At 53.7% G+C, this 68,585-nt stretch overlaps 3 protein-coding genes across 9 annotated transcripts; 1 reads left to right on the top strand and 2 right to left on the bottom strand.

The window, feature by feature from the left end:
* Window positions 1–11,374: 11,374 nt before the first annotated feature.
* LOC100431531 (ADP-ribosylation factor 4-like) lies at window positions 11,375–12,118 on the bottom strand. The gene has a single exon (XM_054519612.2). The coding sequence runs from the start codon at window positions 12,101–12,103 to the stop codon at window positions 11,639–11,641; it is 465 nt and encodes a 154-aa protein (XP_054375587.1). The 5' UTR covers window positions 12,104–12,118; the 3' UTR covers window positions 11,375–11,638.
* An 8,386-nt stretch (window positions 12,119–20,504) lies between these two features.
* BRD3 (bromodomain containing 3) lies at window positions 20,505–55,692 on the top strand. Of its 4 annotated transcripts, none has more exons than XM_024252078.3 (12): window positions 20,505–20,655; window positions 35,155–35,480; window positions 36,299–36,436; window positions 36,993–37,140; window positions 38,102–38,316; window positions 40,249–40,620; window positions 43,275–43,403; window positions 46,580–46,771; window positions 48,263–48,498; window positions 52,190–52,482; window positions 53,685–53,813; window positions 54,809–55,692. In XM_024252078.3, the coding sequence occupies exons 2-12, from the start codon at window positions 35,268–35,270 to the stop codon at window positions 54,922–54,924; spliced, it is 2,181 nt and encodes a 726-aa protein (XP_024107846.1). In that variant the 5' UTR covers window positions 20,505–20,655; window positions 35,155–35,267; the 3' UTR covers window positions 54,925–55,692. The 4 variants fall into 4 exon arrangements, with proteins under 4 accessions (XP_024107846.1, XP_063570589.1, XP_054376838.1 ...); XM_063714519.1 differs by having other exon boundaries at window positions 20,532–20,655; window positions 53,688–53,813; XM_054520863.2 differs by lacking the exon at window positions 20,505–20,655 and adding an exon at window positions 34,334–35,030 and having other exon boundaries at window positions 53,688–53,813.
* A 1,226-nt stretch (window positions 55,693–56,918) lies between these two features.
* On the bottom strand, window positions 56,919–63,100 carry BRD3OS (BRD3 opposite strand). Of its 4 annotated transcripts, XR_008510047.2 has the most exons (5): window positions 62,977–63,100; window positions 62,430–62,675; window positions 61,257–62,312; window positions 59,393–59,682; window positions 56,919–58,905 (listed from the first exon to the last, which is right to left on the bottom strand). XR_008510047.2 is itself a non-coding variant. In XM_054520865.2 (3 exons), the coding sequence occupies exon 3, from the start codon at window positions 61,770–61,772 to the stop codon at window positions 61,518–61,520; it is 255 nt and encodes an 84-aa protein (XP_054376840.1). In that variant the 5' UTR covers window positions 61,773–62,312; window positions 62,430–62,675; window positions 62,984–63,070; the 3' UTR covers window positions 60,423–61,517. The 4 variants fall into 4 exon arrangements, 1 of the variants encoding a protein (XP_054376840.1); XR_655802.4 differs by having other exon boundaries at window positions 56,919–59,682; window positions 62,977–63,099; XR_010136619.1 differs by having other exon boundaries at window positions 56,919–59,682; window positions 62,984–63,070.
* Window positions 63,101–68,585: the final 5,485 nt, after the last annotated feature.

The following is a 68,585-nucleotide window of genomic DNA, read 5'->3' as shown; positions in this document are numbered from 1 at the left end:
GATGATTAGAACAACAAAATAAATAATGTAGCATTGGATTATGACCCAAAGTATGACATAAATATGCATCAGTTCATAGTGATTGAATAAATGATGGAGAGACAGATCTTCCTTAGAGAAGAATGGAAGAATCCCAAGTGACATGTAGTACTGTCCCCCTCCAGGAGGTGGAGCTAAAACCTTTGCCCCGTGAGAGTGCAATGTGCTTAGTGCCTCTCTTCTCTCTCCCAAAGAACAGAGTTTGGAGTGGGGGAACAGCAACGTCACAGTGCAGGTGACTGGTGGGCGTGACCCCGGGCGATGAGGTCTCATGGGCTGCATGGGTCCCTGCTGTGATGAACGTGAGCAGAAGGCACTTGGCTTCACGGTCTTCTCTCTAGACTGATCAGGAGCAAACCTCAGACAGCCCTAGATGGGGGGGCATTCTGCAGAATACCTCATCCATGCTTCTCAAACCTGTCTCGGTCATAAACAGCAAGAAAAGATTGATAAACTGTCAGAAATGGGGGGGAACTCACACCTCAGTGCAAAGCAGTGCCCTAGGTTGGATTCTGAACAGAAAAAGGGCATTGGCAGGCAGACTGGTGAAATCCAAATGTAACCTGAGTTTAATTAATAGCAATGTACCAGCCGAGTGTGGTGCTGCACTCCTGTAATCCCAGTACTTTGGGAGGCTGAGGCAGGAGGATCACTTTGGGCCAGGAGTTCAAGGCTGCAGTGAGCTTTCATTGCACCACTGCATGCCAGCCTGGGTGATAGAGTGAGACCCTGTCTAGAAAAAAAAAAATAGCAATATATCCATGTCAGTTTCTTTATTATTATTAAATATATGCTATTTCATATATACCTGATGTACTATTTAAGGAATAGTTTGGGGGTTTTTTTTCAGACAGAGTCTCGCTCTTGTCACCCAAGCTGGAATGCAATGACATGATCTCAGCTCACTGTAACCTCGGCCTCCCAGGTTCAAGTGATTCTCCTGCCTCAGCCTCCCGAGTAGCTGGTATTATAGGCATGTTCCATCATGCCCGACTAATTTTGTATTTTCAGTAGAGATGGGGATTTCGCCATGTTGACCAGACTGGTCTCAAACTCTTGACCTCAAGTGATCCACCCACCATATCCTCCCAAAGTGTTGGGATTACAGGCGTGAGCCACCGCACCTGGCCATAATTAATACTTAAATATAGACTATTTAAAGTGCAGGCTGGGCACAGTGACTTCCATCTGTTATCCTAGAGCCCTGGGAAGCTGCGACAGGAGGATTTATTGAGCCCAGTAGTTTGAGGCTGCAGTGAGCTATAATCGCACCACTGCACTCCAGTCTGGATAACAAAGTGTGACCCTGTTTGTAAGCATAATAACAATGTGCACAATGTAATGTTGTGAAATGCTTACGACAGTCAAACAAATGAGCATGTCTATCATCTCACATAGTTGCCCCCTCTGTGTGCATGTTGAGAGTCCCTGAAATCTACTCTCAGTAAATTTCCGGTATACAATACGTTATTATTGATGACTATAGTCATCACGCTGGACCTCGGGTCTTTAGACTTACTCATCCTTCGTAACTTTAACTTTGTACCCTTTGGCCTCCATCTCAATCTCCCCCACCTACAAACCCCTGTAACCACTGTTCTACTGTTTCTATGTATTTGACACTTTTTTTTTTTTTGAGATGGAGTCTCACTCTGTTGCCCAGGCTGGAGTGCAGTGGCGCCATCTCAGCTCACTGCAACCTCTGCCTCCTGGGTTCACCCCATCCTCCTGCCTCAGCCTCCCGAGTGGCTGGGACTACAGGCGCCCGCCACCATGCCCAGCTAATTTTTTTTTTGTATTTTTAGTGGAGATACCGTTTCACCTGTTAGCCAGGATGGTCTTGATCTCCTGACCTCGTGATCCGCCCGCCTCGGCCTCCAAAATGCTGGGATTACAGGCATGAGCCATTGTGCCTGGCCAGGCCATCTTTCCCTTCTTTTTTTTTTTTTTTTTTTTTTTGAGATAGAGTCTCACTCTGTCACCCAGGCTAGAGTGCAGTGGCACCATCTCGGCTCACTGCAAGCTCGGCCTCCCAGGTTCACGCCATTCTCCTGCCTCAGCCTCCCGAGTAGCTGGGACTACAGGTGCCTGCCACCACGCCTGGCTAATTTTTTGTATTTTTAGTAGAGACGGGGTTTCATTGTGTTAGCCAGGATGGTCTCGATCTCCTGACCTCGTGAGCCACCTGCCTCGGCCTCCCAAAGTGCTGGGATTACAGGTGTCAGCCACCGCACCCGGTCTATCTTTCCCTTCTTAACAGAAGGTATTGATGTACAATTTGACCTAGATTTAAAGTACCGATTTGAAGAGCTTCAAGAGTCTCCCGAAATGAGCCCGTGTGTCGGTCCAGTGACCTCACCTGCTCCTCATGCTTCCCTTCGCTGCCTGGCCAGGGCTGTGCATGAAGCCTCTTGTGTTGAGCTCATCATCGGTGCCAAGCAGTGGGGACACACAGGGGGCTGAGATAGCTACAGAGCTGCAGCCCCGGGGCCAAGGCAAATGAGATGTGGTCAAAGCCTCGTGCCTGTGACCGCAGATACACAGTGGGGTGAGTCCTGCCATGGGTGGGGTGTGGCTGTGCACGTAAGAGCTCAAAAGGGTGGGGTGTGGCCAGGGCAGGCTTCCCTGAAGGGAGCCAGGGAGATTGAGCAGCAGAAGCCAGGAGGAGCAGTGCAGAAGAGAAGAGCATGTTCCAAGCAGAGAGAACAGGCTACACCAGGGCCCTGTGGCAGGACAGAGCTTGGCAAGTCTGAGGATATGGGAGGGGCCAGAGCAGCCCAGACAGGGTGGGCAGGCCAGTGGGCAGACTGGAGCATGTGGGAACTGCAGGCCAGGCTGGGGACATTGTGCAGCTGTGGTACACTGTCAGCAGCAACGACATATCCCCTCCAGCCACTCTGTAGAAGCCCAGAGGCCACTGCAGGTACACAGGAAAAGAGGGAGTGGACACACTGGAGGGATATTTAGGAGGTAGAAACCACAGGACAGGGTGGCCAACTGGATGTGGGGAGCGGGGCTGGGGGAAGTCAAGGGTGACACTAGCTCCTAATGGGGTCTTTGAGGTCAGAGGGCTCATACCCAAGGCAGTGAGCCCCAAGGGTCTGTCCTTCACACATTGCCACCGCCGGGACTCCCTGGGCCATCAGGTCTGATGCCCACAGTCCTGCCATGCCTCTGCTCACCTCTCAGCACTGTGACCTGGGTGGCCCTGGCTGTGCTTCTCCACCTCGCCACACAGACACCATCTCCTTATCTCTTGGAACTCCTATACTGTGAGTTCCATTACAATCTCCACTTCACACAGGAGGAAACTGAGGCTCACAGAGATGAAGTAACTTGCTGAAGGTCACACAACAAGGGGCAGAGTTAGAACTCAAGCCCCGATCTGTCGGACACCTAACACTCATGCCCTTCACAGCTGCATGGGCAGCTGGCCCTCAGCACCTGCAGAGGACTGGTTCAAGGACCCTGTGGGTACCAAAATATGCAGAGGCTGCAGTCCCTGATATAAAGTAGCATGCTCTTTGCACAGAGCCTGTGCACATCCTTCCATATACTATTTATTATTATTTTTTTTTTTGAGATGGGGTTTCACTCTTGTTGCTCAGGCTGGAGTGCAATGGCACGATCTCAGCTCACTGCAAACTTCACCTCCCGGGTTCAAGCGATTCTCCTGCCACAGCCTCCCGAGTAGCTGGGATAACAGGCATGTGCCACCATGCCCGGCTAATTTTGTATTTTCAGTAGAGACGGAGTTTCTCCAAGTTGGTCAGGCTGGTCTCAAACTCCTGACCTCAGGTGATCCGCCCGCCTCAGCTTCCCAACATTCTGGGGTTACAGGCGTGAGCCACCGCACCCGGCCAGATACTTTTTAAAACATTTTGATATGGGTTCTTGCTGTGTTGCCCAGGCTGGAGTACAGTGGCGCAAACTTGGCTCACTGCAGCCTCAACCTCCTGGGCTTGAGCAATCCTCCCTTCTCAGCCTTCTGAGTAGCTGGGACCACAGGCATGTGCTACCATGCCCAGCTAATTTTGTTCATTTTTTTGTAGAGACAGGGTCTCTCTATGTTGGCCAGGCTGGCCTCAAACTCCTGGACTAAAGCGATCCTCCTGCCTGGGCCTCCCAAAGTGCTGGGGTTACAGACATGAGCCACTTTGCCCCACCACTTGGTTTAAATATACTTTAAATCATTTCTAGATTACTTAAAATAGCTAGTATAATGCCTATAACATCACTTTACTTGTGTGGATTCAATGTAGAACTCAGTGCACAAATTCAAGGTTTGTTTTTTTGGAACTTTGTGGATTTTTTTTTTTTTTTAAGAGATGGGGATTTGAGGCTGGGCGCAGTGGCTCGCACCTGTAATCCCAGCACTTTGGGAGGCCGAGGTGGGCGGATCACGAGGTCAGGAGATCGAGACCATCCTGGCTAACACGGTGAAACCCCGTCTCTACTAAAAATACAAAAAATTAGCCAGGCGTAGTGGCGGGAGCCTGTAGTCCTAGCTACTCAGGAGGCTGAGGCAGGAGAATGGCGTGAACCCAGGAGGCGGAGCTTGCAGTGAGCCGAGATCGCGCCACTGCACTCCAGCCTGGGCGACAGAGCAAGACTCTCTCTCAAAAACAAAACAAAACAAAACAAAACAAAAAACAGAAGGAGATTTGCTTTAAAGAGATGGTGTAGTGGCATGTGCCTGTAGTCCCAGCTACTTGGGGGGCTGAAGCAGGAAGATTGCTGGAGCCTGGGAGGGTGAGGCTGCAGTGAGCCATAATCACACCACTGCACTTCAAGCTGGGTGACAGAGCAGGACCCTAAAAAAAAAAAGAAAGAAAGAAAAGAAAAAGAAAGAAAGAAAGAAAGAAAGAAAGAAAGAAAGAGAAAGAAAGAAAGAAAGAAGAAAGAAAGAAAAAAAGAAAAGCAAGCAAGCCCATGGGGAAGGAGCCGGGGCCAGTTGGGCAGGGGTTTCTCCTCTTCTAAAGACAGAGGAGCAATAGCATCATGTTGAAGACAATGGCCTGCATTAGTCTGTTTTCTGCTGTGTAACAGCATATCACAAACTGAATAATTTTAAGGAACAGAAAAGTATTTGGCTCATGGTTCCAGAGGCTGCGAAGTCCAAGAGCATGGCACAGGCACCTGGTAAGGGCCTTCTTGCTGCATTTATACCATGGTGGAAGGGCAAGTCAAGTACACAAGACAGAGAGATACTGGGGGCCAAACTTATCCTTTTATCAGGAGCCCACTCTTGTGAAAACAAACCCATTCCAGTGATATTGGCATTAATCCATTCAAGAGGGTGGAACCTAATCACCTCTTAGAGGCCCCACCACTTAATACTGTTACAAGTTTCCAGCATGTGAACTTTTAGGGGACACCTTCAAGCTATAGCATGGCCCTCTGGCCCCATTCCAGCAGTATTAGGGGAGGAGAGAATGATGGATCATTCCCAGAGATACAAACACCAAGTCTACTCTTACCCTATTGGCCACTCCCAGCTGCAAGGGAGGCTGAAAAAGGTGGTCTTTATCTGGGCAGGCCTCACATCCAGTAGAAATCGGGGACTCAATGATTGAGAAAGGGGGTGCATGGGCATTTGGGGTCAACCTGAAGTCTCTACCTACCATATATGGTATCTGCAGTCCAAGCTCATCTGCAATTACCCACACGTCTTCTGATTTCCTCACTCATGATTCCTTCTCAGGGTTCAACATCTGTTTATTGAAGTGTCAATTTGAGTGGGCCGCAGAGTGAGGTCAGTTTCTGCCAAGGGCTCTCATGGCAGTTTGAGAAAAAGTCTTTATTTTGCCCTTCCTCATGAACAATAGTGTCACTATTTAGAGGATTCTAGGTAGGTAGTTATTTTCTCTCTGGCTTCCTTTTCTGCTATGGACAGCCTTGCTCTATTCTATTGCCTTTTTTTTTTTTTTTTTTTTTTTGAGACAGAGTCTCACTCTGTCACCCAGGCTGGAGTGCAGTGGCACCATCTTGGCTCACTGCAAGCTCCACCTCCTGGGTTCACGCCATTCTCCTGCCTCAGCCTCCTGAGTAGCTGGGACTACAGGCGCCCACCATCATGCCCAGCTAATTTTTTGTATTTTTAGTAGAGACGGGGTTTCACCGTGTTAGCCAGGATGGTCTCGATCTCCTGACCTCGTGATCCACCCACCTCGGCCTCCTAAAGTGCTGGGATTACAGGCGTGAGCCACTGCACCCGGCTCCATTGCCATTCTTTTGTAGGTGACGCATTCTTTTCCACTGGTTGTTCTCTCTGTGTTTTAACCTCTTTCCACCTCCCCACTGCTAACCTTTCCAGGGCCCCACTGTTTCTGAAGAGCCTTGGATTGGTGGTGTCTCCCAAGGGTGAAACCATCTCCTTCCCTTCTGCATTCTTCCAGACAACTAGCCATCAGAATGAGGGTGAGCCAGCAGCTTTTAAAAATTATCATTATTGGGCCAGGTGTAGCAGCTCACATCTGTAATCCCAGCACTTTGGGAAGCCAAAGCAGGAGGATCACTTGAGCCCAGGAGTTAGAGACTAGCCTGGGCAACATAGTGAGACCCTGTCTCTCAAAAAAAAAAAAAAATTAATCAGGCATAGTGGTGAATGCCTGTAGTCCCAGCTACTCAGGAGGCTGAGGTTGGAAGATTGCTTGAGCCTGGGAAGTTGAGACTGTAGTGAGCCATGATTGTGCCAGTGCACTTCAGCCTGGGTGACAGAGTGAGACCCTGTCCCTAAAAATAAAATAAATTTTAAAAATCTTACTATGGATGTAAAATTCACATAACATAAAATTTGCCATTTTGACCATTTTAAAGTGTATAATTTAATGACTTCCAGGATATTTACAATGTTGTGCAATCATCACCTCTGCCTAATTCCAGCACATTTTCTTCACCCTAAACAGAAACCCAGTACCCATTAACACTCACTCCCATTTGCCTTCTCCCCAGCCCCTGGCAACCTCCCAGGCTCAAGCAATCTTCCCACCTCAGACTCCTGAGTAGCTGGGACCACAGGCATGGACCATCATGCCTGGCTAATTTTTTTTTTTTTTTTTTTGATAAACAGCATCTCACTCTGTTGCCCAGGCTGGTCTCTAACTCCTGGGCTCAACTGATCCTCCTGCCTTGGCCTCCCAAAATGCTGAGATTACAGATGTGAGCCACCATTAATCCACCTTCTGCCTCTATGGATTTTCTCTTGTGGACATTTCCTATAAATGGGATTATACAAGATGTGGTCTTTTGTTTCTGGCTTCCTTCATGTAGCTCCTAATATCTTCAAGATTCATCCATGTTGTAACATGTATCAGTACTTCATTCCTTTTTATGACTAATACTCTGTTGTATAAGGATATACCACGTTTTGTTTATCCATTCATTGGCTGATAGACATTTGTTTTTTCCTGCCTTTTGACTATTATGAATAATGCTGCTATGAACAGTTCTTATTCTTACAAGTTTTTATTTGAGCACCTGTTTTCGGTTGTTTTGGGTGTATACCTAGGAATGGAATTGCTGGGTCATATGGTAATTCCATGTTTAACTTTTTCAGAAACTGTCAAGCTGTTTTCCACAGTGACTGTACCATTTTACATTTCCACCAGCAATACATGAGAGCTCTAATTATTTCGCATCCTTGCCAACATTTATTTTCCTTTTTGCAAAAATTACAGCCATCCTTCTGGGTGTTAAGTGGAATCTCACTGTGGCTTTGATTTTGTACATCATTGATGACTCATGGTGTTGAGCATCTTTTCATGTGTTTTTTTTGCTGTTGAGTTGTATAAATTCTTTATATATTATGGATACTATGCCATTATCAAATATATGATTTGTTGATGTTTTCTCCTATTCTTTGGATTGTCTTTTCACTTCCTTGATATGATGCACAAAAGTTTTTAACTTTGATGAAGTCAAATGTATCCATTTTTTCTTTTGTTGCTTAAACTTTTACTTTACTACCAAATAATCCATTGTCAAATCCAAGGTCTTGTAGATTTTCCTCCATGTTTTCTTCCAAGAGTTTTATGGCTTCCACTCTTTTTTTTTTTTTTTTTTTTTTTTGAGACAGAGTCTCGCTCTGTCACCCAGGCTGGAGTGCAGTGGCGCAATCTGGGCTCACCACGACCTCCACCTCCCAGGTTCAAGCGATTCTCCTACCTCAGCCTCCCAAGTAGCTGAGATTCCAGGCATGCGCCACCACACCTGGCTAACTTTTTTATTTTTAGTAGAGATGGGGTTTCACCATATTGGCCAAGCTGGTCTTGAACTCCTGACCTCATGATCCACCTGCCTTGGCCTCCCAAAGTGCTAGGATTACAGGTGTGAGCCACCACGCCCAGCCTGGCTTTCACTCTTTTATTTTTATTTTTATTTTTTTGAGATGGAGTCTCGCTCTGTTGGCCAGGCTGGAGTGCAGTGGCATGATCTCAGCTCACTGCAAGCTCCGCTTCCCAGGTTCACACCATTCTCCTGCCTCAGCCTCCCAAGTAACTGGGACTACAGGTGCCCATCACTATGCCAGGCTAATTTTTTTTGTTGTTGTTGTATTTTTAGTAGAGACGGGGTTTCACTGTGTTAGCCAGGATGGTCTCAATCTCCTGACCTCGTGATCCGCCCACCTCGGCCTCCCAAAGTGCTGGGATTACAGGCATAAGCCACCGCGCCCAGCTGGCTTTCACTCTTATATGTAGGTCTTTGATCCATTTTGAGTTAATTTTTATATATGGTGTGAGATAAGGGTCCACATTCATTCTTTTTTAAAAAACTTTTTTTGATAGAGATGGGGGTCTTACCATGTTGCCCAGGTTGTTCTCAAATTCCTGGACTCAAGCAATCCTTCCATCACAGCCTCCCAAAGTGCCGAGCTTACAGGCATGAGCCACCTCACCTGGCCCAACCTCATTCTTTTTTTTTGAGACAGGGTCTCACTCTGTCATCCAGACTGGAGTGCAGTGGCACGATCTCGGCTCACCACAACCTCTGTGTCTCAGGCTCTAAGCAATTATCCTGTGTCAGCCTCCCAAGTAGCTGGGATTACAGGCACACACCACCATGCCCAGCTAATTTCTGTATTTTTAGTAGAGACGGGGTTTCACCATGTTGGCCGAGCTGGTCTTGAACTCCAGACCTCAAATGATCCACCTGCCTCAGCCTCCCAAAGTGCTGGGATTACAGGCGTGCGCCACTGCACCCAGCTTCAACTTCATTCTTTTGCATGTGAATATACAGTTATCATAGCACCATTTGTTGAAAAGACTATTTTTTCCCCATTAGATAGTCTTGGTGCCCTTGTCAAAAATCAATTGACCACAGATATATGGTTTATTTCTGGACTGTCGATTCTGTTCCATTGATCTATATGTCTATGCTTGTGCCAGTACCACATTGTATTAGTCTATTCTCATGCTGGTAATAAAGACATACCTGAGACTGGGTAATTTATAAAGGAAAGAGGTTCAATGCACTCACAGTTCCACATGGCTGGGGAGGCCTCACAATCATGGCGAAAGGCAAAGGAAGAGCAACAGCACATCTTACGTGGCAGCAGGCAAGACAGCGTGTGCAGGGACTCCCTCTCTCCTTTTCTTCCTTCCTTCCATCTCTCTCTGTCACTCAGGCTGGAGCACAATGCTGCAATCAAGGCTCACTGCATCCTTGAACTCCTGGGCTCACGTGATCCTCCCACCTCAGTCTCCCAAGTAGTTGGGACTACGGACATGTCCTACTATGACCAGTTAATTTTTAAACTTTTTTTGTAGAGACAGAGTCTAATTTATAGCCCAGCCTGGTCATGAACTCCTAGCCTTAGCACTTCTCCTGCCTCAACTTCCCAAAGTGCTGGGATTACATGTATGAGCCACTGTGCTCAGCCTAGGACTGGTTTCTTATGAGACCTATCTCCTTGGCTTGTAGACAGCCATCTTCTCCCTACGTCTTCACCTCTGTACTGTCTGTGTCTAGATATTTTTCTTCTTATGAGGACACACGTCATATTAGATTAGGGCCCACCTTAATGATCTTATTTTAACTTAATGACTTCTTTAGAGACACTATCTCCAAATACAGTCACATTCTGAGGTACTGAGGGTTAAGACTTCAACATATAAATTTTGGGGGCTGGCCAGGTGCTTTGGCTTATGCCTGTAATCCCAGCACTCTGGGAGGCTGAGGCAGGTGGATCACTTGAGGTCAGGAGTTCAAGACCAGCCTGGCCAACATGGTGAAACCCCGTCTCTACTAAAAATACAAAAATTAATCAGTTGTGTTGACTCATGCGTATAGTCCCAGATACTCAGGGGGCTGAGACAGAAGAATTGTTGGGACCCAAGAGGCGGAGGTTGCAGTGAGACGAGATGTGCCACTGTACTCCAGCCTGGGTGACAAAGCAAGCATCTCAAAAAAACAAAAACAAAAACAAAACAAAACAAAACAACAACAACAAGAAGCAAGTGGGGTGTTGGCTACACGCAGTGGCTCATGCTTGTAATCCCAGTACTTTCAGAGGCCAAGACAGGTGGATTGCTTGAGCCTAGGAGTTGGTGGAGACCATTCTGGGCAACATGTCAAAACCCATCTCTACAAAAAGTACACACACAAAAATTAGCCAGGCATGGTGGTGTGCACCTGTAGTCCCAGCTACTTGGGAGATTGAGGTGGGAGGATCACTTGAGCCTAGAAGGCAGAGGTTTCAGTGAGCCAAGATCCCTCCAGCCTGGGCAACAAAGACTCTACCTGGAAAAAAAAAAAAAAAAAGTGAAGAAAGAAAAAGAAGAGAAAATGGAGTGTTAAAGTCTCCAACTATTATTGTTGGACTAATGTTTCTCACTTCAATTCTGTTAGTTTTTGCTCATATGTGTTGGAGCTTTGCTGTTATGTGCATGGATGTTTATAATTATTATATATTTTTAATTTATTGAGTATTTTAGTATTATGTAATGTCTTTCTTTGTTTCTTATAAAAATTTTTGTCTTAAAGTCTATTTTGTCTGATATGAGTACAGCCAGGTCAGCTCTCTTTTAGTTACTGTTTACATAAAATATCTTTTTTTGTACTTTTACTTTTAACCTATTTTATTTTTTGACCGTAAAGTGAATATCTTATATATAGACAGCATATAGTTAGGTCCTGGTTTTAAAAAAAAATCCATTCTGTCAGTCTCTGCCTTTTACTTGGAGAATTTAATTCATTTAAATTTAATATAATTATTTATGCAGAAGTATTTACTTCTGTTATTTTTCTATTTGTTTTCTAAATATCCCTTTTTTTAACAATCAAAATTGATTTATTTAAGGGTTTCACAATAGCTATGTCCAGGCATTTAGGCTTATGGGAAGTAAAATTAAAAGAAGATACTTTTTTCCCAAGGAGAATTTCTTTAAAACCAAGCACATTGCTAAATAGCAACATTATACTTGGTAAACAATAATTGGCAACAAAATAAGTTTAATATTCTACCCAAACCAGTCCCAGATACTGTTTAATACCCAAGGTACAAACTAATTTTGTTGTTAGAAGCCTAGACCAATTTTATCAAACAAGTCCTTGGTTAGATATCCGATTTCATTTAACGTTTTGAAAGTTCATTTGACAGTCAGTCAAGTCCCTCATACAGACCAGTTCCTTGTGTTGCACAAGTGGCTTGAACATACCATGTTCTGTTATGAAGAGACTGAAGACCTAGTTTATCTGTCATTTCACTGACGGCCATATCATGTGGCAAATCCTGTTTGTTTGCAAAAAGCAGCAGCACTGCATCTCTCAAGTCATCTACCAGAAGCATTTTCTGCAGCTCATCTGCTACTTCCTGAATTCTTCCACGATCATTGCTATCTACCACAAAAATAAGACCCTGGGTATTCTGGAAGTAATGCTTCCAGAGAGGCCTAATTCCGTCTTGACCACCAACATCCCATACTGTGAAACAAGTGTTCTTATATTCTGCTGTTTCCACGTTAAAACCAGTGGTAGGAATGGTGGTGACTACCTCCCCTAACTTCAGTTTATACAGAATGGTCATCTTGCCAGCAGCATCCAATCCAAACAGCAAAATGTGCATTTACTTCTTGCCAAAAAGCAGGAGAAGACGGAGGAGATGGTGAGGCCCATGGTGGTAGTGCCACTTGCAATGAGCAGAAGCAGAAGCGGTTTGGGGCAGCCCCCTGCTTTCTCCTTATGTGCTCCCAGGCAAACTGAACAAGAGAGAAGAGAAAGAGCAGAGGAAGAAAGAGGGAGGTAGGAACATCTCACTGGCCACTGTGCCAATGAAGCTCCAGGACACGAATTCTTGGGAGAGGACCTTCTAGGCAACTGGCAAGGCAGCTCCAGCTCTAGCCTTTAGGCTTTGACTGTGCCACGTCACGCGGCGGCTGCAGCAACTCCCAAATATCTTAACTTTTTTTATGCCCCTGTTCCTCCACTGCTTCTTTTTCTTCTTTTTTTTTTTTTTTTTTTTTTTTTTTGAGACGGGGGTCTCACTCTGTCACCCAGGCAGAAGTACAGTGGTATGATCTCCACTCACTGCAACCTCTGCCTCCCTGGTTCAAGCGATTCTCCTGCCTCAGCCTCCCAAGTTAGGTGGGATTACAGGTGCCTGCCACCACGCCTGGCTAATTTTTGTACTTTTAGTAGAGACAGGGTTTCACTATGTTGGCCAGTCTGGTCTCGAACTTCTGACCTCAGGTGATCCTCCTGCCTCAGCCTCCCAAAGTGCTGGGATTACAGGCATGAACCACCGCACCTGCCCCGTTCACTGCTTCTTTTGCGTTGGATACTTGGAGGTGTACCATTTTGATTTCCTTCTCTTTTAATATATATTTTGTCTTTTAAAAATTATTTGCCCTAGGGATTACAATTAACATCTTAATTCATAACAGAATTCTGATTAATTTTAACAGTATCCAAAAACTTTGCTCTTATATTGGCTCGTCCCCCATCTTGTTCTGATTAAAAATTACATTGTATATACATTGTGTGTGCATTGACATATATTTATAATTATGTAGTTATTTTTAAAATCATTTGAAAGGGAAAGAAGAGTTACTAACCAAAAATGTATTATTAATGGTGACTTTTAAATTTGCATATGTAACTACCTTTACTGGTGTTCTTTATCTCTTTTTTTTTTTTCTTTTTTGAGACGGAGTCTCACTTTGTCACCCAGGCTGGAGTGCAGTGGTGTGATCTCGGCTCACTACAACCTCCACCTACTGGCTTCAAACAATTATCCTGCCTCAGCCTCCTGAGTAGCTGGGATTACAGGTGCACGCCACCATGCCCAGCTAATTTTTGTATTTTTAGTAGAGACAGAGTTTCACCACGTTGGCCAGGCTGATCTCTAACTCTTGACCTTGTGATCTGCCCACCTTGGCCTCCCAAAGTGCTGAGATTACAGGCATGAGCCACTGCACTCAGCCTATTCTTTATCTCTTTACATGGATTCAAGTTACTGTCCAGCGTTCATTTATTCCAGCCTGACACTGACTCCCTTTAGCATTTCTTAAATGGCAGGTCTACTAGAAGTAAACATCTGGTTTTTGTTTATCTGGGAATGTCTTAATTTCTCCTTTCTTCTTAAGAAATAGTTTTGCAAGATATACAATTTTTGGTTGACAAGTTTTTTTGTTTCTTTTAGCACTTTGCGTATATCATCCCACTACCTTTTGGCCTTTGTGGTTTCTGATGAGAAGTCCACTGCTAACTTTATTGAGGATCCCTTGTACATGAGTTGCTTCTCTCCCTACTTTCAGGATTTTCTTGTCTTTTTTTTTTTTTTTTTTTTTGAGACACAGTCTTATTCTGTTGCCCAGGCTGCTGGAGTGCAGTGGTGCAATCTTGGCTCACTGCAATGTCTGCCTCCTGGGTTCAAGCAATTCTCCTGCCTCAGCCTCCTGAGTAGCTGGGACTACAGGCACCCGCCACCACACCTGGCTAATTTTTGTATTTTTAATAGAGACAGGGTTTCAGCATGCTGGTCAGGCTGATCTCGAAATCCTGACCTCAGGTGATCCACCCGCCTCAGCCTCCCAAAGTCCTGGGATTACAGGTGTGAGCCACCATGCCCAGCCTTCTTCTTGTCTTTCAACTGTTTGATGATAATGTAGCTTGGTATGGATCTATTTGGGTTTATCTCACCTTGAAAAAACTTTTTGAGTTTCTTGGATATGTAGATTCATATCTTTCACCAAAAATTTGGGAAATTTTTGGCCATTATTCACTGAAATAATCTTTCGTCCTTACTCTCTCTTTTTCCTCTGTGACTCCCATTGTACATATATTGGTATGCTTGATAGTGTCCCACAGTTTTAAGGCTTTGTTAATTTTTTTCTTTATTCTTTTTTCCTTTCTGTTCCTCCAATTGCGTAATTTCAATTGACTTATTTTTATGTTTGCTGATTATTTTTTCTGTCTTCTCAAATATGCATGAAATTTCTCTAGTGAATTTTTAATTTCAGATGAGATTGGGTTCATTCAGGGTGGTATGGCGGTAGATGGAATTTTTAATTTCAGTTATTGCTCCTTTCAACTCTAATCTTTCTATTTGGTTCCTTTTTATAATTTCTCTTTATTTCTCTTTTCTACTTGGTGAGATATCATGCTCGTAGTTTCCTTTGGCTCTTTGTACATGGTTTTCTTTAGCTCTTGAACATATTTAAGAGTTGATTTAAAGTCTTTGTGTAGTAAGTCCAATGCTCGGGCTTCCTAAGGATGAACTCCTATTAATTCCTTTTTTTGTCCCTGTGTATGGGCCAAACTTTCTTTGCTTCTTTGCATGCTTTGTAGCTTTTTTGTTGAAAACTGGACATTTCAAATATTATAATGTGGCAACTCTGGAAATCAGATCCTCCCTGTTCCCCAGGGATTGTTGCTGCCATCTAAGTGTAATTGCTGTCATTCATTTGGTGACTTTTCTGAACTAACTTTGTATAACCATCCCTTTCCTGTTTCTTAACTGAATTTTCCAATTTTTATGCTTTTTGTCTCTGTTTCTCTAAGCTTCATTCTAGCTGATTTCCTCAGATCTATCTTTCAAGGAACTAACTCTTACCTCAGTTTTGTCTAAGCTTGTTTTCCAAGACAGAGTCTTGCTCTGTCACCCAGGTTGGAGTGCAGTGGCGTGATCTCAGCTCACTGCAACCTCCGCCTCCCAGGTTCAAGCAATTCTCCTGCCTCAGCCTCCCGAGTAGCTGGGATTACAGGCATGAGCCACCATGCCCAGCTAATTTTCTATTTTTAGTAGAGACAGGGTTTCTCCAGGTTGGTCAGGCTGGTCTCAAACTCCCGACCTCAGGTGATCCACCCACCTTGGCCTTCCAAAGTGCTGGGATTACAGGCATGACCCACCGTGCCCGGCCTGTTTTTTTGTTTTGTTTTGTTTTTTGTTTTCCGAGACGCAGTCTTGCTCTGTCACCCAGGTTGGAGTGCAGTGGCGCGATCTCAGCTCACTGCAACCTCCACCTCCTGGGTTCAAGCAATTCTCCTGACTCAGCCTCCCGAGTAACTGGGATTACAGGTGCGCACCACCATGTCTAGCTAATTTTTTTTTTTTTTTTTTTTAGTAGAAATGGGGTTTCACCATGTTGGCTAGGCTGGTCTCGAATTCCTGACCTTGTGATCTGTCTGCCTCAGCCTCCCAAAGAGCTGGGATTACAGGCATGAGCCACTGCACCCAGCAGAGGTAAGTATTTATTGTACCCATCTTACCGATGTGAAGACTAAGACTCACCGGGGGTGACCTGTTCTGTCCTTTTTTTTTTTTCAGACAGGGGTCTCACTCTGCCGCCCACGCATTGGAGTACAGTGGCGTAAACACAGTTCACTGCAGCCTCAACCTCCTTGGGCTCCAGCGACTCTCCTGCCTCAGCCTCCTGTGTAGCTGGGACCACAGGTGTGTGCCACCACACCCAGCTAAATTTTTTATTTTTCGTAGATACTGGCACTCACTTTGTTGCCCAGATTGGCCTCCAACTACCAGGCTCAAGCGATCCCCCACCTCAGCCTCCCAAACTGTGGGATTGCAGGTGTGAGCCCCTGAGCCTGGCCCACCTGTTTTCTTGTCCTGCCTGCCTCTTTTTGACTGTCTTTCTGCAACCACATCTATGCAGCTGCAGCACAGCTCTCTCTCCCTGTTCACCGGCACTCTCAGGTTATACCAGAGACCTTTCCACTCTATGCCTTTAAGGACTTTACTATTATTTTTGTGCAAACAATTTTCCATGTTGGGGACGGGGAGAACAGGAAAGTGAGAAGGCTCAACTCCAAGTTCCCTCCTTTCCATGGGGCTCCCCACCCTTTTCTTTTTATATTTTTGAGACAGTTTGGCTCTTGTTGCCCAGGCTGGAGTGCAATGGCACAATCTTGGCTCACCGTAACCTCTGCCTTCCGGGTTCAAGCAATTCTCCCGCCTCAGCCTCCTGAGTAGCTGAGATTACAGACATGAGCCACCACACCCGGCTAATTTTGTATTTTTAGTAAAGACAGGGTTTCTCCATGTTGGTCAGGCTGGTCTCGAACTCCCGACCTCAGGTGATCCACCCACCTTGGCCTCCCAAAGTGCTGGGATTACAGGTATGAGCCATGGTGCCCGGCCTCCTACCCTTTTCTAAGAGAAGTTTAATGAACCTAGATCTGGGCATTTGCTTCCTCAAGTTAATGCCTCACCTTCCCCTACCAAGGTGCAGTCTTCTGGAATATATTTTGTAAATGAAATATGAACCCACATTTGGGTTCATGGCTCAGGCTAGTAATTTAACCTCACTGTGCCTCCATTTTCACCTGTAAAGTAGACATAATCATCCCTACGTCATAGAACTGTTCCGGGATTCAGTAAAATGGTGTACATAAGGCTCTTGACACAGGGCCTGGCACATAGTAGGCACTAAATTGTATCATTAAAAACCTCTGCTCCTCCACCCTCCAGAGTTCTCTGTAGCCCAGCCTCTGCTTGGTGGAGACAGAAATTCATTTTCTTAAAAAGTTATGCTGAGAGCTGGTCAATACTGGGGAACGACACGTGATAATGAAACTCTCAAGAAACTGATGTATAAACTTCAGTGCCATAATGTAACTGCTCTGTGCCTGAAGGCAGGATTCCCAACCCCTGGGCCTTGGACTGTTACTGGTCGGTGGCCTGTTAGGAACGGGGCCGCACAGCAGGAGGTGAGCACTTGTGAGCGAGCATTCCCGCCTGAGCTCCAGGCTCCTGTCAGATCAGCAGCGGCATTAGATTCTCACAGGAGCGCAAACCGTACTCTGAACTGCACACGCGAGGGGTCTAGGTTGTGAGCTCCTTATGAGAATCTAATGCCTGATGATCTGAGGCAGAACAGTTTCATTCCAAAACCATTATCCACCCCCACTCATCTGTGGAAAAATTGTCTTCCATGAAACTGGTCCCTGTTGCCAAAAAGGCTAGGGACTGCTGCCTTAAGGGGCATTGTGGGTGAAGGAGGAGGAGGCAGCTGAGGCCCTGGCTCCTGTACTGGCTGGGGCCCGGCTCTGCGGCCTCCTTTAGATGTGAGCATGTGGCTGCTTCACTGGTAGAGCTTGGGCTACACTGAGGTTTGCAGATGGAGGCTGGAGGGCAGGACAGAGGTGCAGAAGAGAACATTTATTCATTCAACAACTATGTATTGAGCAGCCACTAGGTGCCAGATACTGTTGAAGGATATTTAGGGATACCTCATGGACAAAGTGCTCTGCTCTCATGGAGCCGTGAGACAGCCCACAAGGAGGCTCAGGAAGTAAAACGTGAAGGTAGAGAGGTGAGTGATGGCCAAGGAGGCAAAGGCAGCGGCCTGCTACCGATCACAGCCCCAGCCTTTGCACATGCCCCCCTCCCTTCCCAGAGCTGCGGGATCAGGTTCTATTTTTATCTTCCTGTGACAGGGGAGGAAACCTGGGTCGGGGAGATTAAGTGGCTTCACTTGGGAAATTCAGCAGTACCAGAGGTTAAAATTCCAAGAGCCTGAGGCTAGGAAGGGAGAGGATGATGGGCTGCTGGGGGCTGGAGGGGACTGCAGAGCCACCCCAAATCCCTTCTCAATGGCAGCCCTGCTGGCTTTCAGCTGTTTGCCACTGTGGCCCCTAAACTAGTCTTCAGAGATAGTAGCACAGGGGCTGAGATGCTCAAATGAGAGTTTCTGTCCTGTTCCCTTACAGATTCTGCTTCCTAGAGACTTCTCTAGCCTCAGGAAAGTTGGCTCCATGGAGCCATCCGGGCCACTCACGAGTGGGTGAGCAGTGGGAAGGGAAAGAAGGGGACCTTGGTGCTTCCAACAGAGCCAGTGCCCAGGGAGGGCCTGGGTTCCTGCCATACTCCTGGGGGTCATCTTAGGGCAGTGGGAGGCCCATAAGGGTTGGGGGCATTTGGTCAGCAGCCTCAGACACGCTGGCTGGTCAGGGCAGCCTGCTGTGTGCATGTACCTGGGCTCCTCGAGGTCAAGACCGGGTGGAAAGGCTTTTTATTCTGGCCTTGGGAGGAGTGCAGTGGGGTCTGCGTAAGTGGTGAGGTGGCCATCCTGGTGGCCAGAATGCTCGAGATACCCAAGGAGATGAGATGCAGACAGCAGGAATGGGTTGCAGCCTCCAAGGTGGCTAACACAGAAGCCTGTAGGTTGAAGAACTGCACTGCGGGTTTGGGGACACAACCAGGATAGTAGTTCTAAGGGACCTGCCTGCAGATCCTCACCTCCCATATTCCCCCTCCCCGACCTTCCTGTGCCTGAGGACTGCCTTTTGTCCATTTTGCCAACTAGAAAGGCAAGGCTGGAACCTTGTCCTAGAGCCTTGCCCTGGAGTATGAAAAGGTCCTGGGCTCCCGGCATAAACAGAGGGACAGGGTTAGGAAAGGTGTTGGCTTCCCCTGCAAACTCTTCCTAAGACCCCAGGGCTTTGGGGTCTCAGACATCCTGCAAATTGGCTCTGTGACCTTGGGCAAGACCCTTTGCCTCACTGAGCCTGTTTCCTTACCTGTCAGCCTGGAACAGAACACCTGCCTTCTGGGTGTGCATGGGGATGAATTGCCTCTGTGCTGGTACTCACTTTGTGAATATTGCATAGATGTGTGCATTTCAGGCAGTGGAGCTGCTGCTCAACTTGGAATACACCTGGGGACCCCAGGGGCTTGGGGTGGGTGCAGCCCACACAAGGAAACTCGACCTTGCAGTTGGCAGGTTCAGCAGGCACCGAGGAACCTTGTTTTGTTTTTGACGTTTTTATTGGGGTCTAATATACACAACGTGTAACCACCTTAAGTTACAACTGGATTAAAACTGATTTATGTGGCCGGGTGCGTCGGCTCACGCTTGTAATCCCAGCACTTTGGGAGGCCACGGTGGGCGGATCATCTCACACCAGGAGTTTGAGACCAGCCTGGCCAACATGGTGAAACCCCATCTCTACTAAAAAATACAAAAATTAGCCGGGCGTGGTGGCGGGTGCCTGTAATCTCAGCTACTCGGGAGGCTGAGCCAGGAGAATCGCTTGAACCCGGGAGGCGGACATTGCAGTGAGCCGAGATCGAGCCACTATACTACAGCACTCCAGCCTGGGTGACAAGAGCGAAACTAACGTCTCAAAAAAAAACACCAAAAAAACCACAAAAAAACCCCACAACTTGATTTATCTGTAAACCCGAGTCGTCATCACCCAAAACAAGATGCAAAACGTGTCCACGGGCTGAACCTTTCAAGATACAGAAAAAGGGCCAGGGGTGGCCCTCTCCCGGAATCTCAGGCTGGGAACCTGGTATCTAGTTCCTGCCCCTCACTGGGCAGATGGAGAAACCCGGGCTTGGTGCGAGAAGGTCCCCAGGCAGAGCTGGGAACACCCCTAACTCTTCGCCAGCTCCAGGGACTTGGCGCCCTCTCCAGCAACAGCAAACTTGGGCGCCCGCGCCCCAGCAAGTCAGGGGTGGGGGAGATGGGGACACGGAGGGCGCGGCAGAGCGCGGCTCCTCCCCGGGCGGGGCCGACCTGCCCGCGCGCACCGACGCCCCGCCCCCCGCCCCGCGCGCTCCCGCCAGACTAATTAGGCGCGCGGTTTGTTTACAAACACGGGCTCCCGGCAGGTGCGCGCCGCCCCGCCCGTACTCGGCCGGGGTTCGAGGGTGGCTCCCGTGGGCCTCGGGCTGCCCGGACGGGGGCTGCGGTGCTGGCTGCGTTCCCGCTTCTTCCACGCCGTCCTGGGGCACCGGAAAATCCGCCGCCAGGCGCTGTCCCCGACACGGGGTGGGGAGAGCCGCGCGGGCCCGGGCGGGGAACCGCCCACGGGGTCCCAGCGTTGCTGCCCTGCCCGGCGGGCGCCGAGCCCCGCCCCCGCGCGCCCCCCGGGCCAGGCCCGCTCTCGGCCGGGTCGGCGGGGCGGGCGGGGGCGCGCGGGGCGGGGCGCGGCGCCGGCGGGGCCGGGACATGTAGTCCGCGCGCCCGCGGCCTCCCCTGGGCGGCCCCGGCGCGGGCCCGGCCGCGGACTACGACTCCCGCCAGGCGCCGCGGCGCAGCGCATGAGCCCTGCTCGGCTCCGGCGCGTCTATTATGCTGCCGGGGCCGGCGAGCCAAAGAGGAGCCGGCCGCGCGGGCCGGGAGGGGACGGCCGCCGGAGCCGCGAGGCCAAGTACGCCTTTCTCTTGCTTCCTTGCGCGCGCGGGGCGGCGGGCGGCGCGGGCGGCGGCGGCGGGCCGGGCCGGGCCGGGGAGCGCGGCCCCGAGCGCCCCGCGCAGTCCGCCGGCGCGTCCGGGTGAACCGGGCGCCCGGGGCCGCCGCCGCCGCCGCCGCCGCCTTTGTGCGCGGCCACGATGCAACAAAGCGCGGCGGCCGCCCGGGGTCGCGGCGGCGGTAGCGGCGGCGGCGGCGCGGGCTCCGCTCCCCTCCTCCCGCTCCCGCCTGGCCGCCTCCGTCCCGGACTCGGGGCGTCGCTGCGGCCGGGGCGCGCAGCCCGGAGTTGGCGCGGCCCGCGCGCCCCGCGCCAGCCCGGCCTCCGCGCGCCCTCCCTCACGGAAGGGATTTTTTTCCCCCTTTCCTCCGCCCGCCATCTTTCGAAGGGGGAACCCAGGGAGGACGCGGAGGGGGAAGGTGCGCGCGGCGGCCCCGGCCTGCGGCCGTGCGCTCCGCGGCGCCACTTTCCCCGCGCCTGCCCCGCCGGCCTCGCTCCCGAGCCGTTGCTGGGGCCCGCGCCTGGGGACCGTCGCCGCGCGCCGCGGCCGGGGCGGGGGGCAAGGCCGGGCTCGGGCCTGGGCTCTGCGTGGCCTCCTCCCAGAGTTACGGGCCCAGAGCTGACTTTGAGCCCCCCTGAGTTGCCGGATTATTGCACCCAAACCGGGGGGAGACCCAGTTCCCGTTGTGAAATCAGCCTGAAAATCGTTTAATCCGGGCGAGGGCGAGTTGGAGCGGGAGGGACGGGGGTGCTTCCCCTCCTTCCCACTTTTGGGGGGCGCCGGAGTGACAACGTGATACAAGCCCATCCGGGGAGAAATGCGCACCCCGAACCTTGTACACCCACATGGCCCTGGTGGGCTCTCTGAATAAAGCTGGGGCGTGCGGGAAGTCTTATTCCACCGGTTGCTCGTTTGGGGGCAGGGCCGGTATGGGGGCTTCGCGCGGCCTCCTTTCCCTCGAGGGCGGGCGTCCCAGAACTCGGCCCCGCCGAGAGCCACCGGGGGCAGGGACCCGGCGTCCATCGTGTGGGTTCCTCCCTTGGACCCAATCCTTGAGTGGTTGCGATCCTTAATTTTGGTTGAAAGCTTTCTGCTGAGAAATAGATACTGCGATTTCCCTCCCTTACATTAAACTTGGTCATTGTCTGCAAAAGTTAACCAGGAGGGGAGACTGTAGTGCATTGGTGGACAGAGTAATTGGGCTGGAACTGCAAGAGGCAGCTTCGTGTGTCCCGTCCTCCCCTGCCCTCCCCTGTGAGAAGGAACGGAAGAGGAAAAGAGTTTTCTTTTTACCCTGCCCTTTTGTAGGCTTTTCCCCTTACTCTTTTCTTTAATATGGAGGGTTTTTTTTTTCCTGGGTCCATGTAGTAGCCCTGGGGAGATCCTGGAATCTATGCAAAGTTGTATGGCATTTTTTTGGGGAAAGTAGTTTGTTACTGGCTTCCAACGGGGTCTGAGGAAGGTCTGAACCCTTGCAAGGGGCTGGCCTCGGGTTAGGGAGCCCTCCCTCCGGGGTCCTTCCCTGGCAGCCCTGATGCAGCCTCTCATTTGCAAATAAAGGTCTGTGTTTGCCGTTTTCTCTGTTGAGGCCTTGATGAGTGCTGGTGGTTACACATCATGAAAGATAAGGCACACGCTGTGACAGGACGGGCTGCAGGCGAGCGAGGGGCATTTCTTTCTGACCTTCCCGGTAGCCTCAGAGGCCCAGTGCCTCAGCGGGGCACCAGGTGCCTGGAAAGACTGTGGGAGCAGCTCCAGCCTGAGCCTTGCCGTTGGGACATCCGGGGAGGAGGGATTTCAAAAGCTTTCTCCGAGTGGACAGTCACTCCATTTTTATTTTTGTTTTGTTTTTAGAAAGTAGAGTAATTACTTTCGTTTGACAACAGCTCGCGCCTGCTTCGGAAGTGAGCTTTGAATGAAGGACGGGACTTGCAAACACTGCCTACCCTACACTCCGAAGTAGTCATACCCAGAAAGTGAAAGTGGGGATGTGCAGAGCGAAGCAGCCAGGCCTGCTGCGGCAGGTGGTACCTTCCTCTGCCCTCTTCCTCCAGGCTCTGGAGATGCCAACCGCGGGAGCCCTGTGCGCCAGGCGGCAGTAATGGCCTTGTCCGATTCCTGGTGCCACCAGGAAGTGCCACCACTTTCCCTGAGGCATGGTGGCTCACGGTTTCCCAAGTGGGGTGATTGGCACAAAACCAACAGCTATGCCCAGTTCTCGATGGGAAGAGCCGTGTTTGGCTGTGGAAACACACGGTACCGGGGCGGGGTGTGGGGAACCGGGGCCTACCCTTCCTAGCGTTGCTGCCTGGGAGGTGGGGGCATGCCTGAAGTCGTGCTGCGGGTCTCTTGGTTTTCAAAGCAGTTAACGCAGTTGGTCATAGGATCCTCCTCTTGCTTCCTTGACCAGTCATCAAAGTATAACTGACCTGACGGGGTTCCTGTCCTAGGCAGGTTCCTTTTTTTTTTTTTTTTTTTTTTCCTTGAGATGGAGTCTCGCAGTGTCGCCCAGGCTGCAGTGCAGTGGCGCAATCTCAGCGCACTGCAACCTCCACCTCCCGGGTTCTAGCAATTCTCCTGCTTCAGCCTCCCGAGTAGCTGGGATTACAGGCGTCTGCCACCATGCCCAGCTAATTTTTTGTATTTTTAGTAGAGACGGGGTTTCACTGGGTTGGACAGGCTGGTCTCGAACTCTTCACCTCGTGATCCACTTGCCTTGGCCTCCCAAAGTGCTGGGATTACAGGCGTGAGCCACCACGCCTAGCTGGCAGGTCCCCTATATCACGAAGCCAGTATCTGGTTGAAGCTAGAAGGTAACTGGATGAATCAAGGTAGAATGCAAGGCTTCTTGCCATAAAAGGTTTTGGAACTTGTGGGTCTGCCTTGGGCTTTCCTGACCCCTGTGGCTCCGCCCCCTTGTTGGAGCAGAGGAGATGCACAGGTGGCAAAGCATGATGGGGCGCCAGGTGCATTTGGGTCATCGTTTGCCAAGAATGGTCTTGCTCCTGTGTTTTTGTTGGTACTGCCACCTTGTAGAGGTGCTCAGCTGGTGGCGGAGCATAGGGCTTTCTTTGCCTGTTCTCCTTTCTGTGAAATCATGGGCACAGAAATCATGGGTCCCTGTGCCCGGACCTCCCTGCTCCGGTTCCTGGGCTCCTGCCATCTGGGAGGCCTGAGGGCTTGCTTATTTGTTTGTTTGTATTTTTAGTAGAGATGGCGTTTTACCATGTTGGCCAGGCTGGTCTCAAACTCCTGGCCATAAGTGACCCACCCATCTCAGCCTCCTGAAGTGCTGGGATTACAAGCGTGAGCCACCATGCTCGGCCAAGATGCTTGAGAGCTCATTTGTTTATTTATTTATTTTGAGAGAGAGTCTCACTCTGGTGCCCAGGCTGGTGTGTAATGGCGTGATTTCCCCTCACTGCAACCTCCGCCTCCCGGGTTCAAGCAATTCTTCCTGCCTCAGCCTCCCAAGTAGCTGGGATTACAGGTGCCCGCCACCACGCCCAGCTATTTTTTTTTTTTTTTAATTTTTTGGTAAACATGGGGTTTCGCCATGTTGGCCAGGCTGGTCTTGAACTCCTGACCTCAGGTGATCCATCCATCTCAGCCTCCCAAAGTGCTGAGATTACAGGTGTGAGCCACCATGCCTGACCGAGAGCTCTTATTTTAAAGGGAAAGTGTCACTTTGGGCCATTCACGTGTTGGCGGTTTAAATTGTAAGTCTTCTGGCCACTCCTGATTGAGCCCGCAGTGGAGACAGGACCTGTGTGTGTGGCTGGAGGCTTGGACCCTGTCGTGTCCGTGCTGTTGGCTGTCTGCGTCTCACACCAGTCTGTGGCTGTTCCCTGAGAGTCAGTTCACAGGCTGCCTCCTCGCGGGGCCTTCAGAGCCTGGTGTTGGGAAGATGGGGCATGGAACGTGCCCCCGCCCCCCTCCTTGCCACAGGCCCCCAAGGTACTGAGTTCGTCAGAAGTTAACACGGTGTTATGGGAGACAACTTCTCCAGCCACTTGGAAAAGTGTCCCGCTGAGGGTGCGGTGATGTTCAGGAGTCGCCGGCTGGATCTTTCTGAGTGTGGCTTGATAACCACCAGCTGCAGCGTTTTGCATAGCGCCTGGTGGACTTGGGTGTGATCTGCAGAGGCGGCTGCTGGCCAGGCCTGGAGTCTGGGGCAGAGGGAGCGCCCTCAGTGCACCTGTGAGGGACCTGGGGCTCCGAGTCGGTACCTGGGAGCTGTGGGACTCTGGGGCGGGACGGCCTTAGCCTCCGTGTGAGCACTGACCGAGATGAGGCACAGATGCATCTGTGTGAGGTGCCCGGCCCCTGCAGGAGTGCCGAGTGTTGTAGCTCTAACCTGTCGTGGCAGAAGGAAGAATCTACTATAAGCGGCTGAGAGGATGCCCTCCCTGTGCCATGCGTCCCTGGAGCCCTGGCCTGACAATCCCACAAGGAGCAAAATATGCAAAGGGGCAGCTGTGTGAGCCTTGGGTCCAGGGTGCCACCCACCCCCATCTGCCCACACCACAGAACAGAGCCCTGGGTATGCTGACCAGGCCCTCGCTGGTGCCAGGGGCTGGGTAGGAGGCAAGGGTCAAGCACGGTGGCTCCGTGGGCTGTGGACTCACAGACAGATGTGCTGCGCGCCCGCGCTCTGCTCTTGGCTCTGCCTCCAGTCTGTCCTGGCAACAGGCCTGGGGGCATCCTGCAGTCCTGGGCGTTTGTGGTTGGGGGTGGGCAGAGGACATAGACGAGATAACCAAGGGGATGGTCTGAGAGCTGCGGCCCTGCTGGCCCCTTGTCCTGGCTCGGCATGGCTGAGTGGGACAGCAGTGAGGCCAGGCTTGTCTCCTGGGGCCGGGGTGTTTTGTGAGTTTGGTTCTTGTCAGGCCGGCTGAGAGGAGATGGAGCAGACAGATGGATGCTAGGTGGGCCTGCCGCAGCTTTGTTTTAGGAAGTATGGAGCACCAGGGCCTGACCCTGAGTCTGTGTCCCTCTAAGAGCACGGTGTCCCCTTCCCTCTAAAGGGCCAGATGCTGTCCTCACTCACTGCCCCTCTGAAGAGAGTCCCCTGCCTGAGTCGTGGCTCTCCTGCCCTTCCCAGGCCCGTGGGAGACCCTGACTACGTGGCGGTGGCCTGGGGTTGGGAGGGCCTGACCGGTGTCTGTGGGGCCAGCTTCCTTGTTCCCAGCGTGTGCGGAGGGTCGGGCCTCCTCACGTCCCTCATGAGGGTCCCGCGGGGGTAGAGCATCCTTTGAGTCCTCTCTATTTGAGGAGTGGGTAGAGAGGCGAGTGGGGATGGAGCTTGGAAGAGGTGACGGGTTTTGACCAGAAGGCTGTGGGGGCGTCATGGCAGGAAGGGAAACCTTCAGAGAGGCCGCTCTCCCGGGGCCATGGGGCCATGGAGAAGCACAGGCCCTGGGTTCAGAAAGCAGGAGGCATATGAGGTCTTAGGTCTAGAAGGCACTGGTGGGTGCAGAGTAGGGAGAACTGGGGTGCAGGGGACAGTCATGGGAGAGGCAGTGCTGGCAGCTGCACCTGCCCAGGGTGTCTGGGGCCATGCCTCAGGATAGCCCCCCCAGTCCGCTGAAGCGCCCCGGGACAGGGCTGGGCCTGTAGAGCCGGACCCTCCAGGCGGCCAGGCAGCTGCAAGAGAGCAGGTGCGCTGTGCATGGGGGGCTCACGGCACTGGGCAGATACCCCTGGGGAGTAGGCGCCAGGGCTGGCCATGCCTGCTTGGGTGGGGCCCACGATGCCCAGCTGCCCTCCGCAGGGCTCCTTCAGGGCTACAGGGGGCCCTCAACCCCCGACTTCTCCCCTGGCTCCATAGAAGGAAGCAGTTGGCTCCGTCTGTCACTGAAGGCAGCCCTGCCCTGACAGATCCAGTTTCCCGAGTCCTGGAGGGTGGCCGCTGGTCACCACGTGGGCCGGGGAGGCCCCTCTGGCCGCCTGGGGACAGGTGCTAGGTTGGCCGGGTTAGATGGGGCTGTGGGGGCAGCAGGCTGGGATCCCTTCTCACAGACTCAGCTCCTTCCTGCCACAGCCGATCACAGCACTGCTCCCAGCATTATCCTGAGAATTCTGGGACCGTGGGGTGCTGGCGGTGAGTCTGGCGTGGATGTCTAGCTTTGTTCAAGCTGGCTCTGGCCTTCTCTGCCTGGGCGACGTTGTGCCCCTTCACCTGTGAGCATCCCCTCCACTTACGGAAGATGGGGCTCATCTGACCCCCACTGACGCAGGGCAGAGTCCAGGAGACGGGCTGGAGTGCCCCAGTGGGGGCCACCCAGTCAGGGACACAGGGACCTGAGTACAGAGGCCCAGAGCTATGGAAATCCCAGGGCTGGAGACCCATGGGGAATGGGGAGCCCCTGGGAAAGGCCTCCCCTCGCTTCCTCCAGCACCTCCACCTCTGGTTCCAGTGCTCCTGTCTCCCACCCTTAAGCTGGCAGGCCTGGTTGAGCCCCTGCAGAGCTGTGTAGCCCTGCCCCTCCCTGCCACTGGTCCTCCCGACCCATGCTATAGCCGGAATGGCCTTGGTAAGCCATCCTCCCAACCCTGCCTGTTTGCTGAAAGCTGGGACTCCCCATCCCTAGACCCCAAATAAGGACTTTTTGCTCTGGGGCCAGGCCAGGCTAGAGATGCCCCCATGGTCCAGCCACTGCCCCTTGGCTGGTTTGCCCCAGGGTGTGGCGTTGGGGGCAACACCCCTCTGTCTTCCCTCTGTGGAGTGCCTGAAGGCTGGGCTGCTGTGCTGGCCAGGCGGCATGCCTGCTCCTGCCCCTCTGGGTCCCTGCTCCCCAGGAGGGCCATGGAATGGCAGGAGGGGTCAAGAAGGCTGCTACTGGCTTTTCTGGGTGTTTTCTTTGGTGGCAACTGGACAGATTCCCATTTCCTCCCCGTTTGTCCACAGCCCTGAAACAGCCCTGGACTCAGCATCTTTTCTGATAAATTCTGGGCTGGGCCAGCCTAAAGGGGGCTGAATTTCTGCTTTTCATTCAGGTCCTCCTGTGCCCTATGGAGAGGAAGGCAGAGTCCAGGGACCTTGGGAAGAGTTCAGGGGGCCACCCACAGCTTCAGGGCCAGAGGTGGGCCTGCCTGGGGCCACACAGCAAGGGTGAGGATAGGTAGGATTCGGGCCACCTCACCAACATTCCTTCCATGTCCAGCACAGAGCCCCTCCTGGATAGGGCATGAGTGGGACCCAGGAAGGGGGCTAGTCAGTGTTAGGGGAGCCTGGCCACTGCCCTGCCCGCTGGCTACTTTGGAAATCTCCATGGCATTCCAGATCGCGCGCATGTGTGTGGTGTGTGTGTGTGTGTGTGTGTGTGTGTGTGTCAGGGTCTTGGTCTGGGATCCAGGCTGGAGTGCAGCAGTGCGATCACAGCTGACTGCGTCCTCAAACTCCCAGGCTCAAGTGATCCTCCCACCTCAGCCTCCTGAATAGCTGGGATTCTAGGTGCGCCACCAGGCCCGGCTAATTTTTTTAAATTTTTGTAGAATCAGGGTCTTACTATGTTGCCCAGGCTGGTCTCGAACTCCTGGCTTCAGGGGATCCTCCTGCCGCTCCCAAGGTGCTGGGGTCACCGGCCTGAGCCACTGTGCGTGGCCTGGGTCCTTCTTGAGGATTTCACCAGACCCATTCACTGCTGGGTTTTCGCTTGGTGTTCGAGGACTTTTGTGGTTTGTCTGAGTTTCCTCTCTGGGCAGTTTCGGATCCTCTTGTGTCTAAGGCAGGCTGCCTGCTCACTCCGACTTTTACCCGACTGGCAAGGTTGGCCTCTGCCTCTGTCTCTGCTGGGCCTGGCAGGCAGTGCCTGTGGGCTCTCTAGCATGGGTTTTGTGGGCAGCTGAGTGGGAGACCCGGGGAGGTGGGCCCCAGGGAGGGTCTCTGAGCCTCCGCCTCCTCCTCTGGGAGACAGAGCTCCATCCCTGTCCTGCAGTGCCCAGGGGAGAGCAGCAGTGGCACATCTGGCTCCCCAGGCCTGTCCCCCAAGGACCCACAGCTTCCCTGCCATGGACCCAGGGATGGAGTGCGTTTGCTGAGGACGAGGCTGCTGCTGCTGTGACAGGCAGCTAATGGCCGAGCTGCCTTCCTGAGGGGGCCTTGCCCGCACAGCAAAGAGCCCCCGGAGCGAGGCGGCTGCCAGCAGGCTGTGTGGGAGCACCTTCACCACAGGAAGGCTGAGGGGTGAAATGAGTTCTTCCTGCACTGTACATGCTCACAGACCCTTCAGGTTCACATTTTAGCAGACAGGCTTCCAGCCCCACCAGTGTCCAGGGTCCCCAAGAAAAGGAGCAAGGGTTTACCCCCAGGAGACCACAGCCCCTTCTGCTGCACATTCCCACAGGGCAGCTGCGAGGGGTGAAGGAGGGATTGCGGTACGAAGGTTTTGTGTGTCTCGTGTCTAGACTTTAAGGCACTGGGGTCTCTGGCACCGCTGCCTTCCTCCAGCCCGAGTCACTCCACCTGAGTCCATCTGCCCCACCCCTGTCCCACTTCCTCACAGGAGTCCCCTCGGCTTCTTCCCCATTGCATGAAGGTGGAGAATGGGTGCAAGGCAGAACCCTGGACCCCACAGTTGCTGTGAGGATGCAGGATGCAGAGTGTGTATTGAGGAATGGGGTGCTGGGGGCCCGGGGAGAAGGGAGGTGCACCCTCTTCCCTCTGAGCAGCTTCTGCGGGGGAGGGCAGCTCTGGGCTGGCCCGTTTCTCCAGACCCCACTTATTTTCACCCCCGACGTTATCATGAAGCAAATTCCAGACACATTTCATTCATAGAACTTTCAGTCCAAATCTCTGAAAGATGAAGACTTTCGAAAGGTTATAACCACAATGCCACCACACCAGCGATACTAACTCTGGTTCCGGAAATACAGTCAGTGTTGAATCAGTGCCCCTTGGCTCCTCCAGCAGGCGCTGCCAGCACACCGGCCCAAGGCACAGCCCTCCAGTGCCCAGCTTTGCTTCAGATCCAGTGCCACTGCCCCACCAGCTGTAGGTCCCAGGCCACCCCTTCCTAGACTATAAAATGGAGCCCTCTTCGGCCACCCGCCCACCCTCCCTCTTGGTGACACAGTGGGCTGAGCGAGGGAATACCGGGGTTTTTCTTTTGCAGCAAAATCTGGCCCCCCTTTATAGCTGATACAAGGCTGTCTGTAGTTTGAACCTTTGTGTATCTCTGCAGAATACCAGGTTTGATTTGGGATGTCATCTCAGACCCTGGGGTAGGGGTGTGTGTAGGAGAGACACCTCCACCCCCCGGGGAAAGGCTTCCCTCGCGGGTTTGGCTTTCTGAAATCCAGAAAGTTGACAGTCACTACAGGAGTAGAGGCAGGTGACACGGAATGGTCAGGCTCCGGCCTGGGGGGGACAGGGATGTAACAGGAGCTGGTCCCTGGTGTCCAGACATGATCCTTCTGTTTACTTGTTTCTGGGAGCTGGGAGAAATGAAGGCCATGTTTGTTTTGGGCAGACGTGTTCTGAATGTCCAACACTGCCAGCCATGCTCCCAGTGTTACCTCTGTTCGTCTACGTGGCACCCTGGAGTGATGCAAGGTCCTCCTCCCTTTGCTGCGGCCCCAGGGGACTTGGGATCTAGGGGCACCTCCTTTTCTCCCCAGCCAAGGGGGCCCATGGTCACACCCAGTTCTAGCCACTGGCTAGGACGTCCCAGCCCCCAGAACGTCCTTGCATGAGTGAAGCTATGGCCTGTGGGAGGCATGACTCTCATGCCTGCCCATGGGCTATGGTGGGAAGCACTCGGTAGACGATGGCCTTGCTAAGCTCTCAGCACAAACCATCTCTTCACAGCGAGGTCAGCCAGGGTGGAGAGCCGAGCTGTGAATCCTGGTGTGCCGACACCGCGGGCGCTCCATGCCTCCCTCTTGCAGGGCCTCTGTGTCTGGTATGCGGACCCCCATGGGGGCTCCTTACCGCCTTTTGGCATGGCCTCTGTGTCTGGTGTGCGGACCCCATGGGGGCCCCTTACCGCCTTTCGGCATGGCCTCTGTGTCTGGTGTGCGGACCCCTTGGGGGCCCTGCAATCAGCCCTTTCGGAGTCTCCACTGGACCTTGGGTTCTGGAGGGCCCTTGTGGCTGGCAGCTGGCCCTGCCCTTGGCTGCCTTTGTGTCCTTGCTGGCCATTGGGGGTGGGGGAAGCAGGAGCGCCTCGTTCTTTAACTTCCCAGGGTCCTCTTGCTGTGTGGCCGCCTGCAGGTTGAGGAGCCTGGGACAGGAAGCCCAGGGTCTTGATCCTAGGCTGTGCCTCCACTTCCGACTGCTGAGTGCTTTGTGTCCCAAAGCCTCTGCGCTCAGGTGGCACTCCAGAGGTGAAGGAGGAAGGGGCCTCAGCTTAGTCGTCTGTACATGTGCGCAATCATTCTGACCTTGCAGGTTTGTTGTGGGGATTGCGGGGTCTTGGCATCGGTGAGCTGAAGGGCTCGTGGCCCTGGCCGACCACCTGTGCTGTTTGTGGTGTTTCTCCACTGTCTGCTCCTACCTCACCTCACCTCACCTTACCCTGCAGAGGAGCCACCGACGTCTGGGCCAGAGGGCGGAGGTGGGGTGAACATGGTGTGAAAGCACCGCACTGCAACAGGGTGGCTGTCCTGCTTGTGCGTCCTCTGGGGCACTCGGAGGCTGGGGTAGGGTGACCCCACCACCGTCCTTCTCTTGTTGGAACCTCCATGTCGATTTGGACCGTAGTCCATCACTGATTTTCAGCTGGCCTGGCCAGTGTCTGTTTCATTGTAATTTCTTTGTGGAAGCCTCAGTTGTCTTTCCTATCTTGGGATGTGGCCCCAAGCTCCCTGCACAGACGTGGAAGGTGCATGGGCTCTGGTTGGGAAGCCGTTTGCCTCATCTCATTTCCGTCGCCCTAGGGGAGGTCTTACAAGTTGGTCTGCAGGTTGCCCTGGTTCTTTCCAGTGTCTGTGTGGGGCTCCCTTGCACAGATGCCTTCTGGTTTCTTCATCTTCTCTGCCTGGACAGTTGAGACACTGAGGGTGGCAGAGCCAGGCCCTGGCTGTGGCTCTCGCCTGTCCACCCACTGCACTTGGAGAGAAGGTGCCTGCAGACGGGACCAGCCCTCGGCCCCAGAGGGGATGACATGGTGTGAATGTGCTGTGGACGGGGACCTGAGGCACTGAGCCCGTCTCAGCCCTCCCTCCCCCCGGGACTCTGGGAACCGCACACTCTCCCACAGGGAGGGGTCACCCCGGGCTCTCACCTGACTGTCGCCTCCTGGTCTCGTCCTGCCAGGCGTGGTCCTTGTCAGGTGGTGGGTCCCAGCACCTGGTAGCGGAGGGGGCTTGAGGGGGATGCCACCCCTTTGCCCTCTGGCTGCCCTCCCTCCCTGCCTCTCCCACTGGCTGGTGCCAGGCTGCCTGGGGGCTCCGCTTCTATGCCAGGGGCTTCTGGGGGAGGCAGGGCCACTTACCATGGCATCGTGTTGTCCTTGAGTTTTTGCAAAAATCTGAGTGTGTGGGGTGTAGGTGTCTCAGAGGGCAGGGTTTGTGTTCCAGGAGAGGAGAGGTGAGGTCACCATGCCTCGCCACCGAGGGTGGGGCAGTCGCCTGCCAGTGTGTGCCAGAGGCTTTTTACACTGCACCCTCAGCCTTCCAGGTCTTGTTGGGGTCAGTGTGTTTCTGCCAGGTAGCGGAGCTGGAGGCAAGCTGCACCCTCAGGACCTGTAGTGACCACTGGCATTCAGTGAGTGCATGCTGGCACCAGGTGCAGCCCCAGAGCTTTAACCACATTGGTCAGGATTTCCCTGGCAGCAGCAAGAGGGCTCCTGGGCTGGGCCTTGGGCGGCTCTGCTGTGGCTCATGGGCTGGTGCCAACCAGAGCCCAGGGCGCCCCTCCCTCTGCCTTGCTCAAGCTCACAGTCCATGGCTGGGCGGGGCTGCCCTCCCCACCCAGGACGAGGCATGCACTCCGGTGTCCATGGCTGGAGCTGGGCTCCTGCTCAGCCTCCGGTTTGGAACAGTAGTCAGGTGGTTGGAAGTGGGTGGCTTAGAGGGCCTGATCTGGCCAGGCGTGGGGTCCCGACGGCAGCATAAGCAGGCCCCCATGTTGAGCTGTGACTGTCCATCCTCATGCTTGGAGGAAGCTGGCCTGCAGCCTGGGAGCCTTCCTTTGTGCCCTGACCACCCCCACATCCCCAAAGGTCAGTTTCAGCCCCATTTCCTGGCCCCTGGGCCTGTGCAGCAGCAGTGGATACTAGGAATGTCCCCACCTGACTGACATCTGGGAGCCGACATCTGGGCCCTGGGAGGCAGCAGCAGCACAGCCTGGGCCGTCAGTCAGGGTGCTACCCGGCAGTCTCAGCGGAGCTGCGTGTGGTGCTTGGTGCCCATCACTGGTGTGAGCTCTCTCTGTGCCTGACTCCTCCACCCTCAGGAGCCTCATGGGGAAGTGGAAGGACCAGGTTGTGTGGCTGGCCCCAGCGTCTGTGCTGCCTGGGGGCCCAGCAGGAAGGGTGTTCTGGGAGGTACCTGGAGGCCTTGGAAGGGCAGGAGCCTGCTGCTGTCCAGGCCTTGAGGGAGGGCCGCAAGTCACAGGAGACAGGACACAGGACTCAGGACTCGGTCACCCTGGGTCACCCCAGGCCCCACCAACCAGGGTGGGGCAGGACTCGCTTTCACTGTGAGTCACATGGAGCCCCTGGGAGGTTTTGAGCCAACCAGTGACTTAAGCCGACTTGGTTTTAACAGGATCACCCTGCGGTGCGGGCTAGGCAGTCCTTGCGGGACAGAGCAGGGAGCCCTGCTGGGAGGGCTTCATGGAAATCCTAGCAAGTGGTGGTGGCGAGGGGCAGTGCTGCCACGCTTTGGCGTGGGGCAGCAGGAAGAGAGGCATTTGGGGCGACCCCAGGCTTGTGCCCAGTACAGCAGCTGTCTGTCTGGGGTGAGGATACAGAAACCGGCACAGCTGCCCTCCCCTCCAGGGTTGCAGCCTGGGGCTGTGAGCACCGGGTCGGTGAGATGGAGAGGCTTGGAGGCACCCACTCACCTCAGGAGGGCGTAGAAGAGGGTGGGTGTGAGGGACTTCCCTGGATGAGACCCTGGCACAGGTGGGCGCCCCTGGAGTTGAGGCATGTTCTCTCGTGCTGGCATGCTTGGTGGGTGAGCTGTGTTGCGTGTAGTTTGAAGCCCTTTCCACTCTGGGGTGGGGTTGGAAGAAGTGAGGTTGCCACGCAGGGTGCTGACAACATTGAGCATCCAGCTTGGGGAGGGGGTTCTGGTTTGCAGCATTTGCCCATGGCTGTGGTGTAACTGCCCAATGTGGCAGATTTCAGGGGACCAACCAGATGTCACCCAGTTCACAAACTTCCCCTAGTCTTGACTGTCTGCCCCGAGCATCTACAAGTGGCCGGTTCTGGGGCCGGAGCCGGCTCCTCCCGTGGCAGAGCTGCTGCCTGCGCTCCGAGAGGAGCCTCCAGCCCCGACCTGTCTAACTGTCAGTTATACGACTGCAGGAAAGGCCTAAATGGCAGCAAGGTACGAGGCTGAAGTTGAAGTCCTAGGTGCTGGGTTAGAGCTCCTCAAGTCTGCCCCACACCTTTACAGGTAGACACGGGGCCACGCCGCAGGGCCCTGGCCATGGTTGGAGGCCTGCATGCGTTCTCCACTGTGCAGCGTTCCTATGGGCGCCCTCAACTGTCCCTGCCCTCCTGGGACACGCAGGGTGGCGGTCGCTTCTGCCAGCCCTGCCTGTGGCCAGCCAGTCGGGGCCAGGGAAGCCCCAGCATCTGGCATGTGCAGAGCTCCCCGTGGTCAGCTGGGGTGTAGAGGTCGGCAGGGTCTGAGCCACTGCTCCTGCCTCTCTGATTGGCCGAGAGCCAGGCCGGGTCACAACCACGCCGCCATCACAAACCTGGGCTCGTTCTCCTGGTTACGGTAGAACCTCACTGCTTGGCCTTGCTCAAGGGCGCCACCTCCCTGCACCGTGTTTGGGTCTGCAAACGTCTGTGTTGTGCCGGCCCCACTTCCCCTGACTGTGTTGGGCCCACACCGTGGCTGTCCACGCATGGGTCACTCTTCAGTACATTGTCGTGGCCAAGCTGTCAGAGCCCAGTAGCAACGAGTCGACCCCATGAGTGGGTGGTTGGTGGGCAGAAGGCTGCCAGTGGCTGAGTGCCTTGGCACACCTGCCTCCCAGTGTGTTCCCCAAGCCCCCACCTGGGAGCAAGTGGCATGTGCCTGAGCTCCCTCCACCGCCCAGGCCTTCCCTCCTGTACCTGAGAGCAGTGGTTGGAGAGTCGTTCTGAGCTGGTGGCGCTTCGCCTGAGCAGCTTTCCCGACAGCCTCTCACCGGGGTGGCTGGGCAACAGGGGTGAGTGAGTGGAGCAGGCCCTGCTGGGGCCCGACAGGTGCCCTCAGGAGCCCGCTGAGGCTGGGAGAGTGGGGGGTCCCCCGGGTGACTGGCCTGCCTCTCTGTTGTGCTTCCTCCTCTGCAGCTGTTGCCTGGTTGGGCCCGGAAATGGGACGTTGCGCCTTCTCAGGGAGCGTAGAAGCAGCCAGGGCCTCTCCAAGCCGCTGCTGTGACAGAAAGTGAGTGAGCTGCCGGAGGATGTCCACCACCACGACAGTCGCCCCCGCGGGGATCCCGGCGGCCCCGGGCCCTGTGAACCCACCCCCTCCGGAGGTCTCCAACCCCAGCAAGCCTGGCCGCAAGACCAACCAGCTGCAGTACATGCAGAATGTGGTGGTGAAGACGCTCTGGAAACACCAGTTCGCCTGGCCCTTCTACCAGCCCGTGGACGCAATCAAATTGAACCTGCCGGTGCGTAGCTGCTGCCTCCCCAAGAGCCACATTCTGCTGCTGCCATCCTCTGTCCCCCTCCTGCTGCCCCCACTCCTGGAAAGACTGCCTCTGGCCTTGGGAATTTGCTGCTAAGCTGGGGACAGCCTGTGCCTCAGGAGGTCCACAGCACAAAGGCGCACAGGGACCACATGGGCGTGGGAGAGTGGAGGGTGGCTGCCCCAGGTGCAGGAAACAGGGAGAAGCCACGCGCGTTCGGGAGGAAAGCGGGCGGACGGTGATGGGGCTTAGGAGTTGAGGCTCACTGGGGCCTTCTGCCTCACTGGCTCCTGCAGGATGGCCCATCTGCCAGCTTGGGGAGCCCACTTGGAGTTAGAGGCCGAGTGTATGTTGAGGCCTGCTTTCCAGGTGATGTGCCCTCATTTGCATGCTCATTTTTGACCTGGGCCCAAATAGACAAACCCTGAGCATTGCAGAGGAAGCCCTGGGCTGGCACTTGGTGGCCTGGGCTCTGGGCTCTGCTGGGCCCTGGTCACCTGCAGGTTTGGTCCCTGGAAGGTTTGGCCCCATCTCCAGTATGTAGACCTGTCCTGGGGTCTGTCCTAGCTCTGTGGGCTCCCCTCTGCACATGCTTGGGGTCCAGAGAGAGGTTGGGCAGGAGTTTGGAGCTGGCCAAGTGCTCACCTCACCATAGCGCACTGCCTTCAGAGACCAGAAAGTGCCTCAGGGCCAGCCCCAGTCCTCAGTCTACTTGGGAAGGCCGGGCTGTGTCCACTTGGGAATTGTGAAAATAATTATGTAGAATCCTCTGGTAATGCCTCTGAAAATCTCTTTCCTAGGATTATCATAAAATAATAAAAAACCCAATGGATATGGGGACTATTAAGAAGAGACTAGAAAATAATTATTATTGGAGTGCAAGTGAATGTATGCAGGACTTCAACACCATGTTTACAAATTGTTACATTTATAACAAGGTAAGAAGATGCGGGCCCAGCACGCCACTTGCAGTAAGGATTGGGGCGCTGTGCAACGCAGTGGGCCTGGGTGCTTTGCAGCAGCTCTTGGGCAGGCCCAAAGCGCATCACCTGGCTGGGTGCCGTGGCTCACACCTGTAATCCCAGCACTTTGGGAGGTCAAGGTGGGCGGATCACTTGAGCTCAGGAGTTCAAGACCAGCCTGTGCAACATGGCGAAACCCTGTCTCTACTAAAAATACAAAAAAATTAGCCAGGTGTGGCGACAGGCACCTGTAATCCCAGCTACTCGGAAGGCTAAGGCAGGAGAATTGCTTAAACCCGGGAGGTGGAGATTGCAGTGAGCCTAGATCGTGCCATTGCGCTCCAGCCTGGGCGACAGAGCAAGACTCCATCTCAAAAAAAAAAAAATACATATATATGTTCATTTTGTTCTCTCCTGCACTGCCAAATCTGTTAACAAATTTTAAATATTTTTTTGAGCTACAACTAATAATGTCCTTTGCAAGCACACAGCTCCTTTCCTGACACGTGACCTGGACTCTCTGTGTCTTCAGCCCACAGATGACATAGTGCTAATGGCCCAAGCCTTAGAGAAAATTTTTCTACAAAAAGTGGCCCAGATGCCCCAAGAGGAAGTTGAATTATTACCCCCTGCTCCAAAGGGCAAAGGCCGGAAGCCGGCTGCGGGAGCCCAGAGCGCAGGTAAAGGGAGCCGGGGCGGGTGAGGGGCTGGGCCTCTCTGTAGAGGCCCACTGGTGGATGGGCTGGGACGCGAGTCCTTTAGCCATCTGAGCTGTTTCCCATCTGTCGTGAAGAGCTCGTGGGTGCCGGGTCTTGGCTGAGTGTGGCCTATGGGTGACGTTGGAGGAGCAGCTGGCCCGGGGATACAGAAGATGTTAACGCCATAGCCGGCTGCCTTTGAGCCCACGCTGGGGAGGAGCTCATGGTCTAGGAGGATCACCTGTCCCTGCTCTCTACCTCCCAAATCCTGCTCCCCCTTCCAGCTCCAGCCCTGAGGTCACTTCTTCCACGATGCCTGGGGCCTGTGCCCCTCCTAGGGCTTTGTCTCTTTTGCAGTCATTTGATTCTCTGTGACCTGAGAGTCACTATCACCTGCCTGGCTCCCTGGTCAAGTGAGACCGCGTCTCCCTGTCAGGGAGCATGGTGGTGATTAGTGCCGTGAGCCCCGGGATCCCACCTGGCCTGGGAACCTGGCATGCGGGCGTGTCTGGGTGGAGAGGCTAACCGAGCGGGATGGCCAGTGCCACGGGCCATCCTGTGTTGCAGATGGGAGAAGCTGGGGGCTTAAGTACAGCCACGTCGTTGGTCACTCAGCTTGTTACTGAGGGAACCGAGTTCAGTACCAGCTTTCCATGACTCCAGGGTGGCCCTTGACTGCCAGGCCATGGGACTGCCCTGGCTTCCTCATTCCGCCTCCTGTGGTCTGTGGCGGGGGGCCTCCACTTCACGCAGGGAGCCCTCAGCCAAGATGAGCCAGACCAAGATGCAGGATGGGGGGCATCTCAGCATGGAGTGTTCTTCTGGCCGGGGGTCTTGGCAGCACAGAGCTGGCACCCGTGTTCTGGCTGCAGGGGTGGCACTGGAAGCTTTTGGAAATACTAGTGGAGCCTGGTGTGCTGAACATCCCTTCCTTGTCTTGAAGGTACACAGCAAGTGGCGGCCGTGTCCTCTGTCTCCCCAGCGACCCCCTTTCAGAGTGTGCCCCCCACCGTCTCCCAGACGCCCGTCATCGCTGCCACCCCTGTACCAACCATCACTGCAAACGTCACGTCGGTCCCAGTCCCCCCAGCTGCCGCCCCACCTCCTCCTGCCACACCCATCGTCCCTGTGGTCCCTCCTACGCCGCCTGTCGTGAAGGTGAGCACCCTGAGTCCGGATGGCTGGGGTGTCTGAGCCCAGCCAGGGTTCCTGAGGTCAGGGCAGGAGCAGCGGGCGGGGGGGCTCCCACCTTTCCCTGAGTGCCGGCTCTTGGGAGTGGTTCTCTCTGCGCCCTGGGAGGTCAGGCTGTTGTTACTGACACAGATGAGGAGACCTAGGCCTAGGGAGCTGAAGGTCACACAGCTGGTAAGGGAGGGCCTGGCTGAACTTGAACCCCAGCTTCTCTGGCCAGAAGCCCTGGCCAAAGGCTCGGTCAAGGTGGGGAAGTTGTGGGAGAGACGCCAGGGTGGGGGGGGTCCCGGTCCTCCCCTTCTCACACTCAGGAGAGTGGTGCCAGCTGTACCCACCTGGGTGCGTTGTGAGGTGCCAGCACCCAAGCTGGCCCCGCCTGTGGGCTCCACATGGGAGCATGGGGACCTGCCTGTCCTGCTCCCCACTTAGCTGGGAGCTTTTCACAGCGGGCCCTGTCGGTCTCAGCAGGGAGTGGGTGCTCCCTGCAAGATTTGGGGCTAGCGAGGCCTGGTGAGTCTCCTGCTTTGGGCAGGGCCGGTGCCAGGCACTTATGTGTATTATCTTCTTCGATTTGATCCTCACAGCAACCCTCTGGGGCAGACAGTATTTCCCCCATCTTACAGATGAGGAAGCGGGCGCTCAGAGGGGTTAAATGGCTCGCCCAAGGTAAAACGCCACCTCCGTTGCTTCCCCTCCCCGTGGCCTTCACTGCCTGCACTTATGGGTGGCCCCTGGCCAAGCCGCCTCCCCCAGTGGGGGCTGTTACTGGAGCATGTCCCATTTGCCACGGCCAGACGAGTCTGTCCCTGCTCCTACCCACCCTCTGCGGCACGCGCCTGGCGCTTGGCAGCCCGTGGGTGCCTGTCAAGTGTTTATGGATAGCCGGCTCCGGCCCCTGCCAGTCTGAGGGCGGCGGCTTGGCTGGGCAGTGACTGTGGGTGGCTCTCTAGACGGCAGGTGCCGTGGGCTGGGAGCCGTGGCTCCCGCTGGCTCCTTTCCCGCTGGGCTAAGATTAGAAGCCGGCTGAGCTGGTCTCAGGGTGCACACTGAGCCCTGGCCCTGGAACGCTGAGGTGATGCCCAGGGGTGCTGGGTGCTGAGGCCCTTGCAGGCTACCCAGAGAGACCTGCACACCCCCACGAGGCCTGGACGTTAAACATGCGCGTCTGCCTGGTGCCTGGCTCTGTCCCCAGGACACACCCACAGAAGGCTCTGTGGGTCATCTCCCTCCTCTCCTTGCTTGAAATAGCCTTCGGTGGCTCCCATTGCTGCTGGGATGGAGTCCAGACTTGCCCACTCACTCCCTGAAGTCCCTTGTTCCCAGAGCTGCTGTGGCTGCTTCATGCCTCCTGGTTGGGCTGCCCCCTGCCCTGTGTCCGGAATGCTCTCCTGCCTCCCTGTTGTCCCGCAAAACTTGTGTTTGTCCGCGGAGCCCCCGCTCTCAGGCCCTTGTCTGGAACTTTCCTGCTGGTCTCAAAGCAGGGAGTTCCTCCCAGGTCTCTGCAGTGCCGAGGTCCCCGGATCCTGGTCTGGGTGCTTGTTAGGTGTCTGGTGAATTGCATGCAGCACCTCACACGGCTTGGGGTGTGAGGTGCGAGCCCGCCCGGGATCCCTGAGCCCTCGGGGCTAAGGGAGAGAGGTGTCTCCCCATGCCCAGGTGAGGGCGGGTTTCAGAGTTGAGCCTGAGGGAGAGTCCCAGGCTCACCACTGCCAGCTGTGTGACCTTGGGCCAGTGACATGGCCCCTGAGCCTTGGTGTCCTCTCCTGTGGGGCCGTGCATGTGGCCGCTTAGCCCAGCGCCAGGCAGGCAGACAGTGCCCCAGAAACGCAGCTGCAGCGACATGTGTCTTCGGGGCCACAGGCTGGTTTCCGGGGTTCACTGATTATTTCACTGTCGCAGAAAAAGGGCGTGAAGCGGAAAGCAGACACAACCACTCCCACGACGTCAGCCATCACTGCCAGCCGGAGTGAGTCGCCCCCGCCGTTGTCAGACCCCAAGCAGGCCAAAGTGGTGGCCCGGCGGGAGAGTGGTGGCCGCCCCATCAAGCCTCCCAAGAAGGACCTGGAGGACGGCGAGGTGCCCCAGCACGCAGGCAAGAAGGGCAAGCTGTCGGAGCACCTGCGCTACTGCGACAGCATCCTCAGGGAGATGCTATCCAAGAAGCACGCGGCCTACGCCTGGCCCTTCTACAAGCCGGTGGACGCCGAGGCCCTGGAGCTGCACGACTACCACGACATCATCAAGCACCCGATGGACCTCAGCACCGTGAAAGTACGTGGCCGCACGGCAGGCCCTGCTCTGCCCACGTCCTGTGGCTCTGCCGTGGGTGCTGATGTCTTGTGCCGGCTGAGTGGCGGCTCTTGGGGAGCAGGGTCTCGCCTGCCGTAGAAGTGCACCCTCCGGGCTGGCCCCCGCAGCCCTGGCTGAGGCTGGCAGGGCTCAGTGAGGAAGGCGTGCCCTGCCTGTGGGTCCCGGAGTCTGTGGCTCTGTTCTTTATTCCCATCGAACCCGTTTGGTGATTTCATTGATTTCATTCCCACCTCCCATTGTGTATCATCAGGTCAGGGGGCCCCTAGAGCTGGGCCACTCATAGTTGGTAAAGTTTTAAAGCTGCACTTTGCTTCCTTCAAGCCCCGGATACAGGCGCCTCACGGCAGACAGGAGTGAGGCGGCCAGTGGGGATGGCCTGGCTTCTGTCCCCTAAGTGCCTCCAAGCCCCACCCCCTCACCAGACGGAAGCGGGACCTGGGCGGGTGGCAGAGCTGAGACCGAGAGCATGGCCTCCCCCGTGCCAGTCTTCTCAAGGCGGCAGCCTCTGCCTGGGCTCTTGTGTGCCTCACAGCAGGTCAGAGTGAGTCTGGTCCCTATGGGGGGTGGTGGTGGGGGCGGCATTTGAGCTGCGCCGCCCCAAGGCAGGGTGAGCTCCACCGGGTCTTCCCTGAGCACCTTTCCAGACTCCTGGCTGGTACCTGCCCTCCCTCTGGGGGAGCTCCAAGCCAGCTCCCAGGGACGTGCAGGCAGTTGGCAGAGGTGTGGCCCGTCTCCTCCGCCAACTGCCGTGCGGCCCTGGGAAGAGCTGCTGGGAGCCCTGTTGGGCAGTTGTTTTCATCCTGGGGAGCCAGTCGCAGTCATTCTGCCCACCCGAGGCAGGATCTCCTGATGAAAGCCTTTTCTTCCTTGGTTGACTGGACCTCAGGGGCAGGACAGACCTGGCTGGCCCAGGCCCTAGAGCCCGGTGCACGGTCAGGTAAAAGTGACGAGCGGGGCCGCCTGGCTCCACTGCCATGGGAGGGGGAAGCTGAGGGCCGGAGCCACGCAGCCCAGAAGCTGCCAGGAGCCTCGGCTGCAGCCTCCAGGGCTGGGGTTTGTGTGTCACTACCATAGCACAGTTAACAGGGATTTCTGGCACATCATTGGGGGATCCAGTGTTTGGGCTGGACTCAAGCTCAGCTTAATTCCGTTTTGGTCAAAGGGTTTGATTTGCCCTTGAAACCATAATAAAGAAGCTCTAGAAAATTAGTTCACTTTAAAGTCATGATCTGCTTTGTTCGGAGCTTCCCACCTCTGTCTGTCCTGGCATGGGGAGAAGCCAGGTGCGGTGGCAGCACTTGCTGCCCGTGAGTGTGGCCCGGATGCTGTGGAAAAGGGGCAGTGAATCAGGGAGAGAGGCCTCAGGACCTATAGATTTTACAGATGGAGCTTTTGGGGATGGTTTGTCCCGGCACATGCTAAAACGGAAAACAAGCTTTTCTCCCAACATCAGAGGCTTTCAGGTCCCACTGTGTCCCTGGGTTCTTTCTGCCAGTCCTTCCTTCTGGATGGGTCACATGTCTGAGTGCATAGGGTGCAGGCCCTGAGTTGGGGGCGCCCTCTGCGGGTTAGGACCCGGCCCCTCCATCTCACTGGCACCTGGATGAATGCAGCCTGGACCCCACGGAGCGGTCGGGGTAGATTCGCCCTGCCCTTGCGTGTGTCGTCCTTCGAGGTCCCCGACAAGGTCCCTCTCCTTGAAGCCATCCCGGGATGGGAATCTCACTCCCTTGGGCACAGCGTGACCTCTTTTTGCCCCAACTAGTGTGTTCCCAGTGGCCACCTTGAAGCGTCCCTCGACGATCCTGCCTCTGTCCACTCCCCGGCAGAGCCACCTGCACCTCCCAGCTCTGGGGACTGACTGTGTGCCCCTCCTCACCCCTGCTGCCTGGCGCTGTCTGCCCAGGCCTTGGCCTCAGTTCTCTGCTTGCCAAAGCCAGGTGGGACCTGCGGTGGGTTTTGCTGTAGGGTCTCTGTGTGGCCAAGTAAACGTGGGTAGGTGTCAGCCGACACGTCCCCGTTGCCTCCACCCCTGTGGGGTTCAGGAGCTGCCGCTGGACACAGCGTGGAGTCCCTTAGATCCAGCTAGGCCCCTGGGATACCGGGGTGCTTCTGTAAGATGCAAGCTGGCTAACAGCTATTGGCTTCCTCGAGGGAAAAAATTACATTTTCTTGTGTAGACTGAGCAGGCCCCCTGTTGTTGGTGGAATCTGACTTTGCTGCAGCCTCATGCCCCCTGGGGCTGCTGATGGCATGTCGGCATGTGAAGATTTACCCACTTTGTGTAAAGGGAAGCTCTGGACAAGGAAGGGGCCAAGGGACACCTACGGGAACCTGGGATTTCTTGTTGAGTGCATTTTTCTTCCAACCGGAAGATATGTCTCTGGAGTCCCAGACCCTCCCTGCCAAGCCATCAAGTCACCCTCTCATGTCCTCACTTTGAGTTTCCTCGTATGAGGTCCTGGAGAGCTGGGGTGTCCTGCCGGCCAGGCCAGTAGGCACTGCCCTGGAGCTGGCGGTGGCTCCTGAGGCTCCAGAGTTCATCTCGTGGGGTGTGGCAGAGAGTCCTGAGGCCACGGGCCACGCTCACTGGCCCCTGTCACTGTGTGTTGCAGAGGAAGATGGATGGCCGAGAGTACCCAGATGCACAGGGCTTTGCTGCTGATGTCCGGCTGATGTTTTCGAATTGCTACAAATACAATCCCCCAGACCACGAGGTGGTGGCCATGGCCCGGAAGCTCCAGGTAACCCGAGGCTGGGCACGGGTGGGGCTGCTCAGCTCGGTGCTGTGGGCATCCTGGCCTTGGTGTGGGGTGGGCGCCCAGGTGAATGTCCAGCCGTGGAAGGCCTCAGAGAGCCTCATTCCCTCAACACATTTTTCCCGAGTGCCAAACCAGGTGCCTGCCAGGCTCTGAGCTGGGTTCCAGGAGCTGCTACTGGGGCAGGGCAGCCAGCGAGCAGGTGGGACCACTGGGGCTCCGTGGGGGTGTCGCAGCAGTGAGCCTTTCCCTCCAGGGGCTGGTGGGTGTACCAGATGGGATGGCAGATGCCCTTTGTCTTGTGGCTTCCCCGACTATAGTTTCCAGCAAGTCTTCTGTGGCAAGGAGAGGCTTGGACACTAGCCTGTCAGTGCAGCCGGTGGATGAATTAGGTGACAGTGGCTTGTGTAGCATTTTGCTTTTCTGACAACAGAAGTAAAAGGCAGATTGGAGAAAATGCAGGAAGCAGTGAGATGTCTTAAGGGAAAACAGAAGTGTCTTGGTCTAGCTCTCAGCACAGGGACTTTGTGAACATGCACAAACCTCACAGAGATATTTGTGTGTGTATGTGGACGTGTGTGCGTGTGTGTGTGTGCTCTTGCCTGCATGTGCATTTTTCTGCCAAAGTCCAGGTCCTGCACACATATTTTGGTGTGGGTGGATGTGCCAGAATCTATTCTTACCTTTTCTAATTGTGATGGCAGGTGGTTTGCTTTTATAAATAACAGCACCACTGTTATAAATGTTATTTAATCAAAGGACTTGATTTTTGGAGGAAAGGGGAGAATTATGGGTACGTGTTCTTTTCCAGCATGCTTTTCCTTTTCACGGGACCCAGAATGTCATGTTAAGATGTTCTCAGTCCTTGCACAGACTGTTTTGAAATCCCCGAGCAGCCCATGGTATTATTGTGGATGACACAGGACCCATAAAAGGGGCAGAGAGAGAAACTCGTTCCCCCTGCAGGTCCTGCTGCCTTTCCCACCCTCCCGTGCACAGGGCCTGCTCAAGGTCTTCTCCCAGGCACTGCTGCTATTGCCATCCTCTCTGTGCACTGGGTCCTGTGGGGGATGATGGCAGAGTGGTCCTGGAGGTCCCATTACATCCAGAGGAAGCCATCAGAACCCTGGTTTTATACTGAGACCTCGCTCACTGTGTCTTGAACCCAAAAGACCTTGCAAAGCCCAGTCCTCTGGAGCCTGGTAAATACTGGGTTGAGTTTAACGAGGGAGCTGAGCATAGAGGACGGAAACCCAGGCTTGCAGACCAAGCAGGGAAGCCGGCAGCTCTGCCCCTGCTCCTGCAACAGGTGCTGTTGGATAGACATGGTGCTCACGCCTGTAATCCCAGCACTTTGGGAGGCGGAGGTGGGAGGATCACTTGAGGCCAAGAGTTTGAGACGAGCTGTCTCTACAACAGATTTTAAAAACGAGCCAGGTGTGGTGGTGTGTTCCTGTAGAACCAGCTACTCGGGAAAGTGAGATGGGAGGATCACCTGAGCCCAGACGTTTGAGACTGCAGTGAGCTGTGATTGCATAGCACTCTAGCCTGGGCAACAGAGTGAGACCCTGAGGCTGATGGATTTCCATGACTGAGCACTATTTAGCAATTGTGCAGTTTTATCAATTGAGCTGTGGGGTTAGAGCCCAACAGCAAAACGACCTGGTCTGAATGGCCTTCAAGGCTGTCGGCCGAGCGGGGGCCTGGATCGCTGCTCTGTGGGTTGGGTTGCCTCTGGGGACATCTCCTGAGAGGAGAGCCTGGGATATGAGAGCCTGGAGTAGGCTTCTCCAGAGCTGGGTCCAGCCTGAACAGTGGAGGCGTGTCACGTGAGTAGACACTGTGGATTCAGGTTTCTGAGCTTGGCAAAGAGAAATCTCTCATTTCCACATCACTGTGTCTCCCTGTCTTCAGTGAGGCTGGGCTGCCCCAGGGAGGGGGACGTTTGCTGAGAGGGGCGACTGAGGGCCAAGTCCTGGTCCAAAGGCTTTCCAAAGTCAATTTGGATAGGAAGTCTGGGTGTGGTGGCTTACCCCTGTAATCTCAGCACTTTGGGAGGATCACTTGAGCTCAGGGGTTCAAGACCAGCCTAGGCAACAGAGCAGGACCCTGTCCCTACAAAAAGTAAAGTAGGCCGGGCATGGTGGCTCACACCTATAATCCCAGCACTTTAGGAGGCCAAGGCAGGCAGATCACGAGGTCAGGAGTTCGAGAACAGCCTGGCCAACATGATGAAACTTCGGCTCTACTAAAAATACAAAAATTAGCCAGGAGTGGTGGCGCATGCCTGTGATCCCAGCTACTCAGGAGGCTGAGGCAGGAGAATCACTTGAAACCAGGATGAGGATGCAGTGAGCTGAGATCATGCCATTGCACTCCAGCCTGGGCAAAAGAGCAAGACTTTGTCTTGAGAGAAAAAAAAAATTAGTAAAAGTAAAACTTAAAAATGTGTGTGTGTGTGTATATATATATATTTGAGACAGGGTCTCACTCTGTCACCCAGGCTGGAGTGCAATGGCATGATTTCGGCTCACTGCAGCGTCGACCTCCTGGGTTTAAGCAGTCCACCCATTGCAGCCTCCCAAGCAGCTAGGATCACAGACATGTGCTGCCATGACTGGCTAATTTTTATATTTTTTTGTAAATAAAGTATCGATAGGACTAGACTTTGGCCTTTTGGGCCAACTTTTGGAGTTAACCGTTCATGAGATGTGATGCTGCCGTCAGTTCTGGGGTGAAGCGATGGGAAGAGGTCAACACTCTTGGACTCCTGTGGCTGTGGAGGACCCTGTCCAAGCTCAAGGGAAGACACTGTTTCCCGTTTCACAGCAGGGGCAGCCCCCGGGAGCTTTGGGCCAGGAGGCTACAAGGATGCGTGCATCTTCTAGAGAGGGCTCATGGAGTTGCTGAAGGGAGCTGTGGGCCAGCACCTGTGTCCCCTCCTCCCAGGCCTGTCCCCAGGAATTGCCTGGGGAGGGAGGGAGGGCAAGTTGGAAGCAACCACAGCCCCCCAGGCAGGCGGGACCCTGTCTCCTCCTAGCCCGACCTTCGTAACAGCTGTGGGTGCTGCCCCAGGGGCACGTCAGAAACCCTGAGGGCCCGCACCAAGGGGCAGCCCCATGGGCATCCACGTCTTCAGGGCAGCCTCTGTTCTGCCGCAGGACGTGTTTGAGATGAGGTTTGCCAAGATGCCGGATGAGCCAGTGGAGGCACCGGCGCTGCCTGCCCCCGCGGCCCCCATGGTGAGCAAGGGCGCTGAGAGCAGCCGTAGCAGTGAGGAGAGCTCTTCGGACTCGGGCAGCTCAGACTCGGAGGAGGAGCGGGCCACCAGGCTGGCGGAGCTGCAGGAGCAGGTGGGCACTGGCACGCTTGGGTGGGGTTCAGGGGCTGAGGCGGGATTGCTGGCACAGCAGCCCAAGGTCTGTCCCTTTGCATGGTTCCCTCCTCTGCCCTGTGTCCCTCAGCAGCCACGGTAGTGCTTCCTTGTAAAGACACTCGGAGTGCCCTCCCCAGGTCTGGGGTGGTGCGAGCCTAACCCACAGCACACATGGGTGGCTGCGGGGACACGTGGCTGGGATGTTTCTGGAGATCTGGCGGGCCTCAGGTGGGAGCTCAGTGGTCATGTGTGGTTATGTGTGCCTTGCTCTGCTCCAGAAAGGCCTGTGAGGAACTTGCAGAGGCCACAGTAGTGCCTGGGCTCCAAGCAGTCACTCGCAGTGGGGTGGGGTGCGGGCTCCAGGGTCCTGAGGGCCCTGCCGTGCAGCTGCCCAGCCCCAGCCCCGCTGCCAGGCTGTGCTTCCTCCCCCTTCTCTGCTTTCCTCGTTTGCAGTATGGGACAAATGTCACCCACTCTGAGCTGTCTTGAGGTGAAATTGAGAAAGATGTGAATTGTCCCTAGACCTCTGGCAGCCAGCCAGATGCATGATTTCTGGGACCCCGGATTGGGAGAAAATAGAGCAGGGCTGTCGAGTCAGGAGGGGAGCAGCATGAATCAGGGCTGCAAGGACAGCAATGGCCCTGCAGTCCCCAGAGTTGGGCTGGACATTTGATTTTGAAGTGGCAAGGACACACAGCAGGGAAGACGGCTGTGAGGTGGCAGCTCCTCCACCCGCCTGCTGTCTTCCTTGCACAGACCACCCAGAGGCAGGGACAGGCCGTGGCCTCACGTGGGCAGTGCCTCTCAAGGGGCCTGTCCTCTCCCATGGGGGTGGCTGCAGTGGGGAGGGCGAGGTGCTTGGCACACTGCCAGCTGCAGGGCGGCCCTGGATGAATGCTGGTTGCTGGCAGTGGATTGTTTTAACCCCAGAGTCCTGCGTGTTATCAAATGGCTTCCCAGAAGTCACTGATGAAAATCTCCTTTGTGTGGGCATTTAAACTTCTGGAGAGTCCTTCTTTATCTGAACAATGGTAATAAAAAATGTTAGCTGCCCCCTAATGTAGATGACGGGTTGATGGGTGCAGCCTTCCACTGTGGTACATGTATACCTATGTAACAAACCTGCACGTTCTGCACATGGATCCCAGAGCTGAAAGTAGAATAGATGTTTTTTAAAAAGTTAGCTGCCCTGACCGAGTCCCTGTTGTGCCACCTGCGCAGTGCTGAGCCTGTGGCCAGGCAGCTCTTCCCCACTGCAGGTGAAGAAGCTGAGGCGGAGAGGGCTCATGACTCACTGGGGGTCACAGGAGTGAGGGGCAGAGCAGGGCCCGGGTGCTCCTGGTTCACCTCCTCGCCCAGCTGAGGCAGCTCCGACATCGCCCCAAGCCTCCTCCAGTCCCAGGGCCCCACGCAGCCCCAGTGGTGTGGGCCGTGCCCAGCACCTGCTCAGCCGCCCGCTCTTTTCCAGCTGAAGGCCGTGCACGAGCAGCTGGCCGCCCTGTCTCAGGCCCCAGTAAACAAACCAAAGAAGAAGAAGGAGAAGAAAGAGAAAGAGAAGAAGAAGAAGGACAAGGAGAAGGAGAAGGAGAAGCACAAAGTGAAGGCCGAGGAAGAGAAGAAGGCCAAGGTGGCTCCGCCTGCCAAGCAGGCCCAGCAGAAGAAGGCTCCTGCCAAGAAGGCCAACAGCACGACCGTGGCCGGCAGGTGGGCTCCAGACCTGCTCGGGCTCCAAAAGCCCAGCGCTCAGTGCGCCATGGGGGCTCACGTAACAGCAGTGCTGGGATTGGGGGCTTTGTGCGTTGGCCACCTGGAAACCAGGGTGATGGGGGCGGGGAGACAGAGGGCCTGATGAGACCTGTGCTGGGAAGTCCGGGGGCCCAGGTGGTGCTACTCAGCTGTCTGTGGGGCTGGCCTGGATTCTGGGCATTGAAGCGCTGGCACAGCCTGGTCTCCACATCATGAAGCTTTTGGGATGTTTTTCTGGTCTGGGCCAAGGATCTTGACTGGGGGAGTTGAATGCCCCATTTTGGACTTGCCCATAGGCAGGGGGCAGGGATGGTGGAATCGTGCACAGCTGCATTCAGCCTCCTTCGGGAGCCCCTGCTGTGGCTGGGCACCACCCTGAGGAGTGTCTGCTAGGGACACGGAGGAGCCACAAAGCAATGTGAGCTAGTAGGGAAGGAGCTCAGGACCGGGATGGGAGCTCTCCTGGCCAGGTGGAAGGGAGGCTTCCCAAGGGGGAGGCAACAGCTGTGTGGGAGCAAGCTTGGCAGCAGAGGGCCAGGGAGGGAGTTCCAAGAACAGGGAACAGCGGGTACAAAGCCACACGGGCCAGTAGGACGTGTTCCTTTTGGGAATGAGGGCCAAGTTGGCACCACTGAAAAAGAACAAGTTGGGAAAAAAGGTGAGTTGAGGCTGCTGAGATCAGCCGGCTTTGTTTGAGGTGTTCATGTTTCCTTTTCAAGCAAATGAAGGAGAGTTAGGATTTAAGCTCAACACGATGAGATCCTTGCCGCTATGGAGAATAGCTTAGTGGGAATCAGGAATGGAAGAAAGGATACCCCTTTAGAGGTTATCGTGGTGGTGCAGGCAAAAGAAATTGGTGTAGCTCTGGAGATAGACTAATTTGGGAGGCGGCATGGCCAGGCCCTGGTGCTTGGAGGGAGGAGGAGAGGAGCATGGGGGTCCTGGGTTTGGGCTGAGACAGCTGGGTCAGCCATTAACGAAGACAGCGAGTGGAATGGTCGGGATAGGTCTTTCCTTCCCTTCTTTTCTCCCTCCCTCCCTCTCTCCTTTTTGGAGGCGGATGCAAAAGTCCATTTTTCTTATACAGGTTGAGTATCCTTTATCTAAAATAAGGATGTTTCCAAAATAAAAGGTGCTTCCGATTTTGGATTTTTTCAGATTTTGGAATATTTGCATTATACTCCCCATTGAGCATCTCAAATCTGAAGCATCTCAAAACTGAAAATCTGAAATGCTCCAGTGAGCATTTCCTTTGAGCGTCACGTTAAGACTCAGACGGTTGCAGATTTTGGAGCATTTTGGATTTTTGGATTTGGGATACCCAGCCTGTACTATCTTTGTCTGTTTTTAGTATCAGTATAATGCTGGCCTCAAAAATGAGTTGCAGCCAGGTGTGGTGGCTCCCACCTGTAATCCCAGCACTTTGGGAGGCCAAAGCAGGAGGATCACTTGAGCTCAGGAGTTTGCGACCACCATGGGCAACACAGTAGGATTCTCTCTCTTTAAAAAAAAAAAAGGTGTTGGTTGGGGTATAATATTTGAGTGATTAGAGGCAATTAAAAAGTGATTTGAGGCCAGGTGCAGTGGCTCACGCCTGTAATCCCAGAAATTTGGGCCAACATGGTGAAACCCTTTCTCTACTAAGAACAGAAAAAATTAGCCAGGCTTGGTGACGGGCACCTGTAATCCCAGCTACTTGGGAGGCTGAGACAGGAGAATCTCTTGAACCCGGGAGGCAGAGGTTGCAGTGAGCCGAGATCACCCCACTGCACTCCAGCCTGGGCGACAGAGCAAGACTCGGCCTCAGAAAAAAAAAAAAAAAAAGATTTGAAAAGTGTTGCTCCTCTTCTGTTTTCTGGAGTAAATGTATAGAATTGATATTAATACTTAAATGTTGGGTAGGATTCACTAGCAGAACCATCTGGGCCTGGAGTTTTGATTGTTGGAAGGTTTTTAATCATGAATTCAATTATTTTAATAGATATAGCCTTATTAGATTATCAGTTTCTTCTTGAGTGAGTTTTAGAGGTTTATGCCTAAGCGTTAATCCGTTCCACTCAGATTGTCAAACTTATGGACATAAGTTTATTGGTTAGTATTTCTCTATTATCCTTTTATTGTCTGTAGGGCCTGTAGTGATGTGTCCTTTTCATTCCTGATATTGGTAATTTGTGTCTTTTTTCTTGGTGAATCTGGATAGAGACATACCAATTTTATTGATCTTTCAAAGAAACAGATTTCATTGATGTTTTTTAAAAAACATTTTTACTTTTATTTATTTCTGATCTTTACTCTTTCCTTTGCTTAGTTTAGACTTGGCTTCTTTTTACTTTTTAAGGTAGAAGATTAGATTACTGACTTGAAACCTTTTTTTTATTTTTTATTTTTTAAATTTTTTTGAGAAGGAGTCTTGCTCTTCTCCTTTTTTGAGAAGGAGGCACGATCTCGGCTCACTGCAACCTCCGCCTCCAGGGTTCAAGTGATTCTCCTGCTGCAGCATCCCGAGTAGCTGGTATTACAGGTGCCCGCCACCATGCCTGGCTCATTTTTGTATTTTTAGTAGAGACAGGGTTTCACCATTTGGCCAGGCTAGTCTCGAGCTCCTGACCTCAGGTGATCCACCTGCCTTGGCCTCCCAAAGTGCTGGGATTATAGGCGTGAGCCACCGCACCTGGCCCTGCATTGTCCTTTTTTCCTGAAAATATTCCTTTTTCTGAAGTTTACTTTGTCTGAAATTAATATAGCCACACCAGCTTTCTTTTGACTAGTGTTTGCATGGTATATTTTTTCTCACTTTTTTCCTTTTAACCTACTTAGAACATTATATTTAAAGTGACATTTGTGTAGACACTGTGTAAGTGGGGTCTTGTTTTTTAATCCAACCTGAGTATCTCTTCCTTTTAGTTGGTGTGTTTAGACCATTTATATTTCTTTCTTTTTTTTTTATTTTTTTATTTTTTTTTATTTTGAGGCAGAGTCTCGATCTGTTGCCCAGGCTGGAGTGCAGTGATAAGATCTTGGTTCACTGCAGCCTCTGCCTCCCTGGTTCAAGCGATTCTCCTGCCTCAGCCTCCCGCATAGCTGGGACTACAGGTGCCTGCCACCATGCCTGACTAATTTTTTGTATTTTTAGTAGAGACGAGGTTTCACCGTGTTAGCCAGGATGGTCTCGACCTACTGACCTCGTGATCCACCCGCCTTGGCCTCCCAAAGTGCTGGGATTACAGGCGTGAGCCACCATGACTGGCCCTAGACCGTTTATATTTCACATAATTATTGATATAATTGGATTTTGGTCTATCATTTTATTATTTTCTTTCCTCTGTGTTTTTTGTTCCTTTGTTCCCCCTTTTTTGCCTTCTTTTGGATTACCTGAATACAGAGATCATTTCTTGACCTGTGGAGTTTGAGACGCCTGTGGGGTGTAGAGAGGAACTAACCTCTGTAATTGCTTCCTGGCCAAGGTCTGGAAACCCCGCAGCTGGGAGCAACTTTTCTAACCTTGGATTTTCTGCCTTGGGGCACCACTTTGGGAAGAAAGCTTGGTCCCAGAGAGCAGCCTGCTGTTGGGAAGAAGGGGTATGTGCAGTGGGCTCCCACGGCAGGTAGACAGAGACTCAACACCACATTGCTCTGTCTTCTGCCCCAGACAGCTGAAGAAAGGCGGCAAGCAGGCATCTGCCTCCTACGACTCGGAGGAAGAGGAGGAGGGCCTGCCCATGAGCTACGATGAAAAGCGCCAGCTTAGCCTGGACATCAACCGGCTGCCTGGGGAGAAGCTGGGCCGGGTGGTGCACATCATCCAATCTCGGGAGCCCTCGCTCAGGGACTCCAACCCTGACGAGATAGAAATTGACTTTGAGACTCTGAAACCCACCACTTTGCGGGAACTGGAGAGATATGTCAAGTCTTGTTTACAGAAAAAGCAAAGGAAACCGTTCTGTAAGTTGCCTGCGTGGAGCGTGGTGCTTGAAGCTCCTCTCCCCTCCTTGGCCTGCCCCTCCTGTCACTCCTCCCAGACCCTGTGCATTGAGCGTGGGCACAGGGCTGCCACTCTGTCTTGGCTCCTTCGTCCCACCACAGATGCCCTGAGGATATCTGTGCTCAGCCAGGGCCAGTGGGCTTGGGGCTGAACCCAGGCCTGAGCCCCACCCAGCCAGAGCCCTCTTTCCCTGTACTTGGGGACATGGGCAGCACTGCGTGCCTTGGCCTTAACCTTGTCCAGAGAAGGCGCGACCCTGGGGCTGGGCTCTGGCCCCAAACCCCATTCATTCAGGGCCCAGTTGGGGTCCTCACTGCATGCCTTCCTGAGGCTCCCCTCCATTTGGGGCCTTGGCTGCAGGTGACCTTTCATGGTCCCTTGCAGGGCAGACCAGCTTCTCTTATAACAAGGACACCCTCCCTTCGACTGGGGTCACAAGTCCAGAGGCCTCACAGGACGGACGCTGGGGCACCGGCCCAGGCTTCCCTGAAGTCAGTGGCAGGAACGAGTCACTGCTGGGGTCTGCAGGTCTGGCAGAGTAGGAGGGAGGGCAGACCCAAGGCAGCCCTTGTGGCAGCCCCCATAGGCTGTCAAGTGAGTGCAGGGCGCACTTGAACTTGCATGTGGCGCCTCGGGTGTGCATGGGCCTCACTCGCTCCTTTTCCTGGATGGAATGTCTGCGTGGTCACGGTGCATCTGACCCGCAGTAAGTCACCGGGTCAACTTGGAGGGAGCGACTCAGGAGTGTCAGGCAGTGGAGACTGGGCCTCCTGCTCGGGCAGATGGAGAGCAGCGGCCCTGGTGAGGCAGGTCCATGAATCAGAGGCTCTGCCCTGCACATGAGGGACGTTGGCCAAACCACATCCTGTCCGTGCACCTGTTGGCACCATAGGAATGGCCTCTGTCACCTTAGGATCCAGGCTTTGCACACCCTGAGGGCTCAGCAGATGTGGGTGGTGGTGGGTCTGTCTCATCCCAGTCATTTCTGCCACTCGAAGCCCTGGTGACAGCTTTGCATCTGTCAGCTCCCAGACTCATGAAAGCTGGGCAGCTGGCATGGATGCCAGTGTGCAGGGCTGGGGCCTTGGCCACCTGGATGCAGCCCTGGCTCCTGCCCCATCGGTCCCCTCTGCAGTCTGAGTGCCCATTTGTTCCCCGACAGCAGCAAGCGGGAAGAAACAGGCAGCCAAGTCGAAAGAGGAGCTAGCTCAGGAAAAGAAGAAGGAGCTGGAAAAGCGTCTGCAGGACGTCAGTGGGCAGCTGAGCAGCAGCAAGAAGCCCGCCCGGAAAGGTACTGCTGGCGGCCGCCGTGCCACCCCTCTTTGGTGGGGGTGGGGGGTGTCAGCAGTAGGGGTTTGAGCATCGAGCAGGCCCGCATCTGAGTGTGGCTTACCTCCTGATGAGCTCCATGTTCTCAGATGAGCTGTTGAGCTCCTGAAACCTCCATTTCCTTGTCTGTCACTGGGGGTCTTACTCCAACCCCCCAGGGAAGTGTGCACATGTGGGGTGTTTGTGAACACAGCCCATTCCAGGGCACCACAGACAGAGGACCCCCCAGGAGAGGGCTCTTGTGGGGCTGGACCAGGCAGCCCAGCCAGTGAGCTGGGCTCACTGTGAGCTTTCTGACTGTTCCCTGGCAGTGGCATCAGTTCCACGGCAGGCTGAGGTAGCAGAGGCGGGAGGCCCAGCCCCATGCCCTGTGCTTTACCAGGTCCTTTGCTCAGGGGAGCGAGCATTTGAGCCCTTGCCTCCTTTTTCTGGACCCTGTTAGAGCACACATCTCTTTCCCTGGCTTCCGGGACACACATATGGGGGAACAGTAGGGTCGTGTCTGGACTGGAGCATGTTCTAGCTGGGGGCCATGGCCTTGCGACATGGTTTGCCCAGTGTCGAGACAGGGCCCATGGCCCTGCCCGCTGAAGGGGTCTGTCTCCTGTAGTCACTCTTTAGATGCCCCAGGCAGAGTAAGCGCTCCAGAAATGCCAGCAGCTGGTGTTCCTGTGGCTGCTGGTGGCCATGTGACTGGTGGATGGTTTTGATGGGCAGCCTTTCTTGCATCCATCATTTCCTGTTAGTAGTCTGCATTCATTTTTTTCTGTCTCAAGTATATTCAGATAGTCTTGTTGACCTGATTAATTTCAATAAATACTTACTAAACGACTGGGTCAGGAAGTGGGTGGATCGTGGCACACAGTGTGGTGGTGGCACACTGGCATGGACGACATGCCGCCAAGCGGGTCAAGAAGCGGGTGTGCAGAGCGCATCTCCCTGCCCATGTCTCCGCAGAGAAGCCCGGCTCAGCACCCTCAGGGGGCCCATCCAGGCTCAGCAGCAGCAGCTCCTCCGAGTCTGGGAGCAGCAGCTCCAGCGGGTCCAGCTCCGACAGCAGCGACTCAGAGTGAACTGGCTTCGGACAGAACAGGACAGATGGATGTCGCACACGCCGAGACTCTGCCGTACCCCTCTGTGGTTCATATACTACTTTTGTTCCATGGTGTGCAGGTCTGCTTTTTAATTCAGTGTTATGATATCTTCCAGTTTTTGCTTTCATAGGTCAGAGATCTATCTTGTGTGTGCGCGTTAGACTTGATGAGAAGGTGTGAACTCTGCAGAAAGTCTCTTCTTCATCACTGAATTCAGTCACTTGGAGATGACAACTTCAAATGCTAACCCGATGACCCCAGAAAACCGTGTGAGATTCGTACTGAAGAACCTTATGGAATCCCTTTGCTTAGGCCCAACCTGGTCGATAGCTCGAGAAAGAATTTTTTCCAAGGAAATGTCTCGGACATGGGTACTGTATTTGAAAGCTGTTAGCTTTGTCAACATGCATCGTCCTTGTCATTTGGGCCCCGAGCTCTGACCCTCGTGTCTGACGCGGCCACCTCTTTCTGGAGGGGCTGAGGACAGATGTGCCTGCTTGTGGAGACCAGGCTGGGCCTAAGCGAAGGGTCATCGCAGCCCCAGCCCGGAGCGTGGAGCCCTTGGGGGGTGGTCGGGTGGGATGTGCGTCCTCCGCTTATGGTGATGTCAGGAGCTCCTCGGAGGGAACAGAGCGGCTGTGTGTGCAGCCTGCAGGTTTCCATACACTGAAGCTTTTACCTCAACTTTAAAAAAAAAAAAAAAAGAAGAAAAGATTAAAAAAAAAAAAAGGAGACTTTTTTTGTAAGGTTCGGCAATTTTCTACGGAAGTCCAGCCCGCTGTGAGTCCCCGCCTGGCTAGCGCTGCCCCTGCTGCTGCTGCTGTGCCGCCCTTGGGAACCACTTCCCGAGCTTATGTGTATATAAATAGTTATTTATTAACATCATTGGTCATTTTTAAAAAAAAAAAAATAAGAAAAAACCGCAGAAGAAATGCATTCACACAATCGCAGAGATGCAGGCCTTGTCAGTGGTGTGCTGGGCCCGGGTCCTGTCTGGTGGCGGCCTGTCGTCTCCAGGTGCTAACTCCTGCCACCGCGCGGTGCTCACCCACGTCTGTTCGCGCGCTCGCCCCTGGGTTTGTTGGGTTTTTTGGTTTTTTTCTTTGTGGTTTTTTTTTTTTTTTTTTTTTTTTTGTATGAAACTTGGAGGCTTACAGGTATAGACAGCTTTCAGCTACAGCACATTCTAATTTTTTATTTTGTTTAGTTCTTTTGTATTCACTTCTGGTCTCTTTAAGACTGTTTTAAAAGAAATCAATTTAGGGAACCCCAGTTATATAATATAAACTTTGTAATCTGAGAGAAAAAATGTATAGTAAATCTAAGTCTTGATTTTTAACTTTCTATTGTAAAAAATAATAATATACAGAGTTTAATAGAAGGTGTTTTGGTTTTGTTTTCCCAGAGGCTGCCATATGGCCTTTGAGTACGGGGATGCCCCAAACTGGCCCACCAATGAGCATGGCGGCTGCAGCCAGGAATGCCAGGGTTAGCCTCCCAGGCTTGCGGGGGGGCATGCCTGCCCCCTGCCAGCCTCCAGGGGCCTGGCCAGGCCCTCCCGAGCCTGTCTGCCCTCCCCAGGGGTGGAGGAGTCTCTGGGCCCCAGGAGGATTCCCTCCTGGAGACTCGCATGGTGCTCCCTGCTCACGCGTTGTCACAGTTAGTCCGGAAATGACTGAAACCAGGCATTCTCCCGGACCTTGGCGTGGGGGAGCCTCAGGCAGACGCTGGGTATGGAGCTGTGGTGTGGTCTGTCCTGTATGGTGGCCAGTGCTTTCTGCCAGCATTTCTGGATGCATATAGGGACTATCATTAGTATCCCAATACATGGTAATTTAAAAAAAAAACATAAAATTGATTCAGAGTCCACTGATCCTTACAGATGTAGGTATACCCTTACCGGAGAGGGAACTCTGATGAGGAAATGCTGGTAAATTATCATTTTTTAAATTGCTGGTGAGTCTGACACTTGGTGAGTTTTCAGCCAGTTTGTTAAACTTTTAATTAAGTTTTGTTTATAATAAAAATATAAATGGATTTGAAAGTTTCCATTTTTTAAAGTTACCCTTGTTTTTCAAAGGTATTTTCTAAACAGATCTTTAATGGACTATTTAAACCGAATTTAAGGAATTCACACACGACAGATGACAGGTCTTCACGCAGGCTGGTTGGTAACGTGCTGCCAGCACAGGGCTGGGTGATACGCACACCCTAAGCCGGGGGTGCCTGGGGCTGGGGGGCGCTCCTTGCAATGCCCCTCAAGCCACAGGGCAGTGAGCTGCTGCCTGTGTGAGCCGTCGGGAGCGGTCAGCCGTGGGGGCAGTGCAGCAGGAGCATCGTGGGGCCTTTCCTTCTCGGCTGGTTGTCTGTGACGGTGGCGTCGGCTCGCCTCTGCTCCTTTCATCTAGAAAGAAGCCGCTGACCCTGACGGCCCACCGCGGGTACACTGAGCAGCTGCATTGGTGCTGTTACTTTTTTAAGGCTTTCTGTCCAGACTTCAACACTGGTTTCTTTTCAGAGTTTCGAAGGATTGATAACTTCCTCAATGCCCTCGCCGGCGGGCTGAGGGTGACGGTCACGTCCGTTTCTTCTGTATTAGAAGGCTGCGGTGATTCAGTTAGATTGTCCCACTGCTGAGACCTGTAGGGCAGCTTCTAACATGCTTTTTTCAAGGGGAGAGGAGCAGTGACAAGTCGTGTGTTGGAATTGGATTTGAGAACGCTCTGAATGACCCCTGGAGGCCGAGGGGGCAGGCTTCGGGCGTGAACTGAACTCCAGACCCCTCTTTGTGTTGGGCGGTGTCATCTTGCTTACAAACTGTAAGACACATTTTCTTTTGTGTTTGTTTCTGTTCTTTTGCAGCACTCACGCCTCTGACAGTCTTTTGGGAAAGAGTAACACCCACATACAGAATTTGTCACATCCAGAGTAGCGCTGTTTCTTAATACTGGCATAATGCTTCCAGGAAGTTTTTCTTTTTTATATTTAAAATGTTACTTTTCTGTATGATGTGCATGCAAGTTTACCGTAACTTTTCTTAAACTTTTTAGTGCCGTTTCTAGTATATTCCTGTAAATGTCAGTTACTGAAAATGAGTCCAATGTAAGTAGTTTAGCTTGTTTATTGCAATGCTGGCCTCAACACAACAGAATAAAAATGGTAGAAAGTACTCTTTGATGTTTCTGGTAATCATGGACCCTTCTCCTGGGGCATTTGTTTTGTTTTCATAATAAAAAGCAAAAAAAAAAAAAAAAAAGACTGGTTTTTTTTTTGCATTTTGCTGTGCTTTCTGTGGGGGCTCCCAGCCTCTCTCCTGGAGCCTGGAAATGTCTGGAAGCACCTGGTCTGGAACAGCCTTCACTGGTCCACAGTGAGGGTGCTGAGCTCCCCACACTTGACATCCTGTAACTCTTGGCAAAAACACCCAGAGCATCCAAAAGGGGCCCCAAAAAACCATTTAAAGGCAGGATGCAGTGGCTCGTGTCTGTGATCACAGCACTTTGGGAGGCCAAGGCAGGAGGATGGCCTGAGGCCAGGAGTTTGAGGCTGCAGTAAGCCATGACTGCATCACTGCACTCCAGCCTGGACAACATCTCTTAAAAAATAATAATAACCAAACCATTAAGTAGCTCTTGTCCTGAGCCCTGGCAGGATGAAGGGAGCATCATTTCTTGTCTCATTAGGAAGCTACAATCCCCTTTACTGACAGTTCATTGGTTCCCTGGAACAAGCTGCCCTCTTCGAGACGGCCAGGTTCTGTGCTCTTCTAGTCAACCTGGCCACTTGTCCCCTCCCTCTGCACCTCAGTCTATCCTGAAGTGGCTTCCTGTGATGTGCTCAGTCTAATGGAAATGCAAATAAAATCCCAAAAGCAGATTTTCATAGTGAGGTTTAACTGCCAGACTGCAGAGGCTGGCGTGCAGCGCGGCTCACTGAAGAATGACAGCTCTGGAACTAGGCCTGGAAGAGACATGCCAGGGGAGAAGGTCTGGCTGGGCCCACGTCTAGGCCTGAGGACCTGTCCAACCCGACCCCAGATGGGGTCAGGGGGCACGGTGCCACTCTTGGCCAGACTGACCCTTCTCATCCAGACCAGCCTCCTTGAGGACGGACATGGGGCCTTGTCCGTCCCAGGCAGATGGTGTCTTCCTGCAGCCTAAGCGGCTTAGTGCCAGCTGGCTTGTGCGTGGCCCACACGCCCTGACCCCTGCAGAGACTGGCCCTTGAGCACACATCCTGCCAGCGCTGCAACGTGACCTCAGACCCCATTCTGCGTGTCAGCGCTGCCTCCCATGCTTGGGGCCAACCCCGCCACAACCCATCCTCAGAGGAGTCTGTGGTGCGGTGAGAAGGTGGCACACAGGCATTCCAGATTTGCCTCTGGAGTTTGCTTTCTTCCCGGGCAGGACTTAAACTGAAGAACTGAAAAGATGTAGACAAACCCTACCTAGCGGATGTGGAGTGCTTCCTTGGCGGGCCCACCTTGCTGTGGGAGTGTCAGCCGGCGGGGCAGGTCCTCCAGCCCCATGCTCACTCCCTCTGCAGCTCCATGCGGCAATCTTGGAAGTCTGACTTCAAGTCTTCCAGCTGCAGGCTGCAAACAAGCCAGGAATCTCGCAGAAAGGACTCGGGCTGTGCAGGAGGCTGCTGCCGACCAGGCCTCTGGCAGGACATTTAGGGAATGCACTTTGACCCAGCAGTTCCACTTCTAGGATGTTTGCGAATGAACTTGCACAGCTGCAAAGAGAAGCATGAACAGAGTACAGGCACATTCAGAACATGCTGTTTGCACAGATGACTTCGACGCTGTCACTGTGCCCATCTGTGGGCTCACGAGAGAGCTGCGAGTCAGAGGTTAAAAGCATGAAGTGGGCCGGGTGCAGTGGCTCACACCTGTAATCCCAGTACTTTGGGAGGCTGAGGCGGGCAGATCACCTGAGATTGGGAGTTCGAGACCAGCCTGGCCAACATGGTGAAACCCTGTCTCTATTAAAAATACAAAAATTAGCCAGGCCTGGTGGCAGGCACCTGTAATTCCAGCTACTCAGGAGGCTGAGGCAGGAGAATCGCCTGAACCCAGGAGGCAGAGGTTGCAGTGGGCTGAGATTGTGCCATTGCACTCCAGCCTGGGCAACAGAGTGAGACCCTGTCTTTTAAAAAAAAAAAAAAAAAAAAAAAAGCATTAAGTGAATGCCCAGTCTGTACAGTTGAGCAAGAAAGAAAATGGCAGATACAAGAGGCATGCTGCAGGATGAGGCCGTCAGAATCACGTGACCGTGTGTGCACGCTGAGGAGCCGTGGGACACATCCCCAGCTGCCGGCTGGGTCCTCCCCAGGGAGAGCACTTGTGCTTTGCTTTATGCCTTTCTGTATTGCAGTTTTTAGCAATCAATGAGATATTACTGCTATAAAAAGTGGGAAGCCAAGTAGGATATTACGAACAAGGATAAAAATAAGAATGTGAGGAAGGGGAGGAGTGTATTAAAGGATGTTTATTTAGAAAAGAAAAATTAGCTTTGACAAGAGACACCTGCACATTTGTGTAGCCAAGGAGATGTCAGTGAGAGCAGAAGGTGAATGCTTCATGGGGACAGAACACACAGGTGGCCAGCTGTGGCAGCAACAGTGAACACATGTCAGTGTCGGCCTGGGGGCAGAGAGGTTGAATGCTTTAAGTCTGAGGGAGAGCCTGCCTTGCTCAGCCCTGTTACTACATGGAAGTCACTGTAGGCCACACATGTGCAACTTACAGCTCTCGGGTTTCCTGAATGTGTTTTGGATGTGCTAGCCGGTAGGCCGCAAATGCTTGGAAGCTACCATGATGCTTCACACATGACGATCATTTTGGTAACTCAAAATACAAATGCGGGCTTGGTGCGATGACCCACGCCTGTAATCCCAGCACTCTGGGAGGCTTGAGCCCAGTAGTATAAGACCAGCCTGGGCAACATAGGGAAACCCTGTCTCTATACACAGTAGTTCGCCTGGAGCCACAGCTACCTGGGAGGCTGAGTTTGGGAGGATCACCTGAGCCCAGGAGATCGAGGCTACAGTGAGCTGTGATCGTGCCACTGTATTCCAGCCTGGGTAACAGAGTGAGACCCCGTCTCAAAAAAGCAAAATACAAAATGTAATGCGACAAAGCTCCTGGTGAGATGCTGCTGCTACTCTGCCATTTATGCTAAAAACAAAAAACTAAAACCTATAAAAACTTGAAAAGGTGGTTTGTAATGGGGATGGGAGGGTTACTCTTGGCCTGGTTTAAACCAAGCATCTAGCAGTGCCCAGGCCTATGCTGTCCCTAGCAGCACCTGGAGAATTCGAATGTCGCAACAGCTGACCACGGAGGGTACTCTAGAGGGGAAGTGTCCTGTGCACCAGTCACACCGCGGCTGTGCTGAGGGGCTCGGGGGCCAATTCTGCACTTCTTGGGTTCTTAACACCACAGTTTGATCTTCACATTCATTATTCAAAATCTTCCAGCAAGGATTGGAAAGCAACAAGACAACTGAATGAAACCCAGGTCTGTTTTCCTCAAAGTGTGGTCCTGGGTTCAGATGCTCACATCGGAATTACATAATTGTGCAAAACTTGGACTGCCCTGTGTCCCTAGAGACCTCGAGCTTGTTTTTGTCTCGGACCAAGATGGCCTCATTTCCATACTGTGAGTACCACATGCTTCGGCTCCTGCTCAGGTACGTCCCAGGTGGCACCGACTCCAACTTCTGCTGTTGCTGCTGCCAGATGAGCAAGGAGGTGTCCCTGTACCGGAGGCGGGCGTAACCTTCAGACAAGGCCTTCTCTGCCAGGGGGACGCGGCCACTCATCCCCTCCCCTGTCCCGCTGGACTCCTGGGAACCCTGCTGTTCTGAGACGGCCCACGCGCACTAAATTAACGGACAGCTTAACCAGCTTTGAGGTTTAAGGATCCCTCGTTTAACTGAATGGTAGAAATTAGGAATTCAGCCCATTTGCAGGCAACGTCCTCAGGAGGGTTGTGTGGTGAGGAAATGAGGCGGCCTTGCCATTCTGAAGACACCTGAGACCCATTCAGGGGACCGCACACAGGTCAGAGCGGCGCCCGGCCACAGCTATTCCGGGTGCAGCTGTGTGGAATTGACAGGGACGAGGCGTCACACCCTGGGGGGTGATTCTGCCACCATGGCCTGGACCACTGAGCTTGAAGAGATGGATCCAGCGCCCTGAGGAAGGGACATGGTGGCCCCAGACGCAAGCTGGAAGGAGCTCCGGTGGCACGCCCTGCACGCATCGGTCCGGGCCAGCTTTCAGGGCAACAGCTGTTCTGACCCACCCTGGGGATCCGGCCCCAGCGTTTGTTCAGGTCTCGTCTCTCCCCAAAGGTGCTGCTGCAAAGGAACGAACGTGCTGTCAGGAGAGGGGAAGTCAAGCGCCCCGGCAGCAGCGGCAGTCTGCAGCGCAGCATCAACTCTCTGGGGGTCAGCGGCCTAGATCGAGCTACTTACGTCCCGTGGGGCAGCCTGGGAGCTGGGTGGAGAGTGAGACGGGCGCCCAGTGCCAGCTTTTTCAGTCCCTGGGTGGTGCTGGGGAGGCTGCTTGTTGAGGCTTCAGGGTCTCCATCTGTGAAACAGGAGCCAGCGGCGCTTGAAACGGCGCGGGTTCCCGGAGACGCCGCCAGGCGTCAGCCCCGGGACCGGAAGGGGCCCCCAGGGCCGCCTTGCTGCTCCGAGCATCCAGCTCCCGGGAGGCTCCTGGACCCAAATAAAAACGATGTCAGGAGAAAACGAACAGGGAAGCATCGCAACCCACTCCCGAACGCCTTCCCAGCTACGCAGCGTCAGGGACCTCCCCTCCTGCGATGCCCGCGCTAGGTCAGCCTCAGCGTCCCGAGCCCCCATCGCGCGTCCCCGCCACCTGCGCGCACCCTGGGGTCCCCGTCGCGTGGCCCGCGGCCCCCATCCCCGCGCCCCAGACCCCGCGCGCTCTGGGTCGCCCCATCCTCCACCCCCCTATCGTCTGCCCGCATCCCCGGCTCCCCCACGTCGCCCGCACCAGTCACCGCTCGTCGAGGGCCTCGGAGATGCGCGCAGCGGGGCGACGCGCGGCGGGGCTCCCGGGGCGGAGCCTGGGGCCGCTGGGCCGTGTCTCCATGGCAGCGCCGCAGGCCTGGCGAGCCGAGCGCAGATGCTGGGCAGGCGTGTGCGACGAGCCCGAGCCATCGATCGCTCCGGGAGGCCGGGCTGGAGCCGCCCGGAATAGGAACTGGAAGAGGAGGAGGAGGGGCTGGAGGAGGAGGAGGGGCTGGAGGAGGAGGGGCTGGAGGAGGAGGAGGGGCTGGAGGAGGAGGAGGGGCTGGAGGAGGAGGAGAGGCTGGAGGAGGAGGAGAGGCTGGAGGAGGAGGAGGAGGGGCTGGAGAAGGAGGGGCTGGAGGAGGAGGAGAGGCTGGAGGAGGAGGGGCTGGAGGAAGAGGGGCTGGAGGAGGAGGGGCTGGAGGAGGAGGAGAGGCTGGAGGAGGAGGAGAGGCTGGAGGAGGAGGAGAGGCTGGAGGAGGAGGGGCTGGAGGAGGAGGGGCTGGAGGAGGAGGAGAGGCTGGAGGAGGAGGGGCTGGAGGAGGAGGGGCTGGAGGAGGAGGGGCTGAAGGAGGAGAAGGGGCTGGAGGAGGAGGAGAGGCTGGAGGAGGAGGGGCTGGAGGAGGAGGAGGGGCTGGAGGAGGAGGGGCTGGAGGAGGAGGGGCAGGAGGAGGGGGGCTGGAGGAGGAGGAGGGGCTGGAGGAGGAGGGGCTGGAGGAGGAAGAAGGGCTGGAGGAGGGGCTGAAGGAGGAGAGGCTGGATGGTGAGGGTCTGCGTGAGGAGGAGGAGGGGCTGGGGAGGAGGGGCTGGAGGAGGAGGAGCTGGGAGGAGGGGCTGGGAGAGGAGGAGGGGCTGGAGGAGGAGGAGGAGCTGGGAGAGGAGGGGCTGGGAGAGGAGAAAGGGCTGATGAGGAGGAGGGGCTGGAGGAGGAGGAGGGGCTGGGAGAGGAGGAGCTGGAGGAGAAGGAGGAGCAGAAGGAGGAGTGGAGGAGAAGGAGGAGCAGGAGGAGGAGCTGGGAGAGGAGGAGGAGATGGAGGAGGAGGGGCTGGATGGTGAGGGGCTGGGAGCGGAGGTGGGAGGAGGGGCTGGAAGAGGAGAAGGGGCTGAAGAGGTGCTGGAAAAGAAAGAGCAGGAGCTGGAGGAAGACGTGGAGGAGGAGCTGGAGCAGGAGGAAGAGAAGGAGTGGGGACGCCCACAATCCTGTTAGTAAGACACTGCCGGACTGTATGTTCTTATCATCTTGGTGGTTTTCGTATTTCTGCTTGTGTGGTTACTTCTGCCACTGCTGTTACTGTTTTTATTAGTATTCTTACTCTCAATAATTGATACAATTATTTTTAATTAATTAAATGTCCGGGCTTACTATCTCAAAAATAGGTCTTGAATTTCTCCATCTCACCCAACCAAGCCAGGCCTCTATGCTGCTCATTTGGACTCCTCAACAGCCCCATGAAAGCTAGGTCTATTTCCTTTTCTCACTCCACCTCCAATCATACTCCAATAACACTCTTTTAGTATCTACCCTTTTCCCCTAATTTTCTGGTTTTCTCCAATGCCAATTAAGAAAATTAGCATAATGGAACCTGGTGTGGTGGCTCACCTCTGAGTCCCACCTACTTGGGAGGCTGAGGCAGGAGGATCCCTTGAGCCAGGAGTTCGAGGCTGCAGTGAGCCATAATCATGCCACTGCACTTCAGCTGGGATGAAAGAGCAAGATCCCATCTCTAAAAAAAAGAAAAAAAAGAAAATGAGCATAGCAGACATCCAAGGAAGATGCTTAGTGTGAGCACTAAGCCCACAGCTGTGGAACGCACATTCTTTTTTTTTTTTTTTGAAAGGGAATCTCACGCTGTCACCCAGGCTGGAGTGCAGTGGCATGATCTCAGCTCACTGCAACCTCCACACCCCAGGTTCAAGCGATTCTCCTGCCTCAGCCTCCTGAGTAGCTGGGACTACAGGCGCCTGCCACCGCGCCCGGCTAATTTTTGTATTTTTAGTAGAGACAGGGTTTCACCATATTGGCCAGGCTGGTCTCGAACTCCTGACCTGTGATCCACCTGCCTCGCACTTTCTTTACAAGTACCTACACAGGACGTTTAGCAAAACTGATCACGTGCTGGACCATAAATCAGTTTCAACAAATTTGAAAGCGTTTAAATCTTACATGATCTCCCAGTCTTCCGACCTGAGAAAAGACAGCAACTGAAGTTACACTGCTTTCAAGAGACACAAGAACAGGCCTGTATTCAAAGACCCATTTAACACTTTTGCCTCTATCTGGCCGGGTGCGGTTTTCACGCCTGTAATCCCAGCACTTTGGGAGGCCTAGGTGGTCAGACCACTTGAGGTCAGGAGTTCGAGACCAGCCTAGCCAACATGATGAAACCCTGTCTCTACCAAAAATATAAAAAATTAGCCCAGTGTGGTGGCAGGCGCCCGTAATCCCAGCTACTCAGGAGGCTGAGGCAGGAGAATCTCTTGAACCCAGGAGGCAGAGGTTGCAGTGAGCTGAGATTGTATCATTGCACTCCAGCTTGGGTGACAGAGTGAGACCCCATCTCAAAAAAAAACAAAAACAAAAAAAAATTTGCCTCTGAGCTAATATAATTTGTTCTATGCATTGAACTAAATAATTTGAGTATTTAGTTACCTGTAAGCTTCCTTTTCCTGTCGTTGTCAAAACCAAATAGGACACATTTCTGTTCGAAACATCTACTTACATTTTGTTTTCCAGAGTCAAAAAACTGTTTTTCCTTTTGAGCTATTTTATAGCTACAGCAATTAAGTAAAAAATGAAGATTACTTCTCTTTGGCTACCTGATATCCCCAGAATCTGAAAATGATTTAAAATCCCATTGGCCCCAATCTGATTTGATATCAAGCACCCTCCCCCTAGGCCCAGGGACAATTGCAGAAGAGGTAAACGCATGAGATTGTAAGGGCTGGTTTCGCAGGATAAAATTTGTTCAGACCCTCTGAATCAAAGATGGTTCACAAATACCTAAATAGCTGATAGCTCAATACATAAAACTTAGAGATAAGTCAATTTTGTAACATCATGTTTTGGATTTTGGTTTTTGGCTCTTATGTTGCACAAAAGATTGTTTTTTGTTGTTGTTGTTTGTTTTGGTTTGTTTTGTTTTGATTTTTTTGAGATGGAATCTCGCTCTGTCGCCCAGGCCGGAGTACAATGGTGCAATCTCGGCTCACTGCAACCTCCGCCTCCCGGGTTCAAGTGATTCTTCTGCCTCAGCCTCCCGAGTAGCTAGGGTTACAGGTGTGTGCCACCATGCCTGGCTCATTTTGTATTTTTAGTAGAGACAGGGTTTCACTATGTTGATCAGGCTGGTCTCAAACTCCTGACCTCGTGATCCACCCGCCTCGGACTCCCAAAGTGCTAGGATTACAGGCGTGAGCCACCACACCCGGCTGCACAAAAGGTTTTTAAGGGTGAATGAGTGCCTGCCCATCTCCTTTCCTATCTGTCCTAAAACATTTAATTAGCTGTCTTTCAGTCTTTTGGCTCTAAGTCTCTTGGCCATAGGGGTCCCACCAAGGGACAAGATGGACCCAGTGCAGGTAGCACACAGCCCCAGCAACTATATAGGACAAAATAAAAGTTTGGTCATCAATGCCATCTCTGGCAAATCTTGGCCAAAAGAACGGAATATAAACTAAAAATAAAATCCTAAACTCCTCACTGACTGAACGGATCCCCTCTTGGCCAAGGGGACCTCAGAAAAAACTTAAAACTGAGTTCCCAGCCACGACGGGATAGGAGAGCCGACTCATATCATTATAGCTCCTCCCTTTTGTGACTTAGACACAAGGCACTAGCATTTGTGTTAAAATATGTAAGACTGAAAAAATATAAGACTGAAAAACACACTCTTTATGGCGATAACATACCAAATTATAAATAAGACCTGTGGCTGGGCACGGTGGCTCACATCTGTAATCCCAGCACTTTGAGAGGCCAAGGCGGGCAGATCACTTGAGGCTGGGAGTTCGAGACCAGCCTGGCCAACATGGTGAAACCCCATCTCTACAAAAAATACAAAAATTAGCCGGACATAGTGGCGCATGCCTGTAATCCCAGCTACTTGGGAGGCTGAGGCAGGAAAACCACTTGAACCCAGGAGGTGGAAGTTGCAGTGAGCCAAGATTGCACAACTGCACTCCAGTCTGGGTGACAAAGTGAGACTCTGATTCCAAAAATAAACAAATAAATTAATTAATAAGATTTAGGGCCATGCCAGGCACAGGTTAAGTCCTACACCTCTACACTTAAAGAGTAAACTCTATTCTTACTGCCACGAGGTTGTTCCTTTTCTCTAGCTGCTAAGTAAGTACTGACCTCAAGATAAACAACATTAAAACAATTTGCAACTCATCCAGCTCCAGATGCTAACTGACCCCATTCACCCACCATAACTAGCTTTCTCTTCTTTTGAAACAGCGTCTCACTCTGTCCTCCAGGCTAGAGTGCAGTGGTGCAATCCTGGCTGAGTGCAGCTTCAACCTCCCAGCCTCAAGCAATCCTCCCACCTCAGCCTCCCAAGTAGCTGGGCCTACAGGTGTGCACCAGTAGGTGTACCAGTAGGTCCACCCGGGAGGTGGAGTTTGCACCCAGCTACTTTTTGTATTTTTGGTAGAGATGGGTTTTTGCCATGTTGCCTAGGCTGATCTCAAATTCCTGGGCTCAAACAATCCCCCCATCGTGGCCTCCCAAAGTGCTGGGACTACAGGTGTGAGCCACTATGCCCAGCCAACTACAGCTTTCATTGAACAAGAGACTGATTTCAGCAACTTTCTCCGGGTGGGACCACTGACTATGGATTGGTTCTGGCTGGTTTAGAGAGGCTGCATACTTGTGTGCCTTTGTGTCCTGGAAAGACCTTTTGACTATAAGGCCTAATTTTATTTTATGTATGTATGTATTTATTTATTTATTTGAGATGGAGTCTCCCACTATTGCCCAGGCTGGAGTGCCGTGGCACCATCTTGGCTCACTGCAACCTCTGCCTCCTGGGTTCAAGTGATTCTCCTGCCTCAGCCTCCCAAGTAGCTAAGACTACAGGTGTGCGCCACAATGCCCAGCTAGTTTTGTTTTTTTTCTTATTTTTAGTAGAGACTGGGTTTCACCATATTGGCCAGACCTCGGCCTTCCAAAGTGCTGGGATTACAGGCATGAGCCACCGCGCCCGGCCTATAAGGCCTAATTTTAATACATTTTGATGCTAAGTCTCCACCCCAAGGTGAACGTGAATTGTATGTTACATGCATGTTTGCTCAGTAGGCATGTTGTCAGGACCTTCATGAATATTCATAGCTCCTCCTATAACCTGTTGAATGTGTATGTTTAGCCAGCCTGTTCAGCATGGAGCTCCTGCCCCAACCCCTCCTCCTTCAGAGGCACACTTTCCAGCCTGTGGGATGGCCGCCTTGCTGGCTGTAACCCTTTATGAGAAAGAAAGTCACCCAGGCGCAGTGGCTCACACCTGTAGTCCCAGCAATTTGGGAGGCCAAGGCGGGCAGATCCCTTGAATTCAGGAGTTCAAGACCAGCCTGGCCAACATGGTGAAACCCCGT

This window comes from Pongo abelii, chromosome 13 (genome assembly GCF_028885655.2).
Source record: "Pongo abelii isolate AG06213 chromosome 13, NHGRI_mPonAbe1-v2.0_pri, whole genome shotgun sequence".
Classification (NCBI taxonomy): Eukaryota; Metazoa; Chordata; class Mammalia; order Primates; family Hominidae; genus Pongo; species Pongo abelii.
Note: the sequence above shows the minus strand (reverse complement) of the source record. Positions and strands in the feature narration are given on the sequence as shown.

Coding starts and splice junctions, on each gene's coding strand:
- LOC100431531 (XM_054519612.2), bottom strand. CDS start 12,103: ATGCACATTTTGCTGTTTGGATTGGATGCTGCTGGCAAGATGACCATT.
- BRD3OS (XM_054520865.2), bottom strand. CDS start 61,772: ATGAGTGGCCGCGTCCCCCTGGCAGAGAAGGCCTTGTCTGAAGGTTAC.
- BRD3 (XM_024252078.3), top strand. CDS start 35,268: ATGTCCACCACCACGACAGTCGCCCCCGCGGGGATCCCGGCGGCCCCG. Junction 35,481..36,298: donor CAATCAAATTGAACCTGCCG/GTGCGTAGCTGC, acceptor TCTCTTTCCTAG/GATTATCATAAAATAATAAA. Junction 40,621..43,274: donor TGGACCTCAGCACCGTGAAA/GTACGTGGCCGC, acceptor TGTGTGTTGCAG/AGGAAGATGGATGGCCGAGA.